We start from the raw sequence: 72,089 nt of genomic DNA on the forward strand, positions 1-72,089 counted from the left end.
TTGGCTTTAAACTGAGAAGGCTGGAAGCAGCCTGAGGTGTGCAGAAGAGAAGAAAGGGAAATAAGGGAAGCTTGCCTCAGCCTTGGCCAGAGGTGTGGCCCCTGAAGCTTAACTGGTGAACACCCCAGTGACTCCTTGAGCACGTAGGCAGAACGTGAGGGGGCCACATTAAAGCTAGAGCAGTTGTTGCTGTGGAATTTGCCAGTGGGTGACTTTCTTACCTTTCTCCCCATGGGCTGATAGCCATGTTTGCTGAAAGTCAGTGGCATTTTCTGGCGCTATATACGTTTTTATATATATATACGTAGGCGTACTTGATAGGACCTTTTAAATAAACCTAGTCCCAAGTTATCATTATGCTATTACATTTGTTAGTTGTTGGCAGATCTGTCCCACCATATACAAAAGCTGAGCTATTTCAGTTACTGTACTTATGAGTCATCTTGCCGATTTTGTATATATTTTCTACCACTGTTCTATAATCTCATCCTTTCGCTCAGTGTGTGCAGGTGATAATTATGTTCTTTCCCTTTCTTACGTTTTACTTCTATGAGATCAAAATAGCAAAAAGGACAGTTACAGTTTTCTCTTAAAAGTTTGTGGAGACTTGCAAAGCTGACCTTGACACTAGCGCTTTGACTTAGATCAGTGATTACAAATAACGTAAGTGCTCTTCCGAGCTTTGCAATAAGCAGAAATGCACATCAAGATAGCCTTGCATTTTAAGGGCAGATTGAATTGGGTGCCCATCTTGTCAAATTGTGAAGTCTTCAAAAATTCTTTTTGTGTTGAGTGGATTTGCTACATCCGTCATTGCTACTGAGGTCTAAAAAGTTCGTCTGGAACGCATCAGTATTTGTCAGCACTCAGAGGGCTGAAGGGTCTCCTTAGGGAAAGGGCAAGGGAGGTAGAACAAACTGTAGTAACCCAAGAAAAGATGGATTTGTATGACTGAGAAGACTAAAGTCACGTGTTTTCATTCACCACACTATTTCTGGAAGGTCTTGGCAATTTTTAAAAGTTGTTATATCATTGTTTTCTTGATGGCTTCTCTAGCCGTTCAAATGTGGTAAGAAGATGACAGTGTTATCATACAAAAGGGAAGGAAGAGCCGTGTTCCTCTGACTGAAAAATGTTTCCTCAGTTCCTGTCTGTCCATTACCTTGAAACTCTCTCCAGTTTTCTCAGACAACACTGGTTGGAGCTGACACACTCAGAGGAACACACACTTCCCCATTCAGATGACCACATCAGGAAGTAGAAGCATAGCTTTGACTCAATAGGGGCTTCTCTGCCCACATGCTTCACATACGTGAACTGTCAGGCCTCATCTGAGGGACTTACAGTGGGTCAAGATCTCTTCTCAGCTGAGCCCAACCTGATTGCTCAGCAAATAGTTTTGAGAGAAGCTTAGACCTCAAGTGTGAGAGCCGCGCACAGTTATTTTTCCCGAAGATGTGCTGAAATCACAGATGTCTACAAGTCAACGCTTAAGGAATGGCACTCCTAAACAGCAGGAAATTTGGTATGTTCTCAGTTGCAAAAATGTGTCCTAGATGCTGCAGATGGTGATTTTATTCTTCAGCCACGACAATAGCCCTAGTTGGGGCCCTGATCATGCATTTTCTGGTGACAATGCTCAGTGTATTCTGAGCTTATTTTAACCATATTTTGAAGTGAAAGTACATGTATTTTAGAGAACTGAAAGTGACTCTATGTGATTAAATCGTAGTGTCAGTATTTTTAATTAGCAGTCTTTTGGTTGAAATCAACAGAACCCAACTAGCTTAAAAAAAAAAAAAAAAAAGCTTAAATAATAAAGAGAATTTATCATCTCACTTACTTAAAAAGTCCAGAGGTAGTTCAGGCTCTAGATAAGATTTGATGATGTCAAGGGTCTCATTTCATTCTGTCTTTCTGTTCTGGCTTCCCCTGTGTGAGCGGGCATCTTAGGGCAGACTTCCTTATGGTCCCAAAATGGATGCCAACAGGTCCTGGGGTTACATGATTTTTTGTTTATATCAGTAGGAAAGAGACCATCTCTTCCCTGAATTGCCAAATAAAATTCCTGGGCTTCATTCTGACGGAACCAATGACTGTATTTGGGACTATGGGATGCCCTGATGCCATAATTCCTCTCATCCTTGGAACTGAGGGTGGATCAATCCCCTGTGATGGTTAAGGTTATGTCAACTTGGCTAGCCACAATTCTCAGTGGTTTGGCAGTTATGTAACGATATAGTTATCCTTCATTTTGCAATATAATGTAATCACTTCCGTGATATGATCTGATGTGATCAGCCAATCAGTTGTAAGGGGAGTTTGCTTGGGTGTGTGACCTGCATCCAACACTAGCTAGCTTTTCCTCACTCCAGATCCTGCATCTGGCTCATCATCATCTGACCTCTGGCTCTTGGGACTTGAGCCAATGGCCTGCCATATTGCCTGCCGATCTTGGGTTTGTCAGCCCCGGCAGCTACGTGAGTCAGGAGAAGCCTCCAGACTGACACCTGACCCACAGTCTTGGAACTTCGCAACCTCTATAACCAAGTGAGCCATTTCCTTGAGATAAATCTCTCTCTCTCTCACCATATATATGTGCATATATATTTATCTACACACTTCACTGGTTTTGCTTCTATAGAGAACCCAGCCTAAGATACTCCCCAAATGCTTTGTTGAGAGTGAGGTAAAAATGATTGCAAGGGAAATTCGGGATACTCTTACCAAAAGAAGTATAAGTAGATGAAAGGACGCAAAAATAACCAACATTCTCTCATGAGTGTTTTGGGAGGAAAAGCTATAAGCTATCCAGAAAGGCGAGTTGAGGAGTGACTGGGAAGGGCTCTGTTAAGAAGTCTGAACCTGACGTCTTTTGAAAAGTGATTTTAATCAGCAAATATCACCTAATATCCACAGAAAACTCCTTAGGGTCATTAAATACCCAACAATCTTTTTATGAAGTCCTTGGGTGATGCAAACAGTTAAGCACTTGGCTGCTAACAGAGAGGTTGGTGATTAGGAATATACCCAGAGATGCCTCGGAGGAAAGACCTGATGATCAGCTTCCAAAAGATCAGTCATTGAAAACCCTATGGAGTGCACTTCTACTCTGCATACGTGGGGTTGCCATGAGTCGGAATCAACTGGTTTGGTTTTGGTTTTTTAGTCTTTTTTACAAATGAAGCTTTTTTTTTTATGTGTGGTTAGAATAGCTAGACGTCTGGATACTGAGTAGATCCAAAAAAAAAACCAAACCCAGTGCTGTCAAGTCAATTCCGACTCATAGCGACCCTACAGGACAGAGTAGACCTGCTCCATAGAGTTTCCGAGGAGCACCTGGCGGATTTGAACTGCTGTCCTTTTGGTTAGCAGCCGTAGCACTTAACCACTACGCTACCGGGGTGCCCACTGATAGGAACCTATTATTTGATCATTGTACTTTTCGTTGTGTTTGAAATATTTTATAATTAAAAACTGAAAGTGACACACGGATATGGTAGACATTATCAATATTTTATATTTTTCTCCTTCCCGTGTGCTCAGGAGACTACGCTTTCTAGCTCATCTTGCAATTAGGCAGTTCGTGTGATTAGTGCTGACCAATAGGCTGTGAGCAAAAACGACACTGGTTTGGTCTGGCCTGAGAGTATAAAGCTCTGGGTGAACTTTTGGCTTTCCCTTCTTCTTCAACATGATAGTGGATGCCAGATATTGAGATGGTGGAGCTGCAAAGTAGTTGGGACCACCGAATCACTGCACAATGTCCACTGCCTTGGAGAGTCATCAGATGTTCTGGTTATCAACTTCTGTGTGTCATACCACCCCAAAACTTATTAAAGTAACAATTTTCTGTTATCTCTTATGGGTCTGTGGATTGACTGGGCTCAACTGGGCAGCTCTTGCTGAGGGGCCTTTCAGACGGTTCCAGTCAGTTGCAACTGGAGCTGCAATCACCTAAAGACTCATATGAACTGGATGTCTAAAATGGCTCACTCGTATGTCTGGAATTGGTGCTGGGTGTTGACTGGGTAGGGGGCAGTTGTGATTCAGTGGTAGATTTCTCACCTTCCATGCGGGAGGCCTAGGTTCAATTCCTGACCAGTGCACCTCAGGAGCATCCACCACTTGTCTGTCAGTGGAGGCTTGAGTGTTGCTATGATGCTGAACAGGTTATAGCAGAGCTTCCAGGTGAAAACAGACTAGGAAGAAAGGACTGGTTATCTACTTCTGAAAATCAGCCAATGAAACCCCAAGGATTGCAATGGGCTGATCCCATTGTACATGGGGGCTGACTAGATAGGAGCTAACAACAAGTCTTCTTATTCAAAGTAGTCTTAGTTGATGTCATTGCGCTCACCATGCTCATTTCATTCATTGCTCTCTCACCACTGCCTGCAATCACCTTGTTGTTATCTGTCTTCCTGCCCCCTTGCTAGAATGTAGGCTCCATAAAGTCAGGGACGTTTCCTGTCTTCCCTACCTATTCCATGATCATCCCTGGCTCTAAGAATAGTACCTAGCTCACAGCAGGCAGTAAACAGTTCCTTTTTGTTTTGTTTTAGGTTATATATTTTTTTTAAATTGCGCTTTGAGTGCAAGTTTACAAATCTAGTCTGTCTGTCATATAAAAAGTTATACACACCTTGCTATGTACTCCTAGCTGCTCTCTCCCTAATGAGACAGCACACTCCTCCCCACCACCCTGTATTCCCTGTGTCCATTCAGCCAGCTCCTGTCCCCCTCTGCCATCTCATCTCCCCTCCAGACAGGAGCTGCCCACATAGACTCATGTGTCTACTTGATCCAAGAAGCTCACTCCTCACCAGTATCATTTTCTGTCTTATAGTCCAGTCCAATCCCTGTCTGAAGAGTTGGCTTCAAGAATGGTTCCAGTCTTGGGCTAATAGAGGAGTCAGGGACCATGACCTCTGGGGTCCCTCTAGTCTCAGTGAGACCATTAAGTCTGGTCTTTTTATGAGTATTTAAGGTCTGCATCCCACTGTTCTCTTGCGCCATTGGGAATTCTCTGTTGTGTTCCTTGGCAGGGCAGTCAAACAGATCCTTTCTGAATAAAGGAATAAATGGACTAATTAATAACAGGTGAATTTATTCTATCTTTTCACTCCACTCCAATCTTATCTCCAAGTGAAAGATTTCCATGAATTATTTTGGTCTTCACATCCATGATGTACGTATTTATATTTCTATATATGTGCACAATATTCCATCTCTGGGAAAGTAGACTGTGTATCAGGACACTTCTTGCAGGAAAACAGAGACTAAGAGAAAACAAGGTGAAGATATGATTGGAGACGGTATGGAAGAGAAACCACAGGGAAAAAAATCAGTAGTTGGAGAAAGTGGGAAGAATGTGTTGTGTGGTGGGAAAAGAACATTCTAATAACTTTGCCATCAAAAAGCTATTCAGTGATTTCCACATCAAAAGTTTCTTTCTGACCCTGAGGAGTTTTGACCCCAATTTTAATAACAGTCCTCTGCACTGAGTCCTATGGTCTCTGGTTGTGAGCCTATGTCTCTTGCCCCTCTGTTCCCTGTTTCTTGGCCCTCTTGCCAATTAGTTTCATTTCCAAACCTTGGTTTCTTTTCCTAAAACACGACTGACTGCCTTATGTGTGAGTCATAATGCAGTAAATAGTGAATGTATGTGCTGCCACCCATTTGAGGTAGAGCAGAGCAAATACTCTGCAAGGAATATGGAACTTTTTCCCCAGAAACTCTTGGTCCAGCCAGCTTTCCCTTCAGCTCTAGGTGCCCGGTTCTATCTGGTATACCTGCCTGCCCTGGGGCCCACTGGGCCTAGTGGTTGAGAGGTCAGGAAACATGTGGGGTAGGTTTGGGTAGAAGTCAGGGCTGGAGATGGGTGTTGGGCAACCCTATACAGGGTCAGAGGGAAGCCAAGTGAGCCGTGGGACTGAGTGGTCGTAGCTGAATGACGGTTTGTTAAATACAATTTGTCCTGCTAATAAGCATCCCTTGTTTATAGCATACAAAGAGTCACAGCAGAGGCACAAATATGGAGGAAAGTCCTTTGCAGGAAATGGCCAGGATGTGTGAATCGGACATGTTGAGGTTTAAAATGCTGTTTCCTACCTTTTCACATAAATGGTAAAAATTTATATTTTATTAATAATAATTTCAACAGCAACAATAATTACTACTATAGCTATTACCATCACACCCACAGTTTCACCATTTATTGAGCACCTACAATTTGGCATGAGCTGTACTATGTGGTTTACTCACATTATACCGAATCTTTATAATCCTAGGGGCTAGGGATTTTTTTTCTGATTTTACAAATGAGAAAATGGAGGCTCAGAGCAGTTAATCCATTCACACAAGGTTATACATACAATTAATTGCAGAACTAGAATTTGAACCCAGGTCTACCTAGTTCCAAACTACAAAAAATTTTGTTTTTATTTGAAAATGAATTTTTAAAATGAAATCCTGCTTAAATTTTATCTCTTTACATAACAATATCAATGACATCTATGCTAATATTCTAGAACAATATATTGCTTTTTTAGTGGATTCTTGATAATATTTGCCTTTAACACTTGTGTTGAAGCTTATTGATTCTGCCACCAACTTTCAGAAATTTAATACAGTGTTCTAACTTTGCTGATAGTATACTTATTTTGAGCTAGTTTTATAAAAGTAAGCTTATTCAGTAACTGCTTGTTGACGTTAATGTTTTATTTGTTAATGTTGAGGAGGAGGCATATGCTGTATAATTTCCCTCCGCTGGCAGGGAAAGTAATGTGCAAATAATTTAGGGCTTTTTTGCAGAAGAAAGCAGCCATTGTGTCTTTTTGTGTGTGAGTATTTGAATAGGATTTACACTTCATTGCAAAACTTACTCATGCTTGTGCCTTGTGTCTTTTTTTTTCCTTAAATAAAACAATACATATTTATTAGAAAAAGATTGGTAAAAAAAAACAAAAATAGAGAGAAGAAAAAAAGAAACATGCATGATCCTATTAGTAAAAAAAAAAAATTAGTATAATATTTTATATGTATTTTTACATGTCTTTTTTATACTCAAGTCTGCATATTTTACATTTGATTCATTAATTACCCGGAATTTATTTTAGTGTAGGCTATTAAGCCTTAGATTTCTGACAAGACAGAGTAAGCATAAACCTAGTTCCTTACTTTCCAACATGACAAATAAATGATGTCCCCTGTATAAACTTAATTTGGGATGAGGCAAATCTTTTATATATATATTATGTATATATATAGTTTTTTTTTCCTTTATTGTGCTTTAGATGAAAGTTTACAGCTCAAGTTAGTTTCTCCTACAAAAATTTATACACACAGTGTTATATGACCAAGTTGCTATCCCTATAATGTGACAGCACACTCCTCCTTTCCACTCCGGATTTCCCGTGTCCATTCAGCTGGCTCCTGTCCTTTTCTGCCTTCTCATCTCACCTCTGGACAGGAATTGCCCATTTAGCCTTGGGTATCTACTTGAACTAAAAAGCTCACTCTTCATGAGTATCATTTTATGTCTTACAGTCCAGTCTGGGGCAGTTCTACTCTGTCCTATAGGGTCGCTATGAGTTGGAGTCGACTCAACGGCAGTGGGTTTTCGGTATTCTTTGAAGAGTCGGCTTCAGGAATGATTTTAGTTCTGGCTGAAGAGAGAGTCTTCAGTCTGGGGTTCCTCCAGTTTCAGTCAGACCCTTCAGTCTGGTCTTTTTACCAGAATTTGAGTTCTGCACCCCACTTTTCTCCTGCGAATGAGGCAAATCTTCATCAATTTATATCCATCGCTGGAAAAATTCACAGGACCCTTGATGTCCAGTAAGCGTTTATATGTTAAAACTCCCAAGAACAAGAATCAAATTTCTGCCAAGAAAATTTGGCAGAAATATGGATAAACTTCTCTGTTCGAACGTGGTTTTTTAAATTCTAAGATAACTTGACAGATGGCTAAAGAACCAGTTGTCTGAGAAATATAATTTACAATCAATCTTGTAGGAAATGAATTTAAATTCCTGACAAAAAGCTCTTCAGTTAACTCCCAATACTTAAATTCCAACCTCTCTGAGACATATTCGATGTTTTTAAGAGAATCATTTATGTCATATAACTGATCTAAGAGCTGGCTGTAGACTCTTTGATAGAATGGGCATCAAACTTATGAGTCCTGGGGTCTTCCTGGTTCGAAGCAAAAAGTGAGCAATGTTGTAATTTGGGGGCATGGTTATAATTTATTCTCTTTACAAAATGAATTTTTATAAGCAAGTGTAGCATGTTAAGCCTTAGATTTCTGTAATATCCGTTTCTGCTGTAGGCAGCCCAGGATCTGTAGCAAATGTGATTGTGCCAAACTGGTTTGGAGGATGCAGTGGCCAGCAAAGCCACAAATGCTCCGTATTTAAATGTTTGGAAAGATGGCCTACGTGATGGGTTATTTACTCATAGCCAGGGAGGATCATGTTTGCAACAAGAACAAATTTATGTTTTGTTTACTGGGGAATTAGAAAAAACAGCATAAAGTGTATTTTTTTTTAATCATGTAGCTGTCAATCTGGGCCTATTTTGAGACCAGACATTTAAGACAAGTATCCTAACTTGTTTTGCATTATTCACCATAGTTTATTTAATGTTTTAAATATGTTTTTAAACTTTTGTTTTGCAATAATTTCAAACTTACAGACAGGTTGCAAAAGTACAAATTGTACAAACACCCATATAGCCCTTACCCAGCTTCACCTACTAACATTTTACTCCACTTGCTTTCTCCTTCACGTGGGCACTCTCTCTCCTTTACGTATGATGTTTAAATTATATGTGATTATAAAGCATTTTTTTTCTGAACCATTTGTGGATAAATTACTTATATCCTGGCCCTTTACCCCTAAATGGAGCCTTAGTAGAGCAGTGCCACCAGGTCGGCAGTTTAAATCCACGAGCCACTCCTTGGAAACCCTATGGGGCAGTTCTGCTCTGTCCTATAGAGTTGCTATGAATCGGAATTGACTTGACAGCAACTTTTTTTTAACCCCTAAGTACTTCAGTGTGTATTTCCTAAGAATTGGCATTTTTTTCATATATAATCAGAATAGTAAATTTGGCTTTGATACACACTTTAATTTTCCACTCATATTCCATTTTTGTCAACTGACCCAATAATGTCCTTTATAAGATTTTCCCCTCCAGCGTAGGATCCAGTCTAGGGTCATGTATTACATTTATTTGTCATGTCTCTTTAGCCTCCTTTAATCTGGGACATTTCCACTACATTAAAACTTTTTTTAGAACACAGCTCCCTACCACCACCTTAAAAAAACAATAGCATATTCATCTTTTTGAGTTTGTCTGATTTTTTTCCAGAAGTCTGGGGAATAGGTCCCTATGATCTGAGCTGCCTGCTTGAAGCTATCCTGGGGAATAATGGTTTATCCTTTTTTTCTACCTTTCAGATCTCATAGATGTGTCTCCATTGGCAGAATTTAACCTGGAACCATTCAGGGACAAGTCCTCTGGAAAACACAGTTCTAGGCTTTCTCCCACAGTGCAGAGGAGAATGTAAAATGGTGTGGTGATAATGCCAAGTTGACCATTGACAATTTGGTGCACACTCCTGTTCTTTGCCAGGCACAGGGCCTGAGGATAGCAAGGAGAACAGGACAATGAGGGCCCTGCCCTCATGGAGCCTACAGTCTGTAAGAGATCAATAAGTACTGTGAGGGAAATAAACAGAGGGCAGTGGCCTAACTAACGGGGGCACTCTCTCAGGCATCATGGTCAGGAAAGACCTCTCTGAAGTCAGTAAGATGACAAGGAACTGCAATTATGTAAAGGGTAGGGAGGGGTGGGGTTGTGACTGTCTGCGTAGAGGGGTGGCAAGGGCAGTGGAGCTATAGCAGAAAAGAGCTTGATGTATTTTAGAAAATGACATAAGCTCAATGAGACTGGAAGTTGATGGAACTTGACATAATTTTAAGGTGGAGAAAATGGCAAGGGCTGGGACTTGTAGGACGTGGTGATGAGTTGGCATTTGTTCTGAGTGAAATAGCAATGCCATGCTCCTAACCCATATGGCACCTATGGGCAAGTTAGAAAAAGGCATCCACTCCTCCAGACATTTCCATCTGTTGGAAAATTGTTGTAATGACTTCTGTTAGAACATGGCATTTCACTGAAATCTGCAGAAATTTTTAAAATAAATATAAAATTTACGATGCCTCCGACGTGAAAGGCATACTCCCGCACCTGTGCATGGCATCCCCATGGGGAGCTGCTAAAGGGTTTAGACAGGGAATGATACAAACCTGTGTGGTCCCTGTATGAAGGAAGAAGAAGGGAAGAGAAGAGATCAGATGAAGTGCTTTGGAGGCAAAAGGGTGAAGAGGATGAAAAAGGGGACAAGGCAATGATAGCTCATCAGGTTTGTGAAGAGCCGTGCCATTTTACTGAAATAGACAAGACTGGAAGAAGACCAGAGTCTATGAGTGGAGGGAGAAAAATAAAGTAAGGAGTAATTAAAATCCAAGTATTTACCATCTTCTCTTGAATGCTCCATTTTCTACTAAAAGTTTAACCAAACTCATCTCTTTTCCAAAACAAATGTCCTTGAAAACTTACCCAGAGAATCAAGGATAATAATATCTTCTTTGCCTTTCAGGTTTATAGAATTAGGCTAATTTAAACTCAAATTTAACATTTTCAAGTTCCTCTATATGTATTAGGCACTCTTCCAGACATTTTACACATGTTATCTCATTTCCTCTGCACAACGGTCCATGAAGCAGTTCCTTTTTTTGTCTTCATTTTAGAGATGAAATGTGAGGTTCAGACAGAGATCTTGATCGCTGGATTTGAATGACCTTTGCATGGTGTACAGGTCTGAGTCTGAAGTTGAACCTACTGCCTTTCAGTGACTTTGAGCCCCTTCCTCTTCTCAGTTTTGTCATCAGTGGTGTCCGGTAGAATTTCCCACAATGGTGGAAATATTCTATATGTGCACTATGGAATAAATAAAGTCATGTGGCTATTGAGCACAATGTGATTAAGGAATTGAATTTTTAAATAAATTAAATTTAAATGGTGACACGTGCTGGGGTCTTAAAAGCCTGTGAGCAGCCGTCTAAGATACTCCACTGGTCTTACCCCTTTGGGAGCAAGAGAGAATGAAGGAAACTAAACATACAAGGGAACGATTAGTCCAAAGGACTAATTGACCACAACTACCATGGCCTCCACCTGTCTGAATCCAGTATAACGAGATGGTGCCTGGCTACCACTACTGACTGCTCTGACAGGAATCAGAATAGAGGGCCCCGGACAGAGCTGGAGAAAAATGTGGAACAAAATTCTAACTTACAAAAACAGACCCAACTTACTGGCCTGACAGATACTAGAGAAATTCCGAGAGTATCGCCCCTGGACACCCTTTTATCTCAGTAATGAAGTCACTCCTGAGGTTCAACCTTCAGCCAAGGATTAGACAGGCCCGTAAAACAAATCGAAACTAAATGGGCACACCAGCCCAGGGGCAAGGACTAGAAGGCAGGAGGGGACAGGAAAGCTGGTAATTGGGAATCCATGGTTGAGAAGGGAGAGTGTTGACATGTCATGGGGTTGTTAACCAATGTCATAAAAACAATATGTGTACTAACTGTTTAATGAGAAGCTAGTTTGTTCTGTAAACCTTCATCTAAAGTACAATAAAAATAAATAGTGACGTGTGGTTAGTGGCTACTGTATTTGCTGGCACAGCTCTAAATTAATGGTCTCCAAATTTTGGTGCACAAACCCAAGGGCAGGGCACAGAATATGCAAAGTGCAGGAAAACACACACACACACACACATACATGTATACTGTATATGTATGTTTTAAATCCTTTTTTATTTTTTTGTGCATGTTTTATAATGTATTATGTACTATATATATACATATATATGCATATATGCACATATATACTATATATAAACCCATTGCCGTTGAGTCAATTCCAACTCATAGCAACCCTATAGGACAGAGCAGAACTGCTCTATAGGGTTTCCAAGGAGCTTCTGGTAGATTTGAGCTGCCAACCTTTTGTTTAGCAGCCGAACTCTTAACCACTACTCCACCAGGGTTTCCATATACGAAACATAAAAAACCAAAAAAAAAAAAAAACATATATAGTAATTCTTATTTATTTAACACTGTGTGCCAGGCACTATGCTTAACTCATTTAATCTTCATAGTGATACTGTGGGTTAGGTACTTTTATTATCCTGATTTTACAAATGAAGAAACTAAGATAATATTTGGATATACCCAGGGACATAGGTTGCTAGTGGCAAAGCCAGAATCTGAGTATAGTCAGTCTGGTTTCTAAGTCCACGTGCTTTGTTGTTAGTTGCCACTGAATTGATTCTGACTCATGGCAATCCCATATAACAACAGAACAGAACATTGCTTGATCCTGCACCATCTTCACGATCATAGGTGTGCTCAAGTCCATTGTTGTGGCCACTGCGTATTTTGAGTGCCTTCCAGCTTAGTGGGAGATCTTCCGATAGGACAATATTCTGTTGTAATCCATAGGGCTTTCATTGGCTGATTTTCAGAAGTAGATCCCTAGGCTTCTTCTGTCTTAATCTGGAAGCTCCACTGAAAACTGTCTACTATGGGTGAAGCTTCTGGTATTTGAAATACAAATGGCATAGCTTCCAGCATCACAGCAGCACGAAAGCCACCACATTAAGACAAACTGACAGATTAGTGGTAGCCGTGTGCTTTACTTTAAGCTAAATAAGTATATAGGGGGTGTGGGGGTGGGCAGTATTTTTACAGATGGGGCGAGTAACCAAAAATGCTGACTAATCGTATAGATTAAACCTTAGACAACCAATCAAAGATGGCAGCTCCTAATCTCAAAATTTAAAGATCTTAGAGATGATCTAGTTCAGCCACTTTTCTAGTGATAGATGTTGCTTTGCAAGTAGAGGGGTGTGAGGCTGAATGAGTGTGGGGTATGGTGATGGTCGAGACAAGAGTCCTGGGTCTATCTGTCCTTGTTTACAGAGACAACTTGTAACAATGGCATAGGGGTGTTGGACCTCGTTGTTTAACTATACAAGGATAAAAACCAAAAACCAAACCTACTGCCATCGAGTTGATTCCGACTTATAGCGACCCTAGAGGACAGAATAGGACTGCCCCATAGAGTTTCCAAGTAGGGCCTGGCGGATTTGAACTGCTGACCTCTTGGTTAGCAGCCGTAGCACTTAACCACTATGCCACCAGGGTTTCCTATAGTAGAATTATTATCAGCATCAACAGCCCAAGACTGATTGCTAAGAGGTAGAGGTCAGAAATATCTCCATCCTCCAACCAGTTCTGACACCAGCTGTCCCTCCCACAGCACTCTCTACTTCTCTTCTGGGTTTGATAATTGGTTGCAATGGCCACATAGACCTTGCAGATCATACTCACAGTTATAGGGTTTATTAGGTAAGTAACAGGTTACAATTAAGGATTAGGAATGACTCAGGATACAGTTCTTTGCCCATGACAGCCTCTTCTCAGTCTGGCCATCAGCCCCTCAGCCCCTTAGACCCTCAACCTGGCCTCTGCCCTGCTCGGGCAAGTGTTAGAAAGCTCTTCAGCTCTACCGATAACTGCCTGGAGGCACCCCACTCCGCAGGAAATCTCTTGCTCAAAGGCATTCGGCTCTCTCACTCCAGTGTGTAGGCACACCCACTGTAACTGTTTTGTTCCTTGGGCCAGAAAGCTTGCTGTGCCATCTTGTACTGGTCTTCTAGTTCTACCTCTGGTGTTTCTCTGCTGCCACTTCTTGTCATCTTGCCCCATCTCTGGTGTTACAGTGTGCTCTCTGTCTCCTGGGTCTATGAGGTTCTCAGAGCAGGGACCCCAGATCCAAACGAGTGCTTTGCTCCCGTCTCTCCTTCTTGGTGGTAGTGAGGTCCCCCCTTTCTGCCTCTGGGATGGCCCATTTTAAGCCTAGTGCGATGGCAAAACTGACCAGTCCCCTTGTTAGGATTCCATGCACCTTATTTGTGTGGTCCCCCCAGGGGTTCCGTGCACCTTATTTGTATTATTAGCAAGCTGTCCAATCCCCTTGGTGGGCCACAAGCACCTTATTTGCATAGTCCCACCCTATCATTGTATGGGAGTCTCAAAAACTATGGCTAGAAGGGCCATATTAATTCACTGCCCTGCACAACTGTAGCTAACACTTGTAAAGATCTTTTTGTGTGTGATCTATAACTTTCCCAGTTTTAAAAAACTGTTCATCCTTGCCAGTTTAGTTCTAGTTACTAACTTAGAATTTTTGTTTGTTTCCCAGATATTGAAATAGAGGAGAATGGGTGCCAGAAGGCCTGGTGGGGGAGAATCCCAGCAGAAGAGCAGGTGGAAAGAAAGATGAACTGAACCAAGACCTGCTGATTTTTCCTCGGTGCCACTAGCTTGAGGCTGCTTCTCTATGTGCAGCTTGGTTGGTGATGAATCTAATTCAAGAGCAATCAAAGAAAGGTAAACATCTCTGAATTGACAGGTCAGCCAGATATATAAAATTTACCAAAATCTGATTTCCACCTGGAGTCCCTGAGTGGTGCAAACAATTAAGAACTCATACTAACCAAAATGTTGGAGGTTTGAACATACCCAGATATACCTCAGAAGAAAGGCCTGGTGAGCTGCTTCTGAAAGGTTAACTATGCCATCGAGTCAATTCCAACTCATAGCCACCCTACAGGACAGAGCAGAACTGCCCCATAGGGTTTCCAAGGAGCGGCTGATGGATTTGAACTACCTTTGTAGCAAAATGGGTAAGAGCTCTGCTGCTAACCATAAAGGTCCAGCAGTTTGAATTCACCAGCCACTCCTTGGAAACCCTATGGGGCAGTTCTGCTCTGTCCTATAGGATCACTGGAAACCCTGGTGACATAGTGGTTAAGTGCTATGGCTGCTAACCAAGAGGCTGGCAGTTTGAATCCGTCAGATGCTCCTTGGAAACTCTATGCGGCAGTTCTGCTCTGACCTGTAGGGTCACTATGAGTCAGAATCGACTCCACGGCAGTGTGTTTTTATAGGATCGCTGAGTCAAATCCATTCCACCGCAACAGGTTTTTTGTTTTGTTTTGTTTTCTTTTCTTTTTTGGTTGATTAGCAGTCAAGTTCTTAACCACTGTGTCACCAGGGCTCCCTCTGAAAAGTCATAGCCTTGAAAACCCTATGGAGCAAAGTTCTACTCTGAAACACACGGGTGGCTATGAGTCTGCATCAACTCCATAGCAACTGGTTAAGATCCACCTACATACTTCTTGTTTAAAGTGAGTATGCTTACACTGTACCCCTATCCCTGCCCTAAACACCTTTGCTATTTCTCCAAGCACTCACCAGGACGCTTAGCAAACAGTAGCTGTGATATAAATGAAAACGGGCATGCTTAACCTGATATACTATCCTATCTTTACAGTTCCCAGGAACGAAGTGGTTGATGAGGTTTTGTGGAGTCAGAGAAAGTTTTGCAAAGACCAGACTTCTAAAGCGGGAATAAAGTCACTTACTCGAAAGAAAGGCCTGCGTGGAGTATGTGGGTATGTGTGTTTTAGCTGCGGCTCCCTTGGTTTCAAAATAGGAGGAGGTTTCAGAGACAGCAAACTAAAGATGACAGCAGCATCGCGGTGCGAAAAGAGAGTAGCAGAGAAATATCTGCCCAGATGCCTTTGGGCATCTAAATCCAAAGCCTTCCTTTCCTGGCTGCGGAAAGTTCTTCAGTTTCCTGGGGAGGCCTGTTCGGAGTCCCCGTCTCCCTTTCATTCTTCCAGCTTCCTCGAGAACTGTAGAAAGCTGAACAGTCTTCTCTAAGGGCTAGCCCGAGCCAGGCCAGAAGGTAAGGCGTCCCCACGTCGCGAAGAAACAAATCCCACGCTGGGGATGCCTTGGGGCGTGGCCCCCGCACCTGGCTCCGCCCCTCCGGCGCGTCGCGCGGGGCGGGGCGAAGGAACAGGAGAGAAAGGGCGGGGAGCGAGGGTTGTGGGTGTGCGCGTGCCCGCGCGCTCGTGCCCGGCACGTAGGTGGGGGCGCGCCTGTACACGCGCAGGGGAGAGACGAGTCCAGGCGGTCGTTGTCGGGTTCGACTCGAGGGGCGGGGAAGTCACCGGCGAGCGGCTGCTCTTGCCGCCCGTCGCCAGCAGCCCGCCGCGTCCGGATCGCGCCGGCTGAGCGGGGCCGCCGGCCGCACACACCCTGGGAGGCCAGGGCGGGGGAGCGGGCAGAGTCCGCGCCCAGTGCCTGGGACGAGGAGGATTCGCACCGTCGCTGCCGCGGTCTCCGTCGCCGCCCGCGCCCGGCCGGGTAGGTGAAGACCGGGTTGGTTGTCCCCAGGCCTCTAATCGGCCAGGAGCGGAGAAGCGAAACTTTCCGGGCGCTTCCTCCCGCGGTCCCGGGGCCGTCCGCGGCTCGGGGAGGTGTCGTCGTCGCGGGCGGCGGCGGCCGACGCCATGTTGGGGTCTGTGCGAAACGGGGCGCTCCCGACCCGCTCCCCTCCACAGCCGGGCCGGGGGACCGCCTGGGAGGGTCCGGGCCAGCGCCAGTCCGGCCGGCTGTTCCGCGTGGCTGGGGGACCGGTCCGCGAGCCTGCGGGGCGGGGGTCGGGCGGACGGGGACGGGTGGCCCCGAGGTCGGGCAAGAAGTTACAGGGCTTGCGGACTAGGGTCCTAGTCATTACCTTGCCGTCCAAAAAGTTTGCAGGGCTTGGGGGTCAGGGACGCTTGTAACTTGAAAAGCCTATTTTTATGTGACTTGAAAAAAATGGCACCGCAGAATTTGGTCTGATAGAAGCTGTGTTCCTTGCACGTTATTTATCTGGAGTCTTTTGAAGTTTTATGGTTTGTTGCCCAACTTAGTTTTCCTTCTTCAGATTTTATTAAAGGCCGACAGCTCGCTTCCCATGTTGCTTGAATACACGTGTGCTCTTAGGACACTATAGAAATAACTTGTGCGAGTGTGCGATGGAAATAAGTGGTATTAAGGTTACAGATAACTAAGCCCTTTTCTGTAATTCAGAGACTCACAAAGTATGTTAAGTTGGTAAATGCCTTCTTTGTTGCGCTTTAGTACAGTTGCTGAAGAGACTCATTAAAGAAAGCTTTAGACACAAACGTTTATTGAGAGACATAAAGGCATGTGTTGTTCTCTTAAAAATAAGGTGAAGTGATCTTGACATTTCCAAGTCCCCCCGCCCCGCCTTTGGTTTCTTAAAGGCGCATGTCTGTGATATTTTGAGCATTTATCTTTTTCTGTACTCGGGTAGCTCATGGGGTCCTCAGGTTAATTCAGTATTAACGAAGGCTTCTATTATTAATCTCTTTGGATCCTTACAGCATGGGAGGTGAATGGTATTAAGTTACTTATTTGGAAAGCACATGTAATCGCCTCAAAAAATAAAACTGGTGTACTGGCTAAGGTATCAAAAAAAAAGATTCAGCTAGAATTACTCCAGCAAATGGATGTAAATTGCTTTTTTTTAATAAAGGTGCCTTAGCTTTAAAGTTCTGTTAAATGAACTTAAAAAAGCTCTTCACCACGAAGAAGATAAACTCTAAAACACGTCCTAGGGATTTCTCCTCTTTATACCTTCTGCTCAGATTTGATTGCTAATTTCCTTAGTTCTTGGAAAAAAAAAAAAAAAACTTCCGTTTTGCTTCGCTACCAAGTAGTATCATTATATATACTAGTTTTTATGGATGAAGAATTATTTGGTGGTTTCGGATAGCTATTGAAAACGGTCATCTGTGTGCTGGCTTGTTTGAGGTGTATCTTATTTGGCCTTGACAGTAGCCCTATGAAAGAAATGAAATGACTTAAACAGTCTAGCAGCTGAGCTGGCATTTAACTAAGATCTTATGACTCTGGAGCCTTCTGATTTTTCCTGCAGCATAACTTTGTAGGATACATAACTTATTTCCGTGGAACAGCCTCTGTCCACCTTGTTTCCTCTGTCTTCACTGCTCTTTCTGATTTGAATTTACTTATTGCCTGTTAAGTACTTTTCTAGAGAGCTGATGTATTGAAAGTTTTCCTCTTAAAAATTCTCACTTAGGCCTGTACTCTTGAAGCCTTTTCTGCCCTACTCGCCCCCCCCCCCCCCCCCCCCCCCCCGTCTTCTCTCTCCCCAGGAATAATTCACCTCTCTGGTAAATAGTGCGTAGATATGTTATAATACCTCCATGACAGCAGGCATCCCTTGGGGGCTGATTTGCCTCTTCGCCCCCAGCATGTGGAGAACATAGCACACGCTCAGGAAAGATTTGAATGGATGGGTACACATATGTTTGTTTCTTGTAAATATGCTTCATGGGTTTTCTTATTGAATTGTCATTTCCATGGCCATAGTAGTTAGATCTTCTCTGTAGTTTTTTTTCCCTAGTACATGGCATGAACTTCATTGAATCCACAGATAGGTTGATCATTCCTGGGTCCTCCCACTCCCTGAGAATTTACCTTGGCTAAAAAAGAAAAAAAAAAAAAGGTAACTCAATGAATTTGGGCCTGGGGGTACAAAACTTGAGTATTTATGAAATTTCTAAGTAGGTGATGGACTGAAGTGTAGTCATTGGTGTATGGGAAAGAAGCCATGGATCAACAGAAGGATTATTGTCCTAATTTTAAAGTGAAATTGAATTTATTTGCATTGGATAGAAGTATAGTTAATGCCTGAAAATTCTGAAGGTCATGTTTATACGTTTAAGCTCTCTGATAGAGCAGATCTCATTATTGCCCTGTCAGTCATTGTCAGAATTGTCTTAGAATTTCGTTTTAGAATGCGCTGCTTAGTGGAAAGCATATAGAAATTGCCGTTCTCCTATTGCTAGGTTTATTTTTGAGAGCCAGCTTTGTATATCAGCTACATGTTTTAACAGCAGTGTGCATTTTGGCTTAACAGAATTAAAAAAAAAATTTTTTTATAGATGTTTTTAGATTGATGTTTTAAGTTGTTAAACCTCTCGAGGAGAAGGTGTTCTGTTACTGTAGACTTTGGGGTTAATTCCATGCTTCCCACCCAAAATAACTTTCTCCCTAGTCAACCCGTAAACCCCAAACTAGTGTGCTAAATTCGGGGAGGTCCTATGAAGAGGGTTGAAGGCGTTCAGGTAGTTCCCTGCGAATGTACTATAAAGAAAGCAGGTTGCACGTAGGATGGACTTGAACAACAATAACAAACCTTGAATGTTGACTCTGCTCCTTACCATTTTGTGGCCCTTGAACAAGTCACTTCACTTCTCTAAGTGTCACTGGACTCATTTGTGAAATGGACACAAAAATACAGTAAAACCTGTGAAAGCCAGAACCTCTGTAAGACAGAAACCTGTCAGAGAAGGAGAACTAAAATATTTTCTGCTAAAACAAGCGATAGAAAAGTAGTAAGACTGCATCCTGTCAAAGGCAGAAAACTTGTGAGAGCCGACCAAGACAAGGCAATCTTGTGAAACTTTGCCTCTCACAGGTTTCACTGTATTGCCTCACATTGTGAGGGTGCACTAAGACCTTTGTGGAAGTGCCTTGGGCATGATATTCGGTATCATTTCAACATATTAACAGAGTGGCAAGTAATTATATAAAATCATAGAATCTTTTTTTTTGGACATTTTATTGTGTTTAAGTGAAAGTTTACATAGCAAATTAGTTTCCTGTTCAACAATTCATACACAGATTGTTTCATGACATTGGTTGCTATCCTGCTGTGTGTCAGCGTTCTCCCTGTTTCCACCCTGCTTTCCCCATTTCCATCTGTCCAGTTTCTCTGCGCATCTTTACCTTCTCATCTTTGCCTTTGGACAAATGTTGCTTGTTTGATCGAGTGTTACTGTTTATTTTATTGGCCAATCAGTTATTTGGCTGAAAGGTGACCTTCAAGAGTCACTTCAGTTCCAGGTTAAAAGCATGTATTAGGGTGATCGTCTTGGGGGTATCAGTTGAGTAAGTCTGGTTTTTTTATGAATCTGAGTTTTGCTCTACATTTTTATCCCATTCTACCCAGGACCTTCTGTTGTGTCCCTGGTCAGAGCTTTCAGTAGTGGTAGCTGGGCATCATTTAGTTCTGGTCTCAGCCTAGAGGAGGCTGTGGTTCATGTGGGATATTAGTCCTGTGGACTAATCGCTTCCTTGAGCCTTTGGTTTCTTTCACTTTTCTTTGCTCCAGATGGGAGGAGACCAATGATTGTATCTTAGATGCCCACCTGCAAGCTTTTAAGACCCCAGACACTACCCACCAAACTAGGCTGTAAAACATTATCTTTATGAACTATTTAAGCCAATTAATCTAGATATCCCCTGAGACTATGGTCCTGAGCCTTCAAGCCCAGTAACTCAGTCCCACGAGGTGTTTGGATATGTCTAGGAAGTTTCCGTAACTGTGTGCCCTGTTATGAACCCCTGGTGGTGCAGTGGTTAAGCACTCAGCTGCTAACCAAAAGGTTGGCGGTTGGAACCTACCAGCTGCTCTGTGGGAGAAAGATACGGCAATCTGCTTGCATAAAGATTTATAGCCCTGGAAGCTCTATGAGGCAGTTTTACTCTGTCCTTTAGGGTTGTTATGAGCCAGAATTGACTCCACAGCAACAGGTTTTTTGGTTTCTGTGCTCTATTATAAGTGTGAATATATATGTAACATATACATACACATATACATATAGGTGTGTATAGATGTATACACACACACAAATGCTTACAACTATACCTACGTATACACATATGTACTCCCATACACCCTCCCACACCTATATAGTATACATATGTACCTGTGTAACCACTCACAAATTTTCGGTTATTACTGTTGTTGCAGAATTACACAGTTATAGCATTTATTGTAGTTGTGCTTTATTCTCGAATAACTCTTAGTGTCTTCTTTTACCTTGGTCACACTGTGCTGACTTCCCCCATACTGTATATTGCCTTTCCCTTCACCAGAATTAACACCTGCCTATGATCCTCCCTCCCTCCCTATCTCCTCCTCCCATCCCTGGTAACCATCAAAGAACAGTGCTTTCTGTATATATGCCTATTCTTGACTTTTTATAAAAATCATATCGTAGAATATTTGTCCTTTTGTGATTAACTTATTTCACTCAGCATAATGTCCTCCAGTTCATCCATGTTATGTTTTGCGGACTCATTGTTCCTTACCATTGCATGTATGTACCACATTTTGTTTATCCATTCATCCCTTAATGGACATTTAGGTTGTTGCCATCTTTTTGCTGTTGTGAATAATGCTGCAGTGAACATGGGTGTGTATATGTCCATCTATGTCACTGCTGTTGTTTCTCTAGGATATATACGTAGGAGTGGGATTGCTGGATCATATGATATTTCTATTTCTAGCTTTTTGAGGAAGTGCCGTACCATTTTCCATAGTGATTGTACCATTTTACAATCCCACCAGTGGTGTATAAGAGTTCCAATCTCCCCACAACCTTGCCAGCACTTGTTTTGTGTTTTTTTGGCAGTGCCATTTTTGCTGGAGTGAGATGGTATCTCCTTGTAGTTTTGATTTGCATCTCTCTACTCGACGGCACTGGGTTTTTTTTTAATGGCTAATGGGAGCCGTGGTGGTGTAATGGTTAATAGCTTGGCTGCTAACCAAACTGTCGGCAGTTCAAATCCACCAGCTGCTCCTTGGAAATCCTATGGGGCAGTTCTGCTCTGTCCTATAGGGTCACTGTAAGTTGGAACCAACTCAATGGCATCTAACAACAACAACAGTGGCTAATGGAAACCCTGGTGGCTTAGAGGTTAAGAGCTATGTCTGCTAACCAAAAGATCAGCGGTTTGAATCTATCAGGCGCTCCTTAGAAACCCTGTGGGGCAGTTCTGCTGTGTCCTGTAGGATCTCTATGAGTTGGAATCGACTGGATGGTAACAGGTGGCTGATGACCTTGAGCATCTCTTCATGTGTTTGTTAGCTGCCTGAATGTCTTCTTTGGTGAAGTGTCTTTTCATGTCCTTTGCCCATTTTTTGACTGGATTATTTGTTGTTGAGGTATTGAAATTTTCTGTATGTTTTAGAGATTAGATCCTTGTCAGATAAATCATTGGCCAAAAAAATTTTTTTTTCCTGTAAGTTCTCTTTTTACTCTTTTGGTCAAGTCTTTGGATGAGCATAAATATTTAATTTTTAGGAGGTCCCAGTTATCCAGTTTATCATTTGTTGTTTGTGCATTTTTAGTTATGTTTGATAGTGTATTTATGCCATAAATTAGGACCCCTAGCTTTGTGCCTATGTTATCTTCCAGGAACTTTGTAGTTTTGGCTTGAACATTTAGATCTTAGATTTGTTGTGAGTTAGTTTTTGTGTATGGTGTGAGGTATGGATCCTGTTTCATTTTTATGCAAATGGTATCCAGTTTTTTCAGCACTATTTGTTAAAGAGACTGCCTCTTCCCCTTTGAATGGATTTCAACCTTTTGTTGAAGGTAAGCTGTCCATAGCTTGGTGGATTTACTACTGAGTTCTTAATTCTGTTCCTTTGACATGTATGTCTGTCATTGTACCAGTACCGACCTGTTTTCATTATCGTGCCTGTATAGTAAGTTCTAAGTTCTGAGATCAAGCAGTGTAAGGCCTCCTACTTTGTTCAAATCGTAGAATCTTAAAAGGAAAGTGACTTTAGAAACACCTAGTTCAGTTTCAACCTTGGCTGCTCATTAGAATTTCCTGAGGAGCTTTTTAAAAAATATTCGTGTCTGGACACCACTCTAGAACAAATAATTGGAAGTACTGGTTTTGGGGCTGGGGCATATGTTGTTTTGTGTTTATTTTTTTCGCACTTGTGATTCTGATGTACAGTCAGGGTTACGAACCATCGATTTAATTCAATTTTCCACCTCCTTATCCTCTTCATTTTGTTGTTTAATAAAGTGCTGAGAGTTTAAATGCCAGCTAAACTCCTGTCAGTCTAGAAAAGATGTATTTACAGCTGAGAAAAGCGAAATGCTTAGAGGTTAAGTAACAGTCATTTCAGGCCAGAAAGGCCATGTTGGGATGTAGTTCACCAACTCCAGTGGCCTTCGCCTCTACTCTGCATCAACAGCCTACATGTACAACTGTGTTACTAACCTTGTCATCATGCAGAACTACTCTACCTTAAGTCTAAAACTCTGTGGTCAGAGATGGTGATTCAAAGACCTGTCTTTCTGTTTCTCTTGCATCATACCGGATGAACCGGCTTCTTGCCCTCATTGTTACCTCTGGTGCCTTCCAGGCAATTTGTCATCTTCCTTCTTTATCCAACTCAACCCGGTAGTTCATATTCTAATTGTGAACTCACTAGCACCACATAGACCCTTCTTTCCTTGACCTTTTCTGTATATAACTGGTCAGTTATCAACTTATAAATGTCATCACTGTTTGCTTTTTCTGCTTTGGTCCCTACTTAATTACAGTTCTCCCACCCCCCCCACCCCCCAAAAAAATCACAGCATGGTAACTGTTACCTATTTGTTTTCCTGTGTACTAGTTTCTTTCTAATCCTTTTCTCATCCCAAAGTTGACTCATCTTCTCTATCGCTTTTTTATTCTGCTCAGGTCACCAATGCCAGTCTTCAAACACTTCACTTTTAACAGATGACTTTGCTTCCTTCAAAAATAATTAAAGTTTTATGATGTAAATTTTCTATTTTCTTCTTTGCATCAATTTTTTCATCTTTTTTTCCTTCCTGTTTTCAGAGGTGAAACTATCCTTAATTCTTTATACTTGTTTTATTTAAATGATATTTGGGGAAATAAACCAAAAAGCTTTGTGTATTCTTTGTACATATTTTATTAACTGTACATATAATTTTATATTTTGCTTTTTATGCTTATATTTTTCTACATATTCTTCTTTGTGTTTTGTTCCTAAATGAAAAATATTTTTTTCTTTGTGTTAATTATAATTAAACCCACTGCCGTCGAGTTGATTCCGACTCATAGCGACCCTATCGGACAGAGTAGAATTGCCCCATAGAGTTTCAGAGGAGTGCCTGGTGGATTCGAACTGCTGACCTTCTGGTTAGCAGCTGTAGCACTTAACCACTACGCCACCAGGGTTTAATTAGGCAGTATCAAAATATTACCTCCCTAGCACTCAGAGATGATATTAAATTTTTGGTGTGTTAAAGTCATTGCAAAGTTGCCAGATTTAAAAAAAAAAAAAAAAACTAATTATAGGTGCTGTTTGGAATCCTTTATTATAAAATGTCTTATTTAACAATTTCCCATGTTAAATATTAATCTGTGTTCTCTCAAAAGCAGTCTAGAAATCCGTTGTATGGATATACTATAATTTATTTAACCAGTCTCTGTTTTGGGACGTTTAGATTGTTTCTGGTTGTTTTCAGTAATATAGACAGCTGCAGTGAACTTCTTTCTGTGAGTAACTTTGTATACTAGTCTAATTATTTTTGTATATCTTTTTAGAAATACTGTAGAGTTCTTGTATGAACTCTCTAAAGCAGTTATGTTGCCAAAATGGTATTTAGAAAAGTTGTTCCAGTGTATACTCTCTAGAATGTGAGTTACTTTTCCCCTACATCTTAGAGAGGTGAATAACCTCCAACATTTTTGTATTTACAAAAAAAAAATCCCGTGCCGTTGAGTCGATTCCGACTCATAGCGACCCTATAGGACAGAGTAGGACTGCCCCATAGAGTTTCCAAGGAGCGCCTGGCGGATTCAAACTGCCGACCCTTTGGTTAGCAGCTGTAACACTTAACCACTACGCCACCAGGGTTTTACTAGTCATTTTTATTTGTGCTTTTGGAAATTGCCATTTATGTCTTACCCATTTTTCTTTTGGGATGTTTTCCTTTTTTCTTATTGATTTGCAGGAACCTTTTATATTTGAAGAACGTTGGCCCTTCATATATTGCGCATGTTTTTATTTTTTTTTCTTCCTAATGCTGAAGTTTAAAAGTTTTATGTAGTAAAATATTTTCTTTTATGATATTTGACTTTTTCATGGTATATTTAACCATTCTTCTTTGGCTAGGAATTTAGGTTTTGTTTTTCACCATTAGAGTCAATGCCAAGGAAATAGCTTTTTATATGCAGCATTCACTTCCGCTCCCGCGTTTATTTTTCCAGCATAGATTCTTATGAATGAAAATGCCTGAGGGTCAAAGGCCAGTGCTTCCTAAAATATTTTTATTATTATATGTAACCATTAGTCCTTGATTTCTTGTTCCACTGCTTATTATTTGTGACCTTTTGGCAGGTTATTTAGTCTTACATATTTATGGAACGTGGAAAGCATGTTGAAAAGATGCCTTGTGCTCCCTTGCCTCTCCTCTTTGCTTGCTCTTGTGTCCCCTCTTGGTAAGGAGCAGCTGATGGATTCAAACTGCCTACCTTTCGATTAGCAGCCAAACACTTAACCACTGCACCACCAGGGCTCCTTATATACACTAAACTTAAGTTTAGCCCCTTTTTCTTTACCGTAGCGTCAAACAGCATCTCTATGTGGGTGACTACCAAATCTCTCTGCCTTGGAGCTCCCTGCTCACCCTGGCATTTCTCTTGAGAGACGTTTGTCTTTTATCCGAGATAAACATATTCCAAACTGATTTCTTCTCCCTCCCAAAGCAAAACTAGCATCTTCCCAGTGGCTTATGCTTAAAGTCGTTTAACACTCACTTTTCATCTGCATATTCAGTTAGGTCCTAAATTCTATCTGTTGTACCTCAGTAATCTTTCTCTTCCATCCTCCCCTTTCATTTCTGCTACCAGTTAGTATGGTTCAGCTTTTGTTACCTTTCCCATAGAGATTATTGGAGTACTCATCTTGCTGGTTTCTTTGCCTTTAATCTTGCTTCTTCATGTTCTCTCCAACGCATCCTTTGTATTTTCCTGTTTAAAAACTTTTGTCTTCCCTTTGCCTACATAATAAAAACTAAACTCTTCAGTCTGATGCTTTTTCCCTTTGCAGCATGGCTCCTCCCTATTTTACTGGACTTCTGTTCACCACTGTACCTTCTCCTGGCCCTGCCTCCTCCAGCTTGGGCTCAGCTGTTTCCTCTGGAATATGTTTCTACATTACCATTCCCCTCTTCTTTCCTCGGCCCCCACCCCCCTCAAATAGTTTGACCTGCTAGTACTTTTGCTTAAAGGCTCAACTCGAATTTCTGGTCAGATGTCACCAACTCAACTCTTTGATCCTGGAATCTTCATCACTTAAAATAAAAAATAATTTTGGTTTGTTTCCCCTCTGCTATTTTAGAGCTGGGTTGCACAGATTTGAGTTAATCATATTTCTCAGTTCATAGCTTACCGCATGAGTTACCAAAACCATTTCCTGTTATTTTTTTCGTTGTCAATTATTCCCAACTTCCTCTTTCCTATAGAAACATACCCTAATATATAATAAATATATATACTTGTGCATATAAGGAGCCCTGGTGGTGCAGCGGTTAAGCGTTTGGCTGCTAATCGAAAGGTCGGTAGTTTGGACCCATGAGCTGCCTCCTTGGAAACCTCACGGGGGCAGTTCTACTCTGTTCTGTAGGGTCGCTATGAGTCGGAATCTACTTGACAGCAGTGGGTTTGGGTGTTTTTGGTTTGTGTGTATAAGCTTGAAGAATAAAGCAGTCTTTTTCTTCCATGAGGATTGTTAATTCTGAGTATCTTAATATCTTTTAATACTGCTTTGCTCAGAGCAGGTTGTCAGTAAATATTTGGCTTCTTGAAATTCATTGAAAATTATTAATGACTATACTGGTATCCATATTAGTTAGAATTTAATTTCTGGGAATTTAATTTCAGCCTTTACTTTTCCACATCCAGTTAGTCACGGCAAACCTGAATCTGCCCTTTCTGTTCCTGTTGCAGGCTTCAGATTCTCATCAACTTTCCCCTCTACTTTTGCAGTAACTTTTCAACTGGTGTCCTGTTTTCACTCTTTCCCTACTCCAGTTTAACTCTTACTGTTCCCACAGTTATCTTAGAAGAATCCGGATCAAATCAGGCTACTCTTTCCAGAAACTTCAGAAGGAGGTTCAGTTATCAATAAGATCTCTTATTTTTCCCTCCCCCTCTTCTCCCATAAATAACTCCCTACAGCCTCTGCTACAGCTGTACCATGTGACTTTTCCTACATTTACTTGCAAAGCTTTGTGCCTTTATTTACCATTTTTTCCTTTTAAGTTCGTATTCACAGAGTGGTTCAGGTATTCCAAGTGCTGCGTTCTCAGTACCATGCCCTCACTCTTCCTTTTTTCCTCTCTTTCCACCTTGTTAATATTTTTATTATGGCACATATTCCATTCTGCTTTGTATTAAAACTGTGTATGTGTAAAGATGTGTATGGTACACATCTTAATTTCCAGACTCTGGTTCATTCTTTTTTTTACCTGTACCACAAAGCATAAAGACTTAAATGTCGTGAGCAGATTGTAACTGTTTTGAATAATACTAAAGAAAATTTGTTAGGGATGTGATGGGATAACCCTTTCCACCGTGGTATTTTAGTTGAGCTTTACGGACTTATTTTTTAAATGTTACACAGTGCTTTCTTTACCCCGTTAGTACTGTACAGCTGCCCTGCACAAATACTTTTTGAGTTGATGCAGCTTTTTATCTGAATTTTATTGATGGTAAAAATATGCGTGCATCATCATTTTTTTATTTGCTAACTAAACAGCTGTGCTTTTTGGCAAGAGAAGAAGAAATCATTTTTATATATCATCATGAGATTGAGGTTTTTTTTTTTTTTCAAAAACAGGATGTGCCATGCTCAATACTTAGAATTCATAATTAGATACTATAGTTAAATAAACTAGGACATTTGCCTATAAATTTAAAGTCTGTGGGTCTATGAAGCAATCGGTAGTTAACGTGTAGGGTGTAGTTCCTGTTTTCTGTGAAAATTAATACAGCTGTCAAAAATGAAGTCTTTGATTTTCATCAAATTCCAAGTCGAGAAGCTGCTCCCACATTAACTGGTGATCATATTCAGCTCAGTCCACTTTGATGGCATGTATATGCAAGCACTCATGTAGAAGCTGTTGGGAATACAAAATTGCAGAAAATAATCTTGTCGTCAGGAACTTCCAGGTCTGTCAGAAATAAACAGGTATGCAAATAACCGGAAATAAACAGGTATGCAAATAACCGTAAAACATAACAGGATGTAAGTGCAAGGAGAAACACAGATCTGACTTTGAAGCTGTCGAACTGCATCTTGAAGGACTGGTATGATTTCAGCAAAGAGAAGAAGCAAGGGGGAGGGGGAAGGGGATGTTGAGCTCAGGGGCGGGGAAGGAAGCCTAGAACATATTCTGGCAATAGCTGGTTTGACTGTTACAGAAGGAACGTGTGGAAAGAGGTGAAACTGGAAAGATAGACTGGGACATGCTGGGGCTTGACTGTGAAGGGCTTTGAATACCACGTTAAAGGATTTTGGACTTAATCTTGTTGGCCAGGGAACTTCTGGTTTTTGAATAGGGGGTACCTGATCATAGCTCCTGTTCAAGGATATTAATCTTGACGTGTAGGATGGTTTAAATGCTAAAGACTAGAGGACTGGATTAGAATTTGAAGTCCATAGTCTTCCCTCCTATTCAGCCTTTCTAAAGACCTTTTGTAATTGCCCTTGTGGCTATTCTGTTCTTTCAAATTAATTTTCTAAAATCTCCAACTATGACTTAGTTGTTTTTACATACACAGCATGATTACCTCTTTCCTCACTTTCTTGTTTGTCTCTTCCCTTTCCTTTCACATTTTCTGTAAAGTCCTAATTCAGTAGTAACACTAAATATTGATTGATACTAAGACATTATCAGAAAGTTCGATTAAAAATTAATTTGTAGGCAAGTGAGACTTGAAGTAAAGCAGAAATATAATATGACCTGTCTGCTGTCGAAGACTCATTATTTTCAAGATGGAAAGGACATTACAGATTATTTTGTTCAGGGTTTTCTTTTTCTCTTTAAGAGCAGTTAAGTGATTTGTGTGGAATCTCTCATTTAGTGTCTGAGTAGAGATTAGTGTCCAGATCTCCTGGTTTATAGTTCATTGGTTTTTCCACTATAGTGCACAGTGGAATACTGAAGCTGACTGATACTAGATATCATGTGTCTATGTAAGAGATAAATAAGGTGATTTTTCGTTTTATACTCACCTGTAAGAATGAGATAAGAAGTATTGATTTTCAGCAGGAAGAAGTAGGCCATAGTATTCTGTGACAGTTGGTCTCTCTTTTCAATTGTAAATTGTGTTCTGTGTCTTTTTTAAAAGCGGTTTTTTGTTTTGTTTTTTCTCTTCTAGTATTACATTTTTAACAGGTGGTAGACACCCCCCACAAAAGGCTTATTACTTTAGAAACAAGATGCTACCAAAAGACAAGGGTGGAGCTTATACAATTCCAGTGCGGTTCTTGCCTGCAGTTGAGGAGGAGAGGACTTGAGATCTTTGATTGCTTAATGTTTTTAACTGGTGTATAAAGCTGGCTTTATAAAAGATACATGTAGGTTCTAATTATTTGTGGTGGTATTATGTAACTCTTGGTCTTCATTAGAGGTCTTCATAGAACAAAAAGTTTTACTTATTTAAAAAAAAGAGAAAGACTAAAACTCACTCTAGCTTGCAGTTACCATATAGGTTCCTCACACTTATAAATCTAAGAGACATTACGAGATCTTAGTGACCTTGCTTTTCCTATATCTTGAAACATTTTTCCATTTTACCGTTTCATTATCCTAGGAATTATTTAATCACTACTTGTAAATTTTCTCCAGCTATGCCAAAATGGAATAATGGAATCGTCTAGAAGGATGATCCAGTGGTCAGATAAATCGTCATTACTGCATCATCTTTCAAGAAGATACACAAGCAGTTTAGAGATATCCTTTTTAGTCTTTTTGTTTGTTTTAAGCTTTCATTTAACACGTTTAAGAATTCATATTTTTTCACTTTCCATCTTTGATGGCTAAGAGGAAGACATTTCAGAACTATTAGACGGATCAAAAAACGAATGCAAAGAAACAGCAACACTAAAACTACTGATGATGATGAATTTGATCACACAAAAGAAACCTGAGATTGTGGTAAATTAAAAACCAGCATCTCATTTTCTTCAGACTCAAGAATTAATGAGTGAGCAATGTTCCTAAAGACAAAAATGGAAATATTATAGGGTCATGCATGACAGCTCATGAACAATTAGTTGCATTCAAAGGTTGTTGCCTGTTTTGAATATACATACCTTCAGTACCAGAGAAATATAAAATAAGAAATTTACTGTTTAAATTTTATAAAAATTTTTCTTTTTATTGTGTGTGTGTATATATATATATATGCCAATTCAGCATTTTTCAGGTATAAACATTTCCCTTGAAGTTATTATTTTTTTTACTTACCCCTTATTTTTATTTTTGTAAATTACATAGTCATGAAATGAACAATATATACAAGGTGATTCCAGTATGAAGCTAAGGTTAAGAACTACTATTCTAAAAAGAGCTCATTTGGAGAAATAAACAGGAGAGATTAAGCAAAACATTTTTGTGAAAGTTAAGTAATGGAGGATAGTCTAGTCCTACCAGATGCATGGTAATGACCCTAAATTATAAAACAGATAAATGGATTAGATCAGACAGCCCAGAATCGATCCTGGAGTATGTAAAAATTTAATATGATAGAGTGTTGTGAATCAGTAGATTAGATAATTAATACCATTAATAAGAGCTGCCACTTGTTGACTACTTGCAGGACATTTGATATGTATTATCTTCTTTACCTCCTCGATTTGTAGCTGCTATTGTTATTATCTCCATTTACATGTGAGGAGATTGAGGCCCCAGATATTAAGTCGTCTTATGGGAGGTCACATGGCATTTGGTGATTATGGAGTAATTAACTCTTTTAGAATGGAAATATTTGTAAAGAAAAAAAGAAAAAATTTTAAACCTATGCCAGAATAAATTTCAGGTGGATGAAATAATTAAGTGTAAAGTTTGTATCATGAAACATAGATAATAAAAAGGTTCGTCTGATAATCTGGATAGGAAAGCTTAGAAACAGTGTAGGAAAATCACAGAGGAAAAGATCTCTAAGTTTAACTATAGTTCCTTAAATAAAACTGCCCTTAACGTCAAACACGTAAACAAAATTATGGATTCATAGTTGAAGGAAATCAAAGAAATAAATGTATTGATAACCCTTGTATAGAAAACATTCATACAGATTACTGACTCCTAAATATTTGGGCTTAGAATTAGAAGTTCAAATGGGTAGTAAACACATTAGAACCTGGTCAGCCTCATTAGGTAGCTATGAAATAAGTCATTAAGAGTAATGTTCTTTCGTGTTTCAGGGTATTTGCCGGTAGTATTTTTTTTTTTATTAGTTCCTTTGCATGGCTGTCTCCTGCTCATTCTTTAAGACCAAGTTTATGACAGCACCTCCGTGAGACCTTTTTTTGAACTACTCAGTCTAAAGGAATTTCCCCATTTCTTGGTGTCCTGCTTATTTCTGTCATACTAAGTTATCTTTTATAATTAACCTATTTGTTTACTTATTACCTTTTTCCTCCACTAGACTTTAAGCTGAGAGGAAAAGAATACTACCTGGCATCTAGTAAGTGCTCAATACATATTTGTTGAATGAACAAACAAAATGAATAAGAAGATAAGTGAAAGAAATGAATAAAATGAGGTGGTGGTTTTTGTTTATCCTGTTTGCTGAAATTTTTAAAGAAAAATTTAATGTGGGACTAAATGTGGGGCAAGATGGGATAGGTGCTTGGTAAATTAGTGTCACCTTTCAGAATAGAAATTTTGTAAAAGGTAGCAAGAGCCTTAAACATTCATGCTTTTGACCCAGTAATTTTACTTCTTGGAATTGGTCCTAAAAAAAGTCATCTCTGCCAGGAGGTGGAAAACTTTCCTCTTAGTTGTTCTTATATTCACGGATATTCCTTCCCAAGAAAAGTAAATAGTAGTCTAATTGGACCATGTTTTGTCATTTCCTTCTTTCCCGGCCCTTTAATGAATAAGCTAACCAAAGGACTCAATTCTTGGTGAGGCCTAGTAACCTTTTTTCTAATCCTTTCACAAAAAGTTTTCGAGAGTTCTTATTGCTTCGGGCACCTCAGGGTGCTGGTGGTAAGTTTGGATTTGGGCTTTGTGGGAAGAGAGAGCTCCCTCCATCCCCACCCCTCAGACCCAGAGCCAAAGGGCACTGTTGTAATCCAGTTTACCAAAGAACCTTGCTTTGGGGGTATCTTATCAGTCACCTAGCTAAAACTGGTACTTTGATTTCCGTTTTGATAACTTCCCCAGCCCTCTCCTACTCCGTGCTTATCTCCACCCCTCCCCTCTTTTGTTTGTGTTATGTGTAGGGCAGGATTTGTGCATGTCTGGGTTTTCTAGTCCAGTGCCTCCCATCATTGGCATGTCTGACACACAAACAGAAAATATTTTAGGATCAACAAGGGGTAATGGGAGAGGCTGCTTAAGGCCAAAGACTACTAGCCCAGGGACTCTAGCTGCCCCAGGCTTCCCAGTGGAGCTTCCCAGTGGAGTCCCGCAGGGCTGAGGGGGTCAGCATCTGGGCACTCCTGGACCATGGCACCTCTGTTGGGAAGCTGTATGAGCCCATTGTTTTTCAAATACAGGTTACAACCCATTAGCAAAATCATTTGTGAGTGCACTATAACCAAAATTAAAATGAAAAGAATTGAATCATTGTTTAGAGTTGAATTGTATGAGTGTGTGTTTATAATCTTGCAGTATGAAATGTATTTCTTTTCTTAAATATTTTTATTGTTGTAACATATATATATAATACAACAATTGCAAAGTCAAGATTTTTCCCATGTACCGCTCAGTGACACCCAGTTACATCAATCGTTTTGTGCAGAAATGTATTTATGTGGGTCAACTTTGAAAGGTATTGCTCTAGCCAAATACCTATTAATAATGCCCCAGACCTCTTAATTTGCATAATTTTCAAGCGGGAAGATTTATGAGCAAAGATTCAGACTCATTATATTGCAAAATTTGAATACTGAAACATAATTATTAGGAGAATGGCTAGGTAAATCATGATTTCCCTTTCAAGTGATTTGCTCAAGTTAATATTACCTTATCTATCTTCAGTATTTTCGGTGTTTGCAGTAGAGGTTCAGAAGTTCCAAGTAATAGCTTTCTTACAGTTCTTTGTAGAGTCAATGTAGTCTTAAAGAACAATTAGAGTTCCGTAATGTATAGTTAGAGTACAGTATTATAGTAGTAACAGCACAGAGAAATCACAGATTTGAGTCCCAGCTCTACTACTGTCTCTGAGATAGCCTTGGGCAAGTTACTTACCCTCTTTGTGTCTGTTTACTCATCTGTAAAATGGAGCTAATAGTGCATGTATCGTAAGTTGCTGTGAGCATAATGCGTACAAAGTTCTCAGTACAGTGTCTGGAACAGACTCCCAGTGAGTAGAGTTAATTGCAGGCCAAGTTTTGCCTCTCACATTATTGAATCTTTCTGTCCCCTAGTTTCTCCTTCAGCATACATTTACTAGATTCATATTTGGGCAATGGTAAAAACTTCTCAAGTTACTTCACAGAAGGTTGAGTCAGTTAAAATTGGAAGTTAATAAACGGGAAAGGCGCTTTACATATTTATGGTGGTATTAATTCCAGTAGTAGCAATAATAGGAAATTCGTTTGCATTGTATATGAGCTGATTAATAACTGTATGTCCACATGAGTAGGATCAGTTTATTCAGATGGGGATAAATACATACTTTGAGTTATCTAGAAGTACCAAGTTCTTTCTTGCCCTAGGGCCTTTGCAGTTACTCCTTTTGTTTGGTATATTCTCCCCTGTTCTCCATCCTCAAGTCTTCGCTGGTCTAGTTCTTCTTGTCAGTGAAATGACACCACTCACTTTAGGAAGGCGTTTCCTGACCATCTAGTCTGAGTAACTCAGTTGATCTTGTTTAAATGACTTTTTTGTTTTTTTTTTTAATCTGCTTTCATTACTACCTGGTTGATTTCGTTTTCTGTTTTCCCCCTCTCTCCCCAACTAGGTTGTAAGCTTTGAAGAGCAAGGACTTTGCCTGTGTTGCTTATTATTTTTCTTGCACCTATATCAGTGCCTGATAAAATATATACTTGTTGAAAGTTTGAATATAATGTAAAATATGAAAAATCATCCCTACTCCCACTTCCCAGAGATAAATATACTATATACCATAATACATTTAGAAAACTATATACCATACCATCAACCACTGTTGATGGTATGGTATATAGTTTTCTGAATTTATTTTCTCAATGTGTACATTTAAAAAAGTTTTTACAAGTATCTGTGATCATGCTTTTATACCATATTTCAGTGATTCTAAAGGTGATTTTTTTCCCCTATGTTTTATGTCTCTGAAATTGGAGTGTTTTATAATCAAGGGTATGCTATTGTTTAATTGGTAGCATTTTTTTCTTTCTCTGTGGCACATAAAATGAGGTGTGTCTTAAAATCTGTAGCATCTTAGATTTGATTAAATATGGTGTATATTTTGAAACAAAAATGGCATCGTGATGTTCAGCTTTTCCTCATTTAAATATTTTGAGCATTTCCCCATATTACTATATTTAGATCTATCTCATTCTTAGCAGATCCCTAGCGTAATATTGTGGGTGTATCATAATTGATTTAACCAGTCCATCTAGATGGACATTTGGAGTCTTTTTTTTTTTTTTCAGTTACAGACGATGCAGTATTGAATATCCTTGTACATATATTTGTGCACTTGTATGAAACGTCTTTTGGGTAAATACTTAGATCAGTGGGTACGCATCTTTCCTGCAGTGTATGAGAGTACCTGTTTCCCTACACCATCACTAGTGCTGCATTTTAGGAAATTAAAAAATTGCTGTTAGTCTGATAGATAAAAATATCCTACTATTTTAATGAACATTTCTTAAGAATGAAGTTGAACTTCTTTTAGTTTTTATTAGCTGTTTTTATTTCCCTTTCTGTGATATACTTGAGTATAGTACAGTAAACATTTAACTGATGGCAGATCAGCCCTAATTAGAGAAACCATCACAGTTAGGAGCCATGCATAATCATGTTCATTCTTGGGAACTACTTTCAGGCCTGCTAGAGCCCACCTTTGTGGAAAACAAGAGGGCTTTATAAAGATCCAGGATGGAAGTAGAGACAATTCAGAAATAACCAGAGTTGGAGTGTCCTTTATGATGGAGGCCAAGAAGGGTTACCGTATCATTGATTTGTGAGTTGAATACTGGAACTTTGATTTTGCTATTAATCTTTAAACTTTAAATATCCCCCTTCTTAAAGCCTCCTCTTCTTTAACATGGTTGAGTAGTACAGTAGTAGTAGTTCATTGTTGTTGTTGTTAGGTGCCGTTGAGTCGATTTCATGACAGTAGAACTGCCCCGTAGGGTTTTCTAGGCTATAATTTTTTTTTTATTGTACTTTAGATGAAGGTTTATAGAACAAACTAGCTTCTCATTAAGCAATTAGTGTACTTATTGTTTTGCGACATTGGTTGCCAAGTTCATGACATGTCAACACTCTCCCTTCTTGACCTTGGATTCCCTATAACCAGCTTTCCTGTCCCCTCCTGCCTTCTTGTCCTTGCCCCTGGGCTGGTGTGCCCGTTTAGTCTCATTTTGTTTTGTAGCCCTGTCCAATCTTTGGCTAAAGGGTGAACCTCAGGAGTGATTTCATTACTGAGCTAAACGGGTGTCCTGGGGCCGTATTCTGGGGGTTTATCCAGTCTCTGTTGTCAGACCAGTAAGTCTGGCTTTTTTTTGTGTGTGTGTGAGTTAGAATTTTGTTCTACATGTTTCTCCAGCTCTGTCCAGCACCCTCTCTAAGTGATCCCGGTCAGGGCATTTGGTGATGGTAGTTGGACACTGTCTAGTTGTGCTGGACTCAGTCAGATGGAGGCTGTAGTATTTGAGGTTCATTAGTCCTTTGGACTAATCTTTCCGTTGTGTCTTTGGTTGTCTTCATTCTCCCTTGCTCCAGATGGGGTAAGACCAGTGGAGTATCCTAGATGGCTGCTCACAAGCTTTTCAGACCCCAGATGCTACTCACCAAAGTAGAGTGTAGAACATTTTCTTTATAAACTATGTTATGCCAATTGAGCTAGATGTTCAGGCTGTGATTTTTACAGGAGGAGGTTACCAGGTCTTTCTCCTGTGGAGTTTGCTGGGTGGGTCTGAACTCCCAGCCTTTATGTTGGCAGTTGAGCGCTTAACCATTGCATCACCTTGGCTCCTTAGTGTTGGGTTATTAGGTCTGAAATAGGCTACAACTCAGGGACTTGAGGGAAGTCAGTATTGAATCCAGAGATTAAATCTGTGGTTGGTTAGATTGGATTTTTTTTTTTTTTTTTTTTTTGCTTGTTTCTGCACATGGTTAAAATGTTCTTGTCAACATTTTTGAGCACTTTTGCTATGCCACACAGTGTTCCTGTTTCAGAGATGGATATCTGATGATCTCTGCCTTTTAGGTTCTACTGCAGCCCAGAGGAGACAGACTTCAATCCTTTGGTAAGAGTGAAGCTCGGAGATATGTGGAATAGGGACAGCACAGAGGAAGGTTTTTAGCCTAGTATGGGAGTTTAAGAAAGAAAGGCTTCCTGGAGGAGGTATGATAACCTGAACTGAGTCTTGAAGAATAAGTAAGAGTTAGCTCGGTATAATAAATAGCAAAGGAAGCAACAGATGAGACACAATGTGGATAGATGAAAGGGACTACAAGTAGTAGGGTATTCTTAGAACATAAAGTTGGAAATGAGGAGTGCCTTATGATGAGGTTTGGGAGACAAGCAAGAACCAGGCCGCAAAGGGCCTGCAGTGCCATGCTAAAGATCCTGTAATTTATAGGTTAAGGGGGGTCACTTAGAGCAATTGCACGGTCAAATCTGCATTTCAGAGATGACTGTCTGAAGAAAGATTTAGGGGGCAAGACTGAAGGCAAGGAGATGTGTTGGGAAACAGTTACGGTAATCCAGGTGAGAGGATTAAAGCCTTAGCTTGAGGCAATAGCTTTTTGGAGAAATGGTACTTATTTCCCTTAGTTTATATAAGTAAATATTTGACCCTCTGTTGTTCAGAATCCTACTGAGATTACATTTCATGGAGCTGTGTATAATTCTGTAGAGATGACATATACTGATTCTTCAGTTGTTTATCATTCCTTTATGTCTGTAGGAAATTTATACTTTAATAAATATCTACTTAACTAGTATGGTGCTTTGTGGAGATGGTTAGTGGTTTTGATTATAAAAAGCAGGAGGCGTCAACCCTTTTGATGTGTTCAGTGATTTCATGTTTAGTGGAGCATTTTGCGTTTGTGTAAAAGCAATGACTTGTTAATTAAATTTGGGCTATATAATTTCTTAACTTTTATGAATTTATAATTTCCATGTGCTGATTTCTTTCTTTCTTTTTTCCTTAGGCTATTAGCAAAAGATGGTGGATCGTTTGGCAAACAGTGAAGCAAATACTAGACGCATAAGTATAGTGGAAAACTGTTTTGGAGCTGCTGGTCAACCCTTAACCATACCTGGACGGGTTCTTATTGGAGAAGGAGTGTTGACTAAGTTGTGCAGAAAAAAGCCCAAAGCAAGGCAGTTTTTCTTATTTAATGATATTCTGGTATATGGCAATATTGTCATCCAGAAGAAAAAATATAACAAACAACATATTATTCCCCTGGAAAATGTCACTATTGATTCTATCAAAGATGAGGGAGACTTAAGGAATGGTTGGCTTATCAAGACACCAACTAAATCATTTGCAGTTTATGCTGCCACTGCCACTGAGAAATCAGAATGGATGAATCATATAAATAAATGTGTTACTGATTTACTCTCTAAAAGTGGGAAGACACCCAGTAACGAACATGCTGCTGTCTGGGTTCCTGACTCTGAGGCAACTGTATGTATGCGTTGTCAGAAAGCAAAATTCACACCTGTCAATCGTCGTCACCATTGCCGCAAATGTGGTTTTGTTGTTTGTGGGCCCTGCTCTGAAAAGAGATTTCTTCTTCCCAGCCAGTCCTCCAAGCCTGTGCGAATTTGTGACTTCTGCTATGACCTGCTTTCTACGGGGGACATGGATAGGTGCCAGCCTACCAGATCGGACTCTTACAGCCAGTCATTGAAGTCTCCTTTAAATGACGTATCTGACGATGATGACGATGATGACAGCAGTGACTAAGGACTCATTTTGAAATATTTAATTGGGTGTTGACTAGCTGAGAGATCAGCTTTGGAGGAAATGTAAAATTCTGATCGCCCTGTCAGTCTTGTAGCCATGAATTTGCCTGAGAAACTTTTGACCTAGGTGCCTCAATATATTCTTTAGAAAGTAGGTCCCCCCACTCCCCCTACTCTTCTACAGGGATAGACTATTGCAGACACATCAGATGCATTTTTGGCTTCTTGTTTATTTCTAGATTATTTTCTTGGAAGGTTGGGACACGATTGTTATTTAACAGATCATGTACTGCATTATTTTTATTTCTGTCATGTGGAAGAACTAAAAGCAAAGAACGGTGAAGAAAGGAGTATAATGTGGTTAATTAGCAAGAATATTGGCTTTTTTTTTTTTTTTTTTTAACCATTCTAATGGTTAAGACAGCAGTAACAAAAATACATGATTTGGTAATACCTTGACTTGTTCATATACCGAATGGTGCCTTATAATAATAGCCCCTATCTTCCTCACTTTTTAGTTTGTTTAAAAAATGTACTGGTGCTCTTTGAGATGATAGAGTGTTTATGAGTGGGTATAATTAGGAGATACTTTTCTCATCTGGACAGCTATAAATGACTAAATTTAGAGGTATCTTCATTCTAGATGAATAAATATTTTTTCCATAAAATAGTTGTGATTATATTTTTCCATTTTATAGGTACCAAATTATAATTGCCAAATACATATTTTAAATTAATGATAAGCTGTAATTTTTAGGAATTTGATTTGAAATTATCAAATAATACTGAATGTCATACTGCTTTAGTTTCTACTTTTCAGTAAGACATTTTTAGATATAAATTCATCTGCTTTAACATTATTTCTAGAATGAAACTCTTTGTGTAAAACCCTTGAAAATAAACAGACTCTTAAAAAAACAATCCAACAGTAGAGCACAGGATAGGCCTAAAGATTTGAAAGAAACAACGTGTAAGAATGCTCAAAAAATGAGAAAATGTCTTAGAAACTTAAGTTTGACTAGACTTCATATCTGTGGAAGTATTGCCTATTTCAGTGTGAAACTATCTTGAATTTACAAATATAGTGTTATATTTTATAAAGTTTTTAAGGTCCCAAACAATATTTCTATTTTTGTAAAACAATTTAATGTTTAATCTGTTTCTGAAATCTTTTTGCAGTCTGTGGAAATAGAGTAGCAATTTCTAAATTGTGAACTTTGTTGAGTCGGTCTAGATTGCTTTTGAGAAGTGGCAATTTTTCACTCTTTGCTTTTGAGGCAGCCATTAGGTTGAAAGTATATTTATTGTATAAAACTTGATGCATTTTGCACTACTTTCCATTTGTATGCTGCACATGACTATAGTCTTTCAAATACAAAAAATCAGTCTAAAGCTTGTTGTAAATCCTAGATTCTTTAAGTCTTCAAATCTGGATATTCTGCAAATGTCACGAGAGGTTTGATTGAGTAATTTGTGATTCTTTGGTATCTTACTGTTTGGTTAAGGCACTAATTTTACTTACTGTTAAATTTTGAAAGTATCTGAGATATGCAGATCTCCCTGTAGGAAATGTGAAAGAAAAGCACAACAGGGCTAGTTTTTATTTTTAAGCAATATATACCTATAATCAATCAGCATGTCTGGAAAGGACCATGAAACCTGAAAAGGGCTAATGAAGACCTGTTGGTACAGAGGAATTTAGCAAATGCAGAAACCAAGGGGAAATGGTCCAAGATAACATTTGCATTGTCCACCTTTCTTGGCGCTGTTTTTACAATAAAAAGCATTTACAGTTTACCTTTGTTCTCTGCATATTGTGACTTGAAGATTTTTTTTCCCCTGATTAAATAATAAAGATATGCATCTTTCCCTCTTTATTCAACTGCTGTGAGTGCTTGCTTTGTGCCAGCCATTGTTCTAGCACTGGGGGCAGAATAAGGAACACAAATTCCTCCTTTTCGTGGAGTTTATATGCAACTAGATTCCAAGATGCGTTTTCTTCCAGAAATTTTCCGTAGTTTTTAAAGCGTTCATGAATCTTTATATATAAACCTGAAATGGTTTTGATGCTCTTTTCTCATGGTGTTATTCTTGAATGCAATTTACTTGGATTGCACAGGACCCCTAGTTGGTTAACCAAACCGGTAACTTTTGATGTAAGGGAAACAAGATTTTGTAGATGGAAAGGAAAAATTTTAAATTGAATATACCTTAATACAGGAGTTTTTATTATAGAGTCATGTGGCATAAAATGGCCATAGCTAACAAAAAGTTTATATATCCTTTATCCTTATTACTTACTAAATGGTATGCCGTAAGATTCTTTAAAAGATCCCAGTACTTTCAGATATATCTACTAACTTTGTTGTCAAATGTATGATGTGGCTTTAAACAGCGTAGTAGTAATTGTTTATACAGTCGACCCTCCATATCCAGAGATTCTGCGTTAGTGGATTCAACCAACCGCAGATTGAAAATATTTGTGTGTCGGGGGGGAGTTACAAAAAGCAAAACTTGAATTTGCCACGTGCGGAACAGTATGCTGACTCCCCACAGAGGAAGTGATGTGGCAGTCTCTGTCGTAGCCCCCCGCCACTCCGCAGATCTCAGTCTCCAGCACTCGTCTGAGCATCGTTCTCCTAGCGTCTGGTTCGTTTGGCTTGTGTTGTGTGCACACTTTGTTCCTGTGAAAAAATGGCCCCTAAAAAGCAATTAGGTGGTCAAAGCAGTCTCTCAAAGGCTAAGTGTGAGGGGTTGAGCATAGCGAGTGGAAGGAGTTGAAGGCTGGTAAGGGAGGGCTGGCTCACTGTGTAAAGCGCTGCAGCCTCCAGAACTTCAAGGTGGCAGGTGAATCGGCATTGCCTGATGCCCAGGCAGCGTGAGCCTTCCCAGAAGAGCTCAAGAAACTCAGAGATGAAAAAAGCAGAGCAAGTCTTCAATATGATGAAACAACTATTTACATAGCATTTACGTTGCATATAAAAAAAAAATCAAACCCATTGCGGTCGAGTCGATTCTGACTCATAGTGATCCTATAGGACAGAGGAGAGCCGCCTCACAGGGTTTCCAAGGAGCGCCTGGTGGATTTGAACTGCTGACCTTTTGGTTAGCAGCGGTAGCACTTAACCACTACGCCACTAGGGTTTCCTTACATTGTATTCACCCCCCCAAAAAACTTTTTTTTTTTAAAGGTACATTGTATTAGGTATTATAAATAATCTAGAGATGATTTAAAGTATACCCAGGATGTACACAGGTTACAAACAAATAAGCCATTTTATATAAGGGTCTTGAGCATCTTTAGATTTTGATGTCCATAGGGGTCCTGGAATCAATCCCTCCTTGGATACCGAAGGGTGACTATTAAATTGCTGTACATTTTACAAGGTAAATAGTGAAGTCTGGAATGAAAATACATGAGATTTTATTTGTGTAATTTTAAAGTCCTTCCTTACTAAGCATCTATTCTGTTAGGCTCTGTAATATTGGTGTTTCAAGCTTTTAAACGGTACATTTCTACAGGGGTTATCAATTGCACTTCCTTGAATATCAAATCAAACTCCTTAAGAATTACTTTGTACTTGGCCTCTGCAGTAACTGTTTTACATGCATATACTTCATGCACTGAATTTCAGCACTAGAGAACAGTGTTTTAAACCATATAACTGATAGTATTTCTCTTTGTGTCCATTCTAAATATAATATTAGAGAAAATATATGCTTTTTCCCTCATCCTCCATTTTTGGAGTTCATGGACAGCTTCTTTTAATTAAAAAAAAATTTTTTTTTAATTGAGGTGAAATTCACATAACTATTTTGAAGTGTGCAATTCAGTGGCATCAGTCCACTCACAATGTTGTTCCACCACCTCCTCTATGGTTTTAATTTTTTTTTTTCTTCATTTTTGTATAGTCTTAATACCTTTTTTTCCTTCATGGAGTTTAAGTTTTAGAGAAGTTTTAGGATTACAGAAAAATTGTGCAGAAAGCACAGGTTCCCCTACATCTCTTCCCCCCCCACCCCCCGCGCACATTAGATAATTCATTAGGATTCATTAGCCGATTTCCAGTCAACTAGAACAGCAATGTGGCTGCAGCAGCCTTTTCTTTTAAGGCTGCCCATTGCCTTTGAGTAGATTCCCACTCTTTGAGTAGATTCCGATCCTGACCCTATAGGACAGGGTAGAACCATAGGGATTTCAAGGCTGTAATCCTTATAGAAGCAGATTGCCTGGCCTTTGTCTTGCTGAGTGACTGGTGTATTCCTTCCAGTTAGCAACTGAGCACTTAACCACTGCACTACCAGGGCACCTCCTCTTTCAAGGCACTAGGGTACAACTGCTACTTATGGATGCACTACAAATAGGCTCAGAAAACAAACATTTGCCCACGTCCTGAAGATGGAGTAGGCTTGGGAGAGGAGAGTTAAGACCTCAGTTTGGATGAGGAATTCATGAAGGCAATTTATTGGATTTTGAGAGAGTTTTACCAAAAGGAAGCAGATGTAATGGATTTGAAATACACAATTCTCCAGGAATTATTTGAAAATTTATTATTGTGACATGAAAAATAAGTGGCTATTATTGTATGCAATTTACATTTGTGGTTGAGCCAGCAAGGTAAAGCATGGTTTAATCAAACAAAAAAAAAAATTGCAAATAGAAATCTTGGCATCAGCTGTTAGAGAACTAAACGAATTTTGCTAATGTAGAGTAATGTATCCCTGAGTTAGAACAAGCTGCTAGAGCAAGGAAAATAAGCCAGACAGAGATCAGAGCTTCTTGTTAATACTTCGGTTTTTGAAACCCGTTGCTTTGAACTGGGTATAATAAAGCACACTATTTATTTTGGAGTGTAACTACTCCCAATTTCTATCTTTTATAAGCATTGCAGCAGGATATTTTACATTTAAATTCTTAGCATAGAAACTGAAATCTGCTAACGTGGATCAAGTTTTCCCTTACTGGTTTATGAATAAAAGTGTGAAAAACATGCTTGATGTATAAACATGAACAAATGACTTAAAAAATGTTTACCGATTTCCCGAAATTTACATTCTGATGTCAATGGTAATGTCATGAGCTTACAGCGATGATTTGACATTTTGCATCTAGTGGCTTAGAAATAGCTTCTGTGATTCAGAATATTTTAGGAGTAGCTTTTAAGGTTTTAAAAGCAGAAGGAATCGATGACGAAATGTTAAATTCGGCTTTCTCTTGACCAACTGGTAATATGCCAAAATGTTTATCCTAAATTCCAAATTATCTCCAAGTCATAGAGTCCAGGCTGAGTAGGATAAATTAATTTCTCATTTGCATTGAAAGTGTCTCTTCTGTGTTGTGGGTACAACTCTTACCTAAGCCTGTGGTGTATATGTGTGTTTATAACTGAATTAAGTTTACTTCTACCCGTGAAGTTTTGATTTAATGTGGCAGAACTGAAGTTTCACTGAGTTAGATCAGTTGAGAGAGGGTGAATGTGTTATGAATAAGATATCTGGGTTACTTCTAAAGTAGAAAAAGAAATCAAAAGTATCCCTTTAAAAGACCGCATTTTAATATCTTAACAAGAGTTTAATGTTTAAGAGTGAGCTTAATGTTTGAAAGTGAGTTCAATATCTGAAAGTGGATTTTTTCTTCTTGGCAGACCAGGGAAGGTTTATATTTTATCAGCAAGGAGCTCCATAAAATTAGTTGTGATTATGGTCTTGGATATTCTGTCCCTGTTTTCTGCCTATGGACATTTGTTACTTAGACTATAGTAATTGTTGTAGAGATGTGATTAAAAAATTCAGGAGACTGATTACACCCAAGACAGAAAACTTTACTGAGGTATTTAGAGGTAATATATGTTTGGAAAAGTGACTGAGGTCAAAATGTTTTTGCCATATTCTGTTTGAGTCACGTTTGTAAATTCATATCTTGGTTTCCATGTAATATCTGCACCTGAAATAGCACAGTGCTCCCCTTCACTGGACCCCTAGGCTTCAGGCAAACTGGAGTATTTGCTGTGCCCTGAATATGCCCTGCAACCTTCCATTCCCACGTTCCAGCTGTCTCTTCTCATGGCAGTGGCACCTGCAAACCATTGTTTCTTTCTCCCCCTCCTTCAGACACCTGCTTGGAGCCTTCCTCCCTCCTTCAGAGCTGAAGTAAAATCCCACTATCCTAACTCATATGACCAAAGACTCTACCTGTGTCCTTACCTTATAATTACGCGATGGTTATACCTATTTCTTCTAACTGCCAGCCTATTAAAAAGCCCTTTAGCACAAAGTTATTGTTGTTAGGTGCCATCTAGTAGGTTCTGACTTAGTGACCCTATGCACAACAGAATGAAACACTGCCTGGTCCTGTGCCGTCCTCACAATTGTTGTTATGCTTGAGCGCATTGGTGCAGCCACAGTGTCAGTCCATCTTGTGGAGGGTCTTTCCCTTTTTTGATGACCCTCTACTTTACCAAGCATGATGTCCTTCTCCAGGGACTGATCCTTCCTGATAACACGTCCAAAGTATGTGAGACGTAGTCTTGGCATCCTTGTGTCTAAGGAACATTCAAGACAGATTTGTTCTTTCTTTTAGAATGAACAAATCTAGCACAAAAAAAAAAAAAATTTTTTTTTCTAGACGTAAAGAATTCATGTTATTTGACGTACAGTGAACATTTAGGGAAGTCTTAAGTAAACGAGCATGAAATAAAAAAAAACATGGCAGTAAGAATCTTAAAAAAAAAATAGAGTGCCCTTCCAATTTATGAATTTGTGGTAGACCATGTCAGACAGGCCTGGCAATCTGCTTCCCTAAGGTCACAGCCTTGAAAACCCTATGGAGGGCAGTTCTACTTTGCACACGTGGGGTCGCCATGAGTCGGAATCTACTCAGTGACAACTAACAGCAACATGGAATTCCTTGCCCCGGGGCAAGGGTCTAGTCACTCTTCCTTCCTCTATCGTTGCCTCTGTGGAGCTATGCTGTGGGTCTAAGAACAATTCAATGGTCTCATTGGTCTTATTTGATTTTCCCTTTATGTCAAAAGCTGTGCTGTGTGTTTTAGAGGCAAGATTACTTACACTGTTAAAATTGGCCTTCTCTCTGATATAGAGGCCCAATGTACCTCACTACTTAGGGTGGAAACTAGAACTACCTTTAAGTCATAGTGGGTAAAATTTTTTAAAAATTATTTTTATTGTGCTTTAGATGAAGGTTTACAGAGCAAATTAGTTTCTCATCAAACAATACACATATTGTTTTGTGACATTGGTTGCCAACCCCGTGACATGTCAGCACTCTCCCCTTCTAGGCCTTGGGTTCCCCATTTCCATTCGTCCAGCTTTCCTGTCCCCTCCTGCCTTTTCATCCTTGCACCTGCGCTGGTGTGCCCATTTAGTGTCATATACATAGTTGAGCTACATGTATTAGTGTTTGTTTTATGAGCCTGTCTAATCTTTGGCTGAAGGGTGAACCTCGGGAGTGACCTCAGTACTGAGTTAAAAGGGGGTAAATTTTTTTTTACCCTTAGGCAAGCTGTTCCATTTATAACACCAACAACAATAATAGCTAACAATTGGTGTTACCCTGTATGTCAGGCCCTGTTCTAAATACGTTTATTAAGTTAATTCCCACGTCAACCCTGTGAGATATAGTACTATTATTCCTAACTTAAAAAGAAAAAAATTTCATGGTGTTAAAACAAAAACTATATTAAGCCAATGATAGAAACTGATGTTTATTTGATATATGATTTGCCAATCGGGGCAACATTTCTGACTAGAAAATAAAAAATGTTCCAAAGAAGAAAAATCTTTTACAGAATCTTATACTCCAGTTTATTGCTACTAATTATGCATTTCCATGGAAACAGGGCCAGAATAGTGTTTATGTAATAACTTATGTTCATGCAATATTTTCTTGAAGAACAATTCAGGTAATTACTGATGTACCCTAAAACATAGCTGTGGTATGACCTTTAGAGTTTCTGTCGTTAAAACTGCACATAGATAATTCTATAAAAGAGCACAATGGGGAAACATTCTTTACTAATTAAGCAGGACCATTGCTTGAATTAAAGGTGACTTTTCCTTGGAAACTCTTGGGGCAGTTCTACTCTGTCCTATAGGATTGCTATGAGTCGGAATCGACTCCACGGCGCTGGGTTTGGTTGGTTTTTTGGTTTAGGAAACCAGTTTTCAAGGCTCTAGTTTCAAAGATTATCTCAGGGTTGGGTGGGTCACATTAACCTCTATGGAATCCAGAAATCTGGATTCCAGGAGAATTAAAAATTCCATTCCTCAAGGAGTATTGAGGTGGGTCACAGATCTAGTAAGAGCCAGGCCCAAGATGTGAACCAGGGAGCCTGACTCCAGATTTCATGCCCCTGACCCTTAGGTTATACAAATTAGTATTAATTAGTAAAGACTTGGGAAAGTCCCTGTGCATGTGAGAGGGAACTACTGAAAATTTTTGAGCAAATGGCAGCACTGGAAAATTCTCACTCTTACAGTAAGTGCTCAGGAGTCCTCACCTGGGTGTTGTTGGTGTTAGTTGGTGATTTTCTGGGGCTGTCTAGTTGATACCGACTCATGGCGACCCCATGTGTGTCAGAGTAGAACTCCTCCATAGGGTTTTCGATGGCTGATTTTTCATGGATAGATCACCAGGCCTTTCTTCTGAGGTGCTTCTGGGTGGACTCAAACCTCCCTCCAACCTTTCAGTTAGCAGCCGAGTGTGTTAACCATTTGCACCACCCAGGGACTCCTTTGGGCTCTCCTAACACTTTATTGATATATGTTTGCTTGTTTAATGTGTTTGGTTCATACATGTCTGTCTACTAAAATGTGACTTCCTGAGGGGAAGAATTCCATATTGTTAGTGGCAGGAATTTAGCTGCACCCCATTATGTCCATTACTCTTTCTCCCCGAGTCATCTCAAATCAACATATGATCTAAGTAGAAACAACATGCCTGCTATGCAAACCAACTTCAAGACATGTCCCTTCCTTCCAAGTCCTGATTGCTACCCATCAACTCCTTTTATATGGAAATGATGTAGCTGCCACCCTGTTATTCAACTTCATAGCACAATGCCTGGTCATCCTTTTACTTAAGTCAATGAGCTAGTACTTCCACTGAGCAAGTGTTTTCCCCAGGGACTGTTTTAGGCTCTGGGAATAGAGCAGTGATCACACAGTCTGAAATCCTCATGTTTTTAATATAGAATACAATGTCAGGTAGTATAAGTGATGTGATGAAAAATTAGATAAGGTGTGGAGACTGAAAGTGGCAGGGGGAAGCTCAGAGCTGAGTCTCTACTAGGACACAGTTGGGTGCTTTTTAAATGCTGGAATGATTATTCTAAGCTCAACATAGAAATTTAGGCTACTGTCCCAAACTAGAACCAACTATTACAATTCCATTCTGAAGGATGAATATTTGTTTAAATATCTCGTGCTTAAAAACAAAACCTGCACATGAAAAGATGAAAATGCAAACCAACACCACAATGAGATACCACTTCACACCCACTAGGATGGTTATTATCAGAAAAATGGAGAATAGCAAGTGTTCATGAGGACATGTAGAGCGCTCTAGCTTTGCCCGTGGAAATGTAAAATGGCGCAGCCAACTGTGGAAAACAGTATAGCAGTTCCTTAAAAAGTTAAACAGAATTACCATGTTGTTGGTTGCCATAGAGTTGATTCTGATTCTTAGGTATATACCCGAAAGACTTGAAAGCAGGGACTCAAACAGATAGTTGTACACTAGTATTCAACAGCCAAAAAGTGGAAACAACCTAAATGCCAAATGAATGGATAAACAAAATGTGATACACACACACACACACACACAGTTGACCATTATTCAATCATAAACAAATGAAGTTCTGATGCTACAACATAGATGAACCTTGAAAACATGCTTGTTAAGTGAAATAAGACACATAAAGACAAATACTGTGTGAAATAATCTAAAATAGGCAAATGCATAGAGACAGAAGTTTCTTATGGTTACCAGGAGCAGGCGGGTGGGGAAAAGGGGGAGTTTTTCTTAGGGGGTACTGAGTTCCTGTTTGGGGTGTTGAGAAACTTTGGAAATAGATAGTGGTGAGGGTTGCACAACTTGGTAAATGTACTAAAAGTCAACACTCAGTCCTAGATGAAGCCAGACCCTGATAGGAAATATTTGAGTTGGATTCATGAACTTGCTCACTTAGTGAATTCAAACAGAATTACAGTTTTCAGGGTCAAGTTTACACACATCTTCTAATTAATGAATTTGCTAATATTTCCCTTTGCGCACTACTGAAGACAGATTAATCTTGTTCTGGGATGACAAAGAGAGAAAGACTTATGAGTGAATAAATTAGGCATGCCAGCAATGGTGATAATTGGGATGCTAGCCAAAATGTAGCTCAGCCAGGGTTTATTCTAATTTAAAGTCATTCTGTGTCCTAGTTTGTCAACATTTGAGTTGCTTTGAAGCATGCCTCTTGGCTGCTCTGGCTTCAGAGGACAACCACTAATTAGGATGTTATGTATCTGAAGAATGTAGCTCTTTCCAAGCCCCTGTGAGTTCTTCTTAGAACAGTGAATTTTGAAAGGAAAGATTTTAGGATTTGCTTCCTGGAGCTGAAAGTTTGGAGAAAACCCAGCTCAGATGTGATCACTTCTGAGATGCCTTTGTAGCGCTCTTCTTTTCTTTGTCCCTTGCTTTCCAAGCACCCCACTTTCAAGCAGAGCTGCACGTATACTGCTAGTCTGTGGCACTTGTGTTGTATTAGGTGAGTTTGGAAACCCAGTAAGGACAGGGGGTACCCAGGGGTGTAGGAGAATAAGAGTGTCCGGGGTAATTTCTAAATTGCACCCTCCCACCCCGCCAATTTCAAGATGAATAGATGAGTCAACAGAAATGCCTTCTCCTCTCTAGTCTGGCTGCCTCGGTCAGGTTCCTTTCATATTTGTGGCACCTCAGAATGTCCTTCAGCTCCTTGTCTGGCATCCCCCAGGGGTAAGTGCCCTCCTCTGGCCCATCTCCCTATGTCTCTGGGGCTGCCTTGCTCATTCTTGTATCCTCAGCACTTTGCACAGTGCTCGATATATGGTAGATGGCTATCAGTAATTGTTGAACAGAACTCCGTAAAAGTGTCCACTGAGCAATCTTAAGAGAAGGAGGAATGCCTTCTGAATCTGCACACATGTATTTTCTTTAAGCAGTATTGGAAACTTAAATGCAGCTCTGCTGCTTGTTGACTTAATGCCATACCTCCTGTTCCTGCTCAGCAGGCTCCCTTTGTGGGTGTGGGCAGGAAGGAGGGTTTGCCCTGCCTTGCGCTCCAAGTGCCAGAAGGACAAGCCCACGGTAGGGATTTCCCCTTGGAAAACCATCTGGGCCACTTCACTGCGCTGCCTTCTGTCTTTGTGGAGCTGGCCAAACCACTTGCTTGGAAGGGCATTTTCTTGATCTTTACTTTTTCATAAAAGAAGGGACAGCATATTTTTTTTCTTTTCAAAGTGAGATTTGACAATGACAGACAAAACCTTGTCTAGCAAAGGTGAATATCTCTTCCACTCCTCGTCACCTTTTTCCTACTCTCTTACTTGGGTTACTCAAATCCTTTCTCAAGTGGCTTGAGAAATAAAAACACTAAGCTTTAGGTCAGCTTCTAATTGCTTTCCACTCTTCTCAAGAGGAAGAGCTTTTCTACTCATTTTTCATTGTTAGCATTTGAATCTGTTTATTTAAATTTAGAGGACTCACTGTTGTGTTTCCAGTGTATGGCTGGTTTATAGGTCGCACAGATCAAGACTGTGGTCAATTGATAACTTCAAAAACATGACACAAGTGTGGGTTAATCTCTTTAAGATATGTCATCCGTAAGTTCAATTCTAGGGAAAAATGTGTGGTTCTTTCACCTGTTGATGGAATGCTGCATATTGTTTAAAACCAGGCTAGTTGCTGTTGAGTCAAGTCAGGTCTTACTCATGGTAACCTCATGTGTGTTAGAATAGAACTGTGCTCTATAGGGTTTTCAATGGCTGATATTTCAGCAGTAGATCACTAGGCCTTTCTTCTGAGATGCCTCAGGGTGGACTCGAACCTCCACCTTTTTGGTTAGCAGTGTGGAATTGTTTGTACCACCTAGAGACTCTACATACTGTTTACATTTCATAAATGACAAGTATCCTTTGTTGGTATTGCCAAGAAGCTCATCATCAAACTAGACTGATATAGAAATTCCCGTACTGGAGAGGCATTTAGGATGGAAAGGAGACAGGCTTTAGTTTTGGTCAGAACCAGGGTTACGTTCTGTTCCAGCCCTGTTACTGACTGGCAGCATGAACTTGGGTAGGTAATATTACAACTCTCTGAGACTCAGTTTCTTTACCTGAAAGTTGGGGTTAATAATGCTTACCTTGCAGAATTGTTAGGTAGGTTCAGTGACGGCCCACAACTGTCTTACCCCCATGTTTAACACATAATGATTGTTAAAAAAAAATGTTCTCATGATTTGGAACTATCTCATTGTAAATTTGCTATAAATATTCATCAGGAGCCAATTTCATTTTGTTCTTTTGTCAATGTTTTATACCTCTTTCCATGTAAGAAAATTCTCTAGTTCCAAAAATTAAATACAGAGATTATATGGCTTCCTTGTGAGAAGAAATTGCAAAACAAATGACTTGGAATCTTACATAGAAAAATAAATTCAAAGACAGAAACATCCAAATAGGAGTAAATGAGATTATCATAGGAAAGGGGGAAGAATCAGAAGCCAGGAAGGGAGCACTCAAGAACACTGATGTACAAGGGCCAGGGAGAAGACAGCCGGGAACAGAGATTCAGGAGGGGAAAATCAGTGTTTCTGAAGCCAAGGGAGGAGAGCATTTTATGGATGAGAGTGTGAGCAACAAGAGGGTCAGATGTTTCCATTGTGCCTAAAGGGAGGAGGCAAGGAACGTTGTAGATGCAGATGAGTTTGTGGGTGGCCTGAAGGGAAGCTGGAGTTCTCTTCTGGTGACTTCTCTTTTCTTGTGAAGTAAGGACTGAGGTATTCTTCTGAAGGGGCAAGGGGTGGGGAAAGTGGTAGGGTAGGAATTTTAATGAATCAAGAAAATTTGAATTGGCTGCCATGAAGACTGGCAGAGAAAGATGATCAGGAAACCTAGAAAGATTGCTGGACTGGCCTTAGGTTGAAGTTGGAGACAATGATGTGGTGAAAAACAGTGAAATTTTTCACTACACATTAATAAGTATGCACAGCACAAGTAAACCTGTGCGTGCCTCACTTGTTGGGTAATCTGGCCCTGGAGGCAACGGAGTTGAGGATATTTAGAAGACAGACATAGACATGATGTACCATGGAGTCTGGGTTTGATAGGAGAGGAAATAAAAACAGAAGAGGGTTGATAGAAAAGGCAAAAGTAGAGGAGTTAAGATACTGGCAGTCTTGCAGAAATAAAAGAACAGTTGTGATGATGGTAATTGGAATGAGAACTGATCGGCTGTAATCAGAGTGAGATGCTGGACTTAAGATTTCATAGGTAGAGCAATTCTGGGTAATGTCAAGGTCCAGGGACCAGCCAACGGAGGGTGACTTGAGTTGAGGGGGCACCTCTTTGAGATCAAAGAGCTGAGATCTTGAAGCTATCCACAATGGCAAGACTTGGTGTGGAAAAGAAGACTGAGCAAAGTGCCAATGTTTCCTTGAATGACTTGAGGTTGGCATTTGACATTGACAAAATGAAGTATAAAAGCTAACCTAGCATTAGCCTAAAAAGGTAGAAAACCAAAACAAACAAACTCGTTGCCGTTGAGTTGATTCCGACTCATAGTGACCCTGTAGGACAGTAGATCTGCCCCATAGGGGTTCTAAGGAGCAGCTGGTGGATTCAAACTGCTGACCTTTTGGTTAGCAGCCCAGCTCTTAACCACCTCGCTGAAGAGTTGTCATCTGTTACTGATGTTGAGGATTGCCTCCCACCTCCTAGGTACAGTCTACAGAGCAAAGGAGAATGAGGGCACCTCTTTGGGAAGGTGGTGTTCTTGAAGGGATGAACCAAGGTTCATTTAACCCAAGAAGGTGGGGGGAAGGAACCAGGAGTGACAGAATTGTGGATGAAAGAGATTTCACCATGAAATCAAGTTCTAGGGGGCTCAGGTTAAGGTGATAGAGAGAAGGGAGCAATAGGAGGTTTGTCAATGGCAAGGAAGATCTGAGCTCTTTGGGAATTAAAGTGTAGGCAAAGAGGTGAGAGAAGAGCTCAAATTTTGGCCATTGGCCAAAGATAATAAGAATCTGGCACTCGTAGGGATCAGCTGGCTTCAAGCTTTCCAAAAGCATGAGACCCAGAAATCCTCCAGTGGATGGGGGAAGGAAGAGGGCTCAGTCCTTTCTGGAAGAGGAGGGAAGACTTTCCCACAGAGGGAAGGGCGTGGTCAGAGGCACAGGGATGAGGGAGTTTCCAACTACCAGGGACCAATGACTAAGTAGTTTAGTGTGACTGAGACAGAGCATTTGTAGAAAAGTCAGGTGTTGCTATGTCATGAGTCACCTTGCAGCACCCCTGAAGAGCTTAGACTTTAAGCACAGATGTGACACAACCAAACTTGGGTGAAGGCAGTGAGGAGGGTGGTTGAATGCAGATCACACAGAAGACGGCTAGCATGAACATTTATGGCACTAGCAGGTGAGGAGAACATGAAGCGATGAGGGTAACAGTCAGAGAGAGAGAGAGAGAGAGAGGAGAAGGAGAAGAAAAAGGAAAGGGGAAGAGAGGAGGAGAGAGAAGGGAAACTTCAAATTGTTACAATTTTGCCTAGGCTTATTATTATTATTTTTTTTATATGCTGACCCTTGTTGCACTGGCCACTTGCTACCCAACAGGGACATCAAAATAATGACATAGGCACTAAGGCACTGCCAAAGAGAAAAATTAATAATAGACATCTTACTTTGATTTTAGGGTTTTTCTTACCCATGAAAACAGATAATAACCATAAAAATTCCTTACCAAATTTCTGCCAGCAACTTTTTTTTAACCCAAAATTGCTAATATTTTCTTCCCTGTTTTTTTTTTTTCTTTGAAGCTAGGTCTACGTAATTTAAATTTCAGAAGATATCGTGGCTGCAGGTGGGTGGAGAGCCAGAGAGCGCCTTGTGACCAGAGATCTGTTGGTCTCCGTAAAAGGGGAAGGGCAGGGTTCAATCAATCATGTTAAGAATAGCCCATGGTTGATCATCTATTCTCCCTCCTCTTTATAACCCTTATTGTAACTTGCCTATTTCAAGCCCTTTGAGTTTTTTTGGAACCTGAATGGTTTCCCAACATGCATACAGAATAACTGCTCAGAATAAACCTAATGTTTCAATTTCTTTGAGTTTTGATTCTTTTTAACAGCACTAAGAACAGTCTTCTCTTTGTGCATTTTAGTTTTTAGGACCTGATGTGAATAAATAGATGGAGTCCCTGGGTGGTGCAAACAGTTAAGATAGAAAGGTTGGTGGTTTGAACCCACCTAGAGGTGCCTCGCTAGAAAGGCCTGGGCATCTGTTTCTGAAAGATCACAACCTTGAAAACCCTATGGAGCTTGAATCTATACTGTACAAGTGAAGTCACCATGTGTCAGAATTGATTGGATGGCAACTATGTTTTTGGTTTTAATAGCTGTTTGTTATCTGCCTTTTTGTATAAATGATGATATCAACTGTAATAGACCTCTTGTAATTTAATCTAAGACCGGAAATTACTTCAAAATCAAATGCATGCACATTCTTGATGCTGTAGTGACCACATCACCTGACAGTCCTCAAATGTAACATTGTTATTCTTGATTTATAAATCCATCCAGGCATTAACTTCTTTAACTAAAAATCCCCAGAAATATGAGGATAGACTAGAGGAATGAAAGGGAACTGAATTAAAGTCTAAGTAGGGACGTAGATAGAATTTGGGGCTGTGAAGGACTACAGGGGTTGAAGAATTCATTGATTAGGTATGACATTCTCAGAGTTGTTGACCATGTGGTTGTCTAAACATTCTGAGTTTATTCTAGGTTTCTCTGTCTCTGCACAATAATTTAATATTAACTCATCATCTTACTCCTTTTGTTCCTTGTAATAATAACAGCCGGACTCTCTGCAGATCAGAAAGTTCAGTCCTATTATAGGTACCTGTGAAGCACAGATCTTTTGCTGACCTCTTTATCATTTGTGTGTTTGCCCTAAAATGGTGTCGTGAGCATCATCGCCAAGTTGGAGTTGTAGCTAAGGTGGCATTGAGTCAGCTCTGACTCATGGTGACCTTATGTCTAATAGAATGAAAGATTGCCCGGTCCTGTTCCATCTTCATGATCAAGTTGGAGCAGAACATGTTTCTTTTACCAGCTCTTTCACCACTGGCTACCAGTGTAGGCGTTCTCCAGGTGTACATTGCTTTTTGGTTGTTATCATTTAAAAAAAATCTTATCGTTCTTTTTTTTTTTAAATCACATCTTGTATTTTTGATGAAAGCTTACACAGCAAGTTAGATCCCCCTTTGACAATTTTCACACATTGATCAATAACATTAGTTACATTTTTCACATTGTGTCAACATTCTCACCGTGTTCTGGTTGTTCCATTTCCGGTACTCTAGTTTCCCTGCCCCCTTCTCTTTTCATCTTTGCTTTGGATTAAATGTTGAACTTTTGGACTCATACAGATTGTTTTGTTAGTAGAGCACTGACCTAAGGGGTAATATCCTTTATTTTGTGTATCATTCTACTTTTCTGCTAAAAGGTGATCTCGGGGGAGAGTTTTGTTTCAAGGTTTAAAGATCTTCTCGGAGTGTTAGACTTAGGGAGTCCTCTGGTCTCAGATGGTCCAGTTAGTCTGGCTGTTTTTAAGAATTTGAGTTTTGTTCTGCATTTTTCTCCCTTTTTAACCAGGATCATATATTGCACCCCTGGCCAGATCAGTCAGTGGTGGTGCCAGGCACCATCCAGTTCTGGTCTTAGGATAGTTGAGGCCATGGCTCGTGTAGGCTATCCAGCCTTCTGGCTTGTTTCTTCTCTGATTTTGGTTACCTTCTTACTCTTTTGCCCCTGTTGAGTAGAGATTAATAGTTGTATCTTAGATGGCCACTGGAAAGCTTTTAAGACCCCAGACGCTACTCAGACTTCACCAGAATGCAGAACTTGAACTTTGTGAGCTATCTTATGCCAATTGCCTGAGTTGCCCCATGAGACTACATGCCAGAAAACTGATATTGGAAGGTGTTTGGTTATGTCTGAGGAACATCTGTAGTTGTGTCTTCAATGAGTACATGTGCCTGCCTCACATCATCTGTATTTACATGTGCATATACATTCTATGGAAACCCTGGTGGCGCAGTGGTTAAGTGCTACGGCTGTTAACCAAAGGGTCGGCAGTTTGAATCTGCCAGGCACTTCTTGGAAACTGTATGGGGCGGTTATACTCTGTCCTACAGGGTTGCTATGAGTTGGAATCGACTTGACGGCACTGCGTTTGGTTTTGGTTTATACATTCTATCTGTTTTCATGTATGTGTACACCGTTACCTACCTGTATATATATATGGCTATACCCATCCTGGTGTGATCCTAGACTCTTGTTCTTTGTTGGAGCTGTTGCCCTCTTATATGTGTCAAATTTTTTTGATACAGACATTATTTTCTCATAAGCGCTTCTCAGTGGCATCATTTACTTTGGTCATGCTGTGCTCATTACACCCTCATTCAGTGTCACTTTACCCAACACCAAAAAAGAACAAGTCTCTATGATCTAGAGTGTGCTTCCACCTCCCTACCCTCCTCCCCTGGGAACCACCAATGAACATTGGTCTCTTTATATATGTCTATTCTTGTCTTCTTGTAAAAGAGGGATCATGCAATATTTGTCCTTATGTGCTTGATTTCTTTCACTTAGCATTATGCCCTCTAGGTACATCTATGTTATAATTTGTTTTGCAGACTCATCATTGTTCTTTATGGTTGTATAAGTATTCCATTGTATGTACGTACCACATTTTGCTTATCCATTCATCAGCTGATGGGCACTTTGGTTGCTTCCATTTTTTGCTCTTATAATAAAGCTGCAATGAACATAGGAGTGCATATATTGGTTCATGTCACTACTTTTAGGTCTCTAGGGTACATCTGTAGGAGTGGGATTGCTGGATCAGTAGAGTAGTTTTATTTCTAGTTTTTTCAGGAAGCGCCATATCACTTTTCCATAGTGGTTATACCATTTTTGTCATTTGTTTACATTCTGGAGTCCAGCCCAGTAATAGAAACTGTTTCTCTTATGGCATATTTGCTCCCTGGCCTGAGCATGGCTTACGGGGTGAAGACTGTGTAGGTGTGTTTGTGTGTGCACGTGAGTGTGAACTGGTTAATCACCGGTAGGATATTTGAGGTTCATATTTTGGTCAGAATTTGAAATATAGGGTTCTTTTCAACTTCAGATTTTCCCTGCCGTGAGGCATTAGGAAAACGCAAGAATAGAAGTTCGAAGCTGGAAGGGCTTGGGATCCTCTGATCCACTCTCATATCTACAGAGAAGGAATCTGAGGTCTAGGGGGCATGTGACTAGCCTGAGGTCATGCAGAGGCAGTGGGACAGAGGTGGGTCACAAACCCAAATTTCCTGATTTCCTAGTTCTCAGCTTGCAGTTGCTGATCAGAGTGATTGATAACGTGAATGTGGTTGGGATAAAGCATGCTGGAGCCGAGATGTTTTAATGAAGAGGACAGCAAGTGAAAGCAGGAGCCTTTATTGTCCTGCGAGTTGGTATTTGTGGCTGCTATCTCACAGGCCAGGGTGGGTCTGGTGTTTGGGTGCAGCTAGGGGACGGAGTGGAGGGTCGGCTGCCCTGTGATTCTGTTAGAGCGTGGAGGTTACATTTTATAATAGCACATGTGGCAAGAACCCAGAAATCCTTTAGGAAGAGACCGACATACAATCTCTCAATAATATAAACACAGGCTGTTTTCGCTTTAGTATTGCAACAGCCATCTTAAGTCCCAGATAAAGTCACTGGCTTGCATTGAGGGGCCATGGTGTGCCCCAAACATGTGTCTTTAAGCACTGAGCAATGAGATGCTCACCCTACGAGGGCCCAGGGGCCCAAGACTGACAGAGGGAACAGCAGGGTCATATTTTTTATCCCAGCTCACTCTGGGCTTATGCTCAGAGGGAAGGAGGGCAGGCAGCAGCATCTATAAGAAACAAAAACTATTTAAAGGTTTTTTTTTTTTAAAGCAAAACAGGTCATTGAACTTAACCTGTTGCTGTGGAGTTGATTCCAACTCATAGCAATCCTATAGGACACAGTAGAACTGCCCCATAGGGTTTCCAAAGCTGTAATCTTTATGGAAGCTGACTGCCACATTTTTCTCCTGTGAGCAGCTGGTTGGTTTAAACCACCAACCTTTCGGTTAATAGCCGAGTGCTTAACCATTGTGCCACCAGGGCTCCTTTAATTGAACTTAAGTAATTAAAAAGCACATTGGATGCCATTGTAGGCTGTCATTTTGTTGAAACTCATTCATCCCAACATACAAGCCATATAAATGAGATTCCTCCACATTATTAACATCCTTTTTTCTGTCTTATGTGCCTCCTTCCCCCCTTCTGGAAACCCTGGTAAGAGCTATTTCTGCTAACCAAAACGTTGGCAGTTCAAATCCACCAGGCATGGCTTGGAAACTACCGGGCAGTTCTACTCTGTTGTAGGGTCGCTACGAGCCAGACTTGACTCGAGGGCAACAGGTTTGGGTTTTTTGGGGGGGTTTCCCCCCTTTTACTTCCCTACTCCAAACTGAGCTTCTGTTTTTTTTTTTCTGCAGAATTCTTTTAACTCTACCCTGCTCCCAATAACTGTGTCTTGCTTAGAATATACCCACTTTCTATGTTCTTTTGTTTATTCTTTATCTGTTCCTCTCTCGAAGCTTGTCAACTAGAGCTTGTTTAGCAATAAGGGTAAAGTTTTTTTTTTTTTTAATTAGAAGGTTTTTACATGTTTGTCTTATTTCTTTTTAAACAAAATATATTTAATGACTTCCACCTTCTTTAATTTTTCCTCTATTAAATTAATCCTAATTTCCCAGTTCAATTATGTGTTGACTGTGTGTCTTGAAACAATTTTCTTAACCTGTTTAAATCTGTTTCCTCTTGTGTAAAAAGGGATAATAATAGTACTTTCCTCATAGTTTTTTTTTTTTTTTGGATTGATAGAAGTTAATGCTTTATTCCTGTACCAAGTAGAAATAGACACTAATTGGACTGTTTCTGAATAAGGAAGTACAGTTAAAATATTACTCTATTTTTATTGTTTTAAGGATTTTATAAATGTTTAGCTCGGAAGGAAAAAATTAGTCAGTACTAAGGCTTTTTGGAGCCTGGTGGGGTAGTAGTTAAGAGCTTGGCTGCTAGCCAAAAGGTTAGCAGCTCAAATCCACCAGCTGCTCCTTGGAAACCCCATGAGGCAGTTATACTCTGTCCTATAAGGTCTCTATGAGTCGGAATCGACTGGACAGCAGTGGTTTTTTATTTTTGATGCCTGTGGTTATAATCCCATTTGGGAATTTATTGTCTTTGTTATATTAATGAGGCAGGATTAGGGTAGGGCATATCTAGAGTCAGTCTCTTTTGAGATATAAAAAGAGATTAAACAAGAGAGCAGAGAGAGAGAGATGCTGTAAGACAGATGAAGACTCATGGAGATCTCCAAAGAACCAGGAAGCAGAAGCTGAAGAGACAAGGACCCTCTCCACAGCCAACTGAGAAAGACTTCCCCTCCAGCCTGCACTATGAATTCAGACTTTTAGCTTCCTAAACTGTAAGAAAATAAATTTCTGTTTGTTAAAGCCATTGGCTTGTGGTATTTCTGTTATAGCAGCACTAGATGACTAAGACCTGAGTTCTCTCTCCTCCGTTAACACAAACTCACTGCCCCCTAAGGGTCCTATCTAATCTCCTCCGAGAGTGGTTTTTAAGGAGCCAAAGAGATTAAAAAAAAGAAAAGGTGCCTAAGTCAGGATATAGCAAATGTATGATAAATGGTAACTATTAAGGTTTTGGGAACCCTAATGGTGCACTAACTGTATGGGGCAGTTCTACTCTGTCCTGTAGGGTCGCTATGAGTCAGAATGGACTAGACTGCAACAGGTTTGGGTTTTTTTTTTTAATGATGCACTGGTTAAGAGCTAGGAAACCCTGGTGGCATAGTGTTTAAGAGCTACTGCTGCTAACCTAAAAGGTTGGCAGTTGGAATCCACCAGGCACTCTTTGGGAACCGTATGAGGCAGCTGTACTATGTCCTATAGGGTTGAGATGAGTCAGAATCTACTCGAGGGCAACAGGTTTGGTTTGGTTAAGAGCTTGGCTGCTAACCAAAAGGTCAGCAGTTCGAATCCACTAGCCGCTCTTTGGAAACCCTATGGGGCAGCTCTACAATGTCCTGCAGGGTCGCTATGAGTTAGAATCCACTCAATGGCAACAGGTTTGGTTTTTGGTTTTATTAAGGTTTTGAGGAGACCTGGTGGTGCAGTGGTTAAATGCTTGGCTGCTAGCAGAGAGGTCAGCGGTTTGAACCCACCAGCCGCTCCAAGGGAGAAAGATGTGCCAGTCTGCTCATGTAAAGATTACAGCCTTGGAAACCCTATGGCGCAATTCTACTCTGTCCTGTAGGATCGTATGAGTCAGAATCCACTGGGCTGTAATGGGTGGTAGTGGTGGATTAAGATTTTCAGTTTTTTAATACATTGCTTGTATTTCAAATTACATCCAAATAATTGCTGCCTATGGCACAATTTTTTTTTTTTTAAGGATAAGGAATATTTTTATTGTTAATTTTCATTTTATTTTATTTCACTGACACAGTACCAAAAAACAAAACCTGTTGCTGTCGAGTTGACTCAAAGCAACCTCATCGACAGAGTAGAACTGCCCCAAAGGATTTCCAAGGAGTGGTTCGTAGATTCAAACTGCCGACCTCTTGGTTAGCAGCCAAGCTCAACCACTGCGCTTGTGAATAATTGGGGTTGTGCTATGAAAACTGTCTTGAATAGGGAGAGCTCCTTATAGCTTTTTTTTTAAATCATAATACTTGCATGTATAATTTGTTCCTTTAAGTGATCATCCTCTGTTCCTTGAGAGGAGCCTGTATACCTCAGATACCTCATAAGCACTCTCTTTAACCTGGATGCTAGGATAAGGTAAGGGGTCAATGGGGCACAGTTTCGTAATAAGCTTTCATTGTCTATTCGGGATACAGAAGCTTGCTGGAATTGGATGGACTGGTAAGAATAATACAACCACTGTGTCCTGTCTGTCTCCTTTCTTGTCTCTTCTACTTCCTGAAGTTCCCCAAGGGCCTCGAAATGCAGAAATGTAGCCTGGACCCAACAATGGGGTGGGAGGCAAAGCCAGCCTCAGAGATGCCGGTGTTTACGCTGCAGGGATGTGGGCAGAATCTGCCGACAAATAATAAAGCCAGAATCCATTCAGACCAAGTTCTGAGTGGGAGCGGTGAATGAGTAACCAGCATCGCCCAGCAGCCCTCTCCTGCTTGAGAGCACCCAGCCAACGGTGCTGGCAGGAAGCAGCCTGACAACCAGGCAGAAAGAGTTCACTAAGCTAACTTTCAATTTGACTAAATTAACTTTCAAGTCAAGCTCTGACCAAACTAAAGGGGGTGGGAGGGATACATGGACTTGTGACTAGATGGTAACATACTCAGTTGATGCCGATACTGATTCCACTTTTGCAAAGCCATCACAATTTTAGTTACAGGAATGATAATATAGTTTCTTCTCCCCAAACAGCCAGACATTTTAAAAATTAATCGGCGTGAAATTTGAACCTGGGATGTAAAAATGACTCAAGAACAAGCTCCCAGAGAGCCTTCTGATAATCTTTGTGTATTGATTTACTAAAAGAAGGAGAAAAACATCGTAAAAGCCAGGGTTAAAGAAGAAATCCTAATTTTTTTCTAAGCTGCTCCCTCTTAATGTCTGCAGTTAAGTATTATATTTGTCAGGAAATGCACTATAGCCTCATTAAAAAAAAAGATCAGAAATTAGTAAACAATTCTCTTGGAGAGCAAATTGAATGGTTTCCAGTGATATTTTAAAAACAGGCGTGCCTCTTTTGTGTTATTGAGGGTCTGGTGTTGGTCTGTGTTCAGCTGGGCAGAATAAATCAAACTTGGCGGAAGGTACCTCACCCTCTCTCTCTCATTTAGGCAAATTGGACACGTGATTTACAGTACTGGAGCAAAAAAAGAAAAATCCAAAAAACAGTAAAAACTCTTAGCTTAAGTTATGGTGCCTAATCAACTGGCTCATTCAACCATGAATATGAAAGATTTGACCAAAAAGCTGATTTAAATGTGGGCTACTGAACTACCTTGGGGCTACAAGAACTGGTACTTCTTCAGCCCTTACCTTCTGTGAAACTCTTTCTTAATGCACCTCATTTCACATTGTACAATATAGACCTGTTTGGGTGGAAGGGACGGGTCTGAGAGTTCCCCCAAAGAAAGTTCCCTGTGCAGGCTCACTGTGTAAGTTGGGTGCAGCATGATCACAATTCTGCAAAGCTTTCCAGCACCTTCCATTCTTCAACTATCAGTACCTTCCATTTTCTTCATCAGCTTTCTCCTAGGTTATTTTCTCTGTTCTTAACTATTGCAGTTAATGGCTTAAAGAACATTAATACCGTGAAACCTGTGAGAGCTGGAACTCTGCGGGACCACCTGGTTTTTCTAAGTCTCGCAAGTTTTCCACCTTTGACAGGGTGCAGTCATCACTTTTCTGTTGTTCTCTATTTAGTGGAAAATAGGGTTTTGCTTCTGGGACAGGTTGCCATCTTATACATGTTCCGGCTTTCATAGGCTTTACTGTACATTAATATCTAAAGCTGCACCTCCCAATTCAACCCTTCCTACCCTTTCCCTGCTTAATTTTTCCTTCCTTAGTATTTATCACCATCTAATTTTTTTTTTAATTTTTTAATGTCGCTATGAGTCGGAATCGACTCAATTGCAATGGTTTTTTTTTTTTTGTGTGACATACTGTTTATTTTATTTTCATATTTTGTTGATTGTCTCTCATTCTAGAAAGTACGCTACATCAGGCCAGGGATTTTTGTTTCTTTTGGTTTTTGTTTTATCTCCAGCATCTAAAACAGTGCCTGATGCATAGTAGGCACTCACTAAATGTTTGTGGAATAATGGCAGGCTCTGTATCTCAAGCCCACTTTACACCCCTTAGTACCAAAAGCCAAAAAATTTAACCCATTGCCATCAAGTCAGTTCTGACTCATAGTGACCATATAGGACAGAGTAGAACTGCCCCGTAGAGTTTCCAAGGAGCAGCTGGTGGATTCAAACTGCCAACCTTTCCATTAGCAAACATTTAACCACCGTGCCACCAGGGCTCTACTCTTAGTACAGCAGTACTCAAAATTGCTAAATATGGGACTGGTTGATTTTGTGGCTGGTGTCATGGGTGTGTGCTGTACAGTCACACAGGGCCCACCACTCAGAAGGGCACTGTGCTTGTTCAATAATGTCACCATCTCAAGATTCTTAGTAACTTTTTCTTTGAAAAGTGGAGATAGCTACGTGCAGTATGTGTGCCCACCACGGTTCCTTGCAGCCCCACTCACGTGTAACATGTAACGTTGATCATGCCGCGGGCACACAGAATTTCAACAAGTCACACGGCGAGTACAAGGTAAGCGTGTTATGTCTAGGGCTGAGTAAGAGGGGCTCTGACAGCTCTGAGAAGCCAGTGAGAACTTGCTTCACACACAGCAAGAAGGCAATGGCATTCTCGCGTATCCTTGCTTATTCTTGTTACTTCCCTGTATTAGCCAGTCACTTACGCTGAAAATGATGACATCGGAAGAAAGAGAAATAGTTCCTTTTCCTTTTAGTCCTTCCTTTCTCATCAGTAAGCCGAAGGTAGAATGTGTTGGTACTTTCCTTTGTATCAGGAAGTAAATAAAATAGTTGAATTAGTTTTGTGTAGCTTTTCCCCTGTTCTGTTTAGAATGAAATATGTATGTACCAGCTATAAAATAGGAATTTAAAACAGTGGTGTCACTTGGGTTGATGTCACCCAGTGTGGTAACTCATGATGTCACAACCCCCCTCCACCCCACCATGGGCATCCTCCTACACCAGAGCGTACAGAATTCTTAGTAGTGTTTTTTGTACTGATGTTACTCATAAATTGTAATTCCCATGTATCACTCCTTCTTTTCCTTTTATTACTACTTTGTTCTCAAAAAAGTTATTGATTTAGGTTCACAAATACTAATTACCACAACATTGTAGCTAAAACACCAGGAAATTTGACAAAATCAGAGACTATAAAAATACTGGCTGCAATGAAAACATCTCTGTGAGCTTGTGGCATGTGCAGGTGAAACCATGTGTATTGAAGAGTCATTGTAATTGGATAATAATAACAGCTCTGACCTGAGCTCATTGCCAAAAAAAACCCCCAAACAAACCATTGCCAGGGGTCTATTTCAACTCATACCAAATGTTCAAAAAGTAAATTAGCATCGAGTTTTAGACTTGTAGGTATATTGATACATGTAAGCTGGGCTTACAAGAAAAATGTTTTTGTTGTTATAACTAATTACAGGGATTTTTTTTTTAATTTATTGTGTTTTAGGTCAAAGTTTACAAATCAAGTTGGTCTCTCATACGAAAAGCCATACACACCCCGCCTTAATGAGACAGCACATTCCTCCTCTCCACCCTGTGTTCCCCATGCCCGTTCAACCAGCTCCTGTCCCCGTCTTGCTTCTCTTCTCACCACCAGACAGGAGTCACAGGGATAGTCTCATGTGTCTACATGAGCCACGAAGTTCACTCCTCACCATCCTCATTGTCTATCTTATAGTCCAGGCCAATCCCTGTCTGTAGAGTTGGTTTTGGGAATGTTTCCAATCTTGGGCTATCAAAGGGTCTGGGGACCGTGAAGTCAGGGTCCCTCTGGTCGCAGAGCATTAAGCCTGGTCTTTTTATGAGCACTTAAGATCAGCATCCAACTGTTCTCCTGCTCAATCAGGGATTTTCTGCTGTGTTCCCTGTCAGGGCAGTGATCCGTGGTAGCTGGGTACCATCTAGTTCTTTGGGTCTCAGGCTGATGGAGTCTCTGGTTTATGTGGCCCTGTCTTGGGCTCATATTTACCTTGTGTCTTTGGTGTTCTTCATTCTCCTTTGCTCCAGGTGAGTTGAGACCAATTTATGCATCTTAGATGGCCGATTGCTAACGTTTAAGACCCGAGATGCCTCTCAACAAATGGAATACAGACCGTTTTCTTAATACATTTTATTATGCCAATTGACCTAGATGTCCCTGAAACCATGGTCCCCAGACCCCTATCCCTGCAACTCTGGCCTTTCAAGCTTTTGGTTGTATTGAGGAAATTGCTTTTGGTTTAGTCCAGTTGTACTGACTATCCTGCAGGGATATTTCTATAAAAAATAATAAATTTTTGCTGAAACACTGCACAAAAATTTTACGGACAGTAATTTTGGTGTCACCCCCTCTGACAGCGTCACCCAGTGTGGTCCACACCCTCCACAGCCCCCCCCACCCCAGTATGACACTGATAAAAAATGCACTTATATTTGCATTGAAGCCTGGCATTGCACAATATAAAGACAAACATTAAAATTCATGCTAAAAATTTAGATTTTAATTTTTCTTTACTTAGAACAACAGAGGGTCAGCAAAAAAGAGGAAGACCCTCAACAAGACAGACTGACACAGTGGGTGCAACAGTGGGCTCAAACGTAGCAGTGGTTGTGAGGATGTTGCAGGACTGGGCAGTGTTCCGTTCTGCTGCACACAGGGTTGCTATGAGTCAGAGTCAACTCGGTGACACCTAACAACACCACCAGAACAACATTAAACAGCAAATTAGAAAACAACAACAACAACAAAAACACCATGACAAATCAAGAGAAAAACCATGGAAGAAAGGAAAAAAATCTTATATTTTAGAACCTGGCACTTTTTTCTTGGTTTTTGAATAAGGGGCCTGCCACTGGCCCCACATGTTATGTAGCTGGCCCTGGGTGTCATGGCTATAGTTGGCTAACTCAATCCAGATCAACTCCTGTTAAATTCTGGAGCCGTGTTTCTAAAATACTTTCCTGATTACAGGAAGCCGACTTACTAACAGATTGACTTCCAACTTATTTTATAAATCAGTGGCTTGGAATTTGGCTTTTTTTTTTTTTTTTAAATAGGAACACTGTTTTGAATAGCAGTCAGGTTTCCAAGCAAACCCACAAAAGCTTACTGAAACTATAGTATGGGATTGTCTTCAGTATATTTGAGTCGTTGAAGTAATGTGGCTGAAAACCCTCAGCGCTCTTTGCCAAATATTGCACTGTGGCCTGTACTTCCTGGGCCCCTATGCTGGTAGGGGGCATGGGAATTCCTGGTTGCTCTCAGCCAATGAGTTGTGAGCACTAGTACTGCCATTCCCAGGCCAGAGCACTTAATGGCTGGCGTGAGATGCTCCAAATTGCCTTTCCCTCTGCCACAGCAACTGGCAGTGCTCAGGGAGTGGCTCCATCAGCCCAGGCCCTTTGACAGGATGTTACAGAGCTGAGCCCCGTGGACTGCAGTGAGTATGTAGCATGAGTGAAAAACCAGCCTTTGTTGTTTTTTTTTTTTAATAATTTTTATTGTGCTTTAAGTGAAAGTTTACAAATCAAGTCAGTCTGTCACATATAAGCTTATATACACCTTACTCCATACTCCCACTTACTCTCCCCCTGAGTCAGCCCGCTCCCTCCTTCCAGTCTCTCCTTTCGTGACGGTTTTGCCAGTTTCTAACCCTCTCTACCCTCCCATCTCCCCTCCAGACAGGAGATGCCATCACAGTCTCAAGTGTCCACTTGATACAAGCAGTTCACTCTTCATCAGCATCTCTCTCCAACCCATTGTCCAGTCCCTTCCATGTGTGATGAGTTGTCTTCAGGAATGGTTCCTGTCCTGGGCCAACAGAAGGTTTGGGGACCATGACTGCCGGGATTCTTCTAGCCTCAGTCAGACCATTAAGTCTGGTCTTTTGCCTTTGTTGTTTTAAGCCACAGAGATTGGAGCTTGTTACCAGAGCACAGTTGGAGTCCTGGTGGTGCAATGGTTAAGCTGCTAACCAAAAATTGGTGGTTCAAACCCACCCAAGGCTCCATGATCTGTACCCGTAAAGACTACAGTCTAGAAAACCCTATGGGGCAGTTCTACTCTGTCACATGGGTTCACTATGAGTCGAAACCTACTTGATGGCACCCAACAACGGCAACACCTGACCTAATCTGCCCCAATCTATAGAGACTCTGCTGTTCTTTTCGGGCTGACTTTGTTCATATTTTCTGCCTGAGCGCCAGCTCCTCTGGGAAGGTTCTGGGGCCGCTCCAGTCCAGGTAAGAAGCCTTTCCTCTGCTGTCTCATCTTGCCTGATCATATCTTTGTATGGATCCTGATGTCAGTGTAATTGTTTTTTAACCTCTGTCTCCCCCACAGACTGTGAGCTCCTTGGGAAGAAAACTGACCTTCATCTCTTGCTTGCCCTTGCCAAGCCCTGTGTCTGGCAGTGCCCAGTGAGAGCTTTAGGAGGAATTGTTGCCTTAATGTATACATGACTTCTTTTTCATAATAGTGTTTAAGTCACTTTTCATTTTTGGAAGAGAGCGAAGCCTAATCCAACTGCGCAATTTATTTTAGAAAATATTTTTCTTAATTTGGCCAATTTGAACTTATACTGTGACCCTGCTTTGAAAAATCTGAGCTTTCACCTTTTGGATGATGAATGTGCCTTGTGATTTTCCAGGTCAGAGCAATGACCAAACTCATGTTCTCCAAATGCCCATTGCAGGAGGGAAGGACAGCTTTGAGGGTCAAGATTTCAGCAATTGTTGTCCAACAGCAAATAGTTGACCAGCTTTGGCATCCTTTAGGGATGGAAAGAAAAATTAAACCCTGGGCTGACTGAGTTATTAGTTTTTCTCCTTTAACCATCAGAGTAGCCATGTGGTGGGCTGATGAAACACCCTCAGGAGCCCGAGAGCCCTGCAGCTCCAAGGCTTGCCTTCGCCTTTAGGCGAGGGCTGGCCTAATCATCTGGATAAAGGTAATGTGTAACTTTTAACTTTTTTTGACTCATACTTTGAGCAGTTTTTTTTTAATTTATATATATAACATCTCAAGAATGTTATCAAAGTGGGTACAATGCTTAGGAATTTTTGGAAGAAAGACGCCAATATCCATGTACTGGAGCATTGTGTGAGGCTGTGAGTACATTGCGTGAGGCACTAAGCCATTGAGTGGGGTCCCAGGTACATCGTATGTGGCTACAGGTACACTGTGTGTGGCTACAGGTACACTGTGTGGCTACAGGTACACTGTGTGTGGCTACAGGTACACTGTGTGTGGCTACAGGTACACTGTGTGTGGCTACAGGTACACTGTGTGTGGCTGCAGGTACACTGTGTGTGGCTGCAGGTACACTGTGTGTGGCTGCAGGTGCACTGTGTGTGGCTGCAGGTACATTGTGTGTGGCTGCAGGTACACTGTGTGTGGCTGCAGGTACACTGTGTGTGGCTACAGGTGCACTGTGTGTGGCTGCAGGTGCACTGTGTGTGGCTACAGGTGCACTGTGTGTGGCTGCAGGTGCACTGTGTGTGGCTACAGGTGCACTGTGTGTGGCTACAGGTGCACTGTGTGTGGCTGCAGGTACACTGTGTGTGGCTGCAGGTACACTGTGTGTGGCTACAGGTGCACTGTGTGTGGCTACAGGTGCACTGTGTGTGGCTGCAGGTACACTGTGTGAGGCTGCAGGTGCATCGTCTGAGGCTGCAGGTGCATCGTCTGAGGCTGCAGGTGCATCGTGCGAGACTGCGGGTGCATTGTGTGAGGCCACATGTACATTGCGTGAGGCCACATGTACATTGTGTGAGGTTGCACGTGCATTGCATGCAGCCACAAATGTGTTTGGCTGCAAGTGCATTGAGTGTGGCCGTAGGTCCATTGTGTTAGGCATCAGGTCCATTGTGTGAGGCCACAGGTGCAATGCATGTGGATGCAGGTGCATTGTATAGGGTTGTAGGTTTATTATGTAAGGTCCCAGGTGCATCATGTGAGGCTGCAGATGGCTTAAAATGTCTCTTGTCCCGCTAAAGCTAAAATGCCACAGGAACAAGACTTTGTAGTTTTGCTGAGAACCCCTGACAGTCTTTGTGTAAAGAAGACATAGCTTATACCTGACTTCAGTTTCCAAAATATGCCAATGGCAGTATGGCAGATGGCAGAGAACTTGACAGCAGAGAGGCCAATGGTGGTGCGGCCACCAGTGGAGAACCTGACAGTGGAGACCCTGGCAGCAGAGAGCTTGATGGTGGAGAGCCCTGATGGCAGAGAGGCTGACGAGTGACATCGCAGAGCCTTTCCTGGCTGAAAAGTTTCCTCATTGGTGAGAGTGAACATCTGTTCTTGGGAAGGTGAGTGAGTCCCCTTGAGATGTTGAGGCTCCACGTTGGGACTCCTTCTCGGACCTTGTTCTATTTTATTTCTTCTTGTATATCCTTTTCTGCTTATATCCTTTCCTGTTATATTAAATTTGTTATCACAGATGTGTTTCTGTGAGCTCTGTGAACCTTGCAATTTATTATTGAACACAAGCAGAGAAGTAGAGAGTGCCGTGGGGCGGGCGAGACGGGGTCGGCGGGGGGAGTGGCTGGTGTCAGAAATAATGGGGAAGCAGGAAGGTAGAGATATACTAAATCTTTGCCTCACAGGAACCAGCTTGATGCTGATGCTAATTGTTTTCCTTATGAATTTGGACAATTCATGCATTTATTCAGATGTCCAGAGCTAACAGCCTTTTACATCTCGCTCTCATTTAATAACCATAGACTTTCCTGTTCATTTTGTCCTAAGAATGATTTGTTTCTGGCTGATTATAATTTGAGAAGTCTTGAGTTTGTAGCATCTTAAAAAGCAATTATGATTTATGTAAATTTGTATGTTGGAATTTTTTGGTCAGCGGGGTGGAAGCATGCGCAGGAAGGGAAAAGTGAGGACAGCTGGAGAAAATCACAAGGAGATAAAGATGGTAAAAATCGTCTCATCTCTTCTTCTAGAGATAAGTGCTAATATCTTTCTGTCCAGTTTCTTTTCAAGACTTATATTTGAGACATTTTCTTACAAAAATAACACTCAATTCTTACAGAAAATGAAGGGGGAAAAACTCCTTGAAATCCCACTACTCATATAACCAGTGTTAACATTACAATGTACTTTTTTTTTCTTTGCCCTGCATGTAAAGGCAAATACTAACTATGAATTATACTATGAGCATTTTCCTAAACAAAAACATAGCACCCATGTTAATTGCACAAAACAAAAAGGCTAGCACACAGAGCACACACACAAATCCTACATTTTAATCTTATTTATAAACATTGATGAAAAATGGCACTTAAAACATTAACACTATAATCCATCAATGTACTTTAAGGAATGTGTCATGACCAGGTGACGTTCATTCCAGGATTACAAATGACAAAAATATTACGAAATCTATTAATATAATCAACCTTATATGAAAACTTCATATGACCATTTTGATACTGAAAAATTGTATGAAAATCCGTAATATGATTTTAAAATATCTCAAACTCACAGTCAGCATTATGCTTAATTAGACACAGTTCCATGAAAGTAGAAAAATACAAGCATCACCATGATTTTCACATTCTAAAAATGCTAGTCAATATAATTAGCAAGATAATTAAAAAAATGTCCAAATATTGGAAAGAAGGGAGCAAAATTGCCTTAATTTGAAGATGATATGATTGTCTATCCAGGAGAATCATATAAAATATTGGAAAAGTAGAGTTCAATATAGACTGCAGTTGCAAAATAAATATATAAAAATGCATACTTTCTTATATATCAACAATAACCAGTTAGAGAATATAATGGAAAAGATATTCCATTCACAATACATCAATAAAATAAAATGCCTAGGAATACACGTAACAACCACCACAAAACAACAAATAAAAATCAAACACACACACACAAAGTTAAAACTCGGTGGGATGAATCAACAGGACAATAACCAGGACAATTCTGAAAAAGGAGAGTAACTAGGTTTTAAATGTTTTACAAAGCTATAGCAATTAAATATGTATGATACTAATACAAGAACAGATCAATGGAACAAAGAGTCTTTAGAAAGACCCAGTGAGTGAGTGTGCGTGTGTGTATGTGAGCATACATACCTGTGTGTTTGTATATGGATATAAAGCTATATATCAGAATATGTATATGATTTAAGGGCATTTCAAATCTCTGAGGCAACAAGCTAATTGGGAAATCATAAAGCTGGATCCTTAATTCATTTTTACAGCCCCCAAAATTATAGATAATAAAAAATTTCAAATACAAAAATTAAAACCGGAGGGGGGCCAAGATGGCGGACTAGGTGGACGCTCCCGCGGATCCCTCTTGCGACAAAGACTCGGAAAAACAAGGGAATCGATCACATACATAACAATCTATGAACTCTGAACAACAAGCACAGACTTAGAGACGGAGGACGAACAAATACGGGCAGACAGCGACTGTTTTCAGAACTAGGAGCCAGCGCACCAGGCAGGTGACCTTCGGAGCTCGATCTGGGGCAGAGCCCAGGGGGGCAGACGGCACAGAAAGGGAGCCCACCCCTTCCCCCCGAACCCATCCCGGGAGGAAGCCTAGTAGGTTGGCGTGGGCGGCGTAGGGGCGCAGCCGGAGGGAGAAACACCCGGGAGGCAGTGACTGATCTGAGAGGGGGGAGAACAGCCTCCCAGCTGGGGTGCCGTCCCGCCGGGAGTTAGGCGAGAAGCCGACGGGGCGCGCGGGGGGGGGGTCAGCTGTGTTTCCCTGGAGTGACCCCAGGGCGGGGCCCACGCGTTCGTGCGGGAGGACGCGCACCCAGTCCGCGCGTGTGGCACGGCACACCAGAGGGAGAAATCCCCGGAGGTGTCTGGTCTCAAAACAGGGAAAGCAGCATCCCAGACGGGGAGCCATTCCGCTGCGATCTGGGCACGCGCGCGCGCGCGCGCGGGCGGGGCATGAGCGCGGGGTCCATTTTTATTACCCTGAATTGACCCAGGGGGCGGGACCACCTGGTCGTGCGAGTGACGCCCTCCCAGTTTGCGCGAGAGGTGTGGCACACCGGAAGGAGAAGTCCCCGGGAGGAACTAATTGGTCCCAAAGCGCAGAAAGTAGCGTCCCAGACAGGGTGCCGTCTTGCCGGGGCTTGGGCGAGCGCACGAGCGGGGCGTGAGCACGGAGTCCATTTTTATTGCCCTGAATTGACCCAGGGGGCGGGCCCACCTGGCCGTGCGGAGGAACTGATTGGTCCCGAAGCGCAGAAAGTAGCGTCCCAGACGGGGTGCCGTCCTGCCGGGGCTTGGGCGCGCGCACGAGCGGGGCGTGAGCACGGAGTCCATTTTTATTGCCCTGAATTGACCCAGGGGGCGGGCCCACCTGGCCGTGCAGGTGACGCCAACCCAGTTCGCGCGAGAGGTGTGGCGCTCCGGAAGGAGAAGTCCCGGGGAGGAAGTGACTGGTTCCCGAACAGGGAAAGCAGCGTCTCAACCCGGAAGTCATCCCGCTGGGATTTGGGCGCGCGCACAGGCGGGGCGTGACCGCGGGATCTAATTATAATCGCCTGAATAGACCCTGGGGGCGGGCCCACCCGTTCGTGCGGGAAACGCCCACCCAGTGCCCACGAGCGGTGCCGCGCTCCGGAGGAAGTCCCCAGGAGGAA

At 40.9% G+C, this 72,089-nt stretch overlaps 1 protein-coding gene across 4 annotated transcripts; it reads left to right on the plus strand.

Moving 5' to 3' along the window:
* The first annotated feature begins 1,291 nt into the window (after positions 1–1,291).
* On the plus strand, positions 1,292–49,102 carry PLEKHF2 (pleckstrin homology and FYVE domain containing 2). Of its 4 annotated transcripts, XM_023545890.2 has the most exons (5): positions 1,292–1,525; positions 14,347–14,534; positions 15,172–15,334; positions 15,481–15,601; positions 37,472–49,102. In XM_023545890.2, the coding sequence occupies exon 5, from the start codon at positions 37,486–37,488 to the stop codon at positions 38,233–38,235; it is 750 nt and encodes a 249-aa protein (XP_023401658.1). In that variant the 5' UTR covers positions 1,292–1,525; positions 14,347–14,534; positions 15,172–15,334; positions 15,481–15,601; positions 37,472–37,485; the 3' UTR covers positions 38,236–49,102. The 4 variants fall into 4 exon arrangements, with proteins under 4 accessions (XP_023401658.1, XP_023401660.1, XP_010586716.1 ...); XM_064267915.1 differs by lacking the exons at positions 1,292–1,525; positions 14,347–14,534; positions 15,172–15,334; positions 15,481–15,601 and adding exons at positions 16,294–16,361; positions 36,522–36,561; XM_023545892.2 differs by lacking the exons at positions 1,292–1,525; positions 14,347–14,534; positions 15,172–15,334; positions 15,481–15,601 and adding an exon at positions 15,714–15,897.
* The last annotated feature ends 22,987 nt before the right edge of the window (positions 49,103–72,089 follow it).

This window comes from Loxodonta africana, chromosome 14, assembly GCF_030014295.1.
Source record: "Loxodonta africana isolate mLoxAfr1 chromosome 14, mLoxAfr1.hap2, whole genome shotgun sequence".
Classification (NCBI taxonomy): domain Eukaryota; kingdom Metazoa; phylum Chordata; class Mammalia; order Proboscidea; family Elephantidae; genus Loxodonta; species Loxodonta africana.

Coding starts and splice junctions, on each gene's coding strand:
- PLEKHF2 (XM_023545890.2), top strand. CDS start 37,486: ATGGTGGATCGTTTGGCAAACAGTGAAGCAAATACTAGACGCATAAGT.